Here is a 57,686-nt window from a genome sequence, read left to right as displayed (position 1 = left end):
AGAGCACGAAATGATTTTAACCGATCGAAACACTGTAATTGTTTGGAAGGATGATGTTTTTTATGTTGTTTTTGTTTTAAAAAATAAAAAAACTTTGCAAAAAAAAAAAGTACAATGCCACTGAAACAAGTGATTTATGACCATTTTTTCACACTTATGACTGCAACAAATGAAATGTAGCATGTCTAACCTGAATATAAAATAAAACCATTTTTGATTGATATATGAGAGATAAATTCTTATGGAATTCTTTTTATTTAAAAAAAAAGGCATATTTATATGCCAAAAGGCATATAAATACTGTTGCTTCCCTCTCGGATTCAAAAGGGTGGGGTTCACATTTGACATTACACTACAGTTTATAACACCAGTGGTTTTCTAAATCAAAACAGGATGGATGTTACATATTTTCCATCGTGGCTCCAGTTCTTCAAAATACCTCATTTTGAGCAGGAATTCAAAATAATAGCTGGATACTCAAGAATATGCTAAGCTTTTATATGGTTGGTTTGGCTTATGGCCTGTGTTCTGTAAATTTAACCAAAGTTGGATTATTCTAGAAAACACAAATGGTTTATTCTCATAGCATATCAAACACCATTTTTTCCCTTCTGTTCAACTGTATTTGATCCTTGGAGATGGTGCCTTTGAGGGAGTGGGGATGGCCTGGAAGGGGGACAAACTCTATTTCCTGAAACTCTATGGATTCAAGTCTTGCAATGAAGCCACAATGCTAAGCCACTTTGGGCTACTAAAAACCTTACACCTGACCAAACGGCAATTCTGGTGGCCAGGCATGAAAATGGTCAGAGAGAGCTATGTAAAAAGTTGCGCTCTGTGTGCTTCCATGAATCAGAGACCAGGGAAGACCCTGGGAATGTTATAGCAAGTGGCTGAGCCAACCTAGCTTTGGGAGGAAATAGTTAAGGACTTCATAGTCAAACTCCCAGAAAGTGGGGGGAATACTCTTATCTGGACTGTAGTTGATTTTATTTATTTATTTATTGGTTTGATTTATATGCCGCCCTTTTTCGGAGACTCAGGGCGGCTTACAATGCGTTAAGCAATAGCCTTCCTACTTTTGTATATACCTGCTTAGTAGGGCTTTTTGGCCCCCCCTAAGCGGTGTTCTATTTTATACAAAGTCAGTTTATTGCCCCCACAAACCGGGTCCTCATTTTACCTATCTCGAAAGGATGGAAGGCTGAATCAACCTTGAGCCTGGTGAGATTTGAACTTGCAGTAATTGCAGGCAGCTGGTGTTACTTAACAGTGCTTTAGTCTGCTGCGCCACCAAGGCTTAGAGATTTGATCTCTAAACTACCTCACTTGACAACTTCTTGACAAAGTTTATCAGAAGTGGTTTACAATTGTCTCCTTCCTAGAGCTAAGTGACTGACCCAAGGTCACCCAGCTGGCATTGTGCCCAAGGTGGGAGTAGAACTCATGGTCTCCCAGTTTCTAGCTTGAGGCCTTAACTCTAACTTCAAACTGGCTCTCACACAACATCTGAAAGGATTAGTACAGGTAATCCTCGATTTACGGCCACAATTGAGCCCCACATTTCTCTTGCTAAGTGAGACAGTTGTTAAACAAATTTTGCCCCCTTTTACAACTTTTCTTGCCACAGTTGTTAAGCGAATAACTGCTCTTATTAAGTTAATAAAACAGTTGTCAAGTCTATCTGGCTTCTCCATTGACTTTGCTTGTCAGAAGGTTGTCTAAAGCAGGGGTCTCCAACCTTGGCAACTTTAAGACTTGTGGACTTCAACTCCCAGAATTCTTGTCAAGGTTGGAGACCCCTGGTCTAAAGGGCATCAGGATGACCCCAGGATGCTGCAACTGTCATAAATACGAACCAGGCATCTGAATTTTGATCATGTGACATTAGGGATGTTACAACAGTCGTAACAGTGAGAAACAGTCATAAATCACTTTTTTCAGTGTCGTTGAAACTTTGAACAGTCACTAAATAAACTGTTTTAAGTCGAGGATTACCTGTACTGTATATGGTGTGGGAAGTGTACCCCAGGGGACAGTGCCAGGGACCTCATAGAACCAGAAACCTCAGAAAACAGTGCCAAGAGACTCAAGCCAGCCCTTCCCCCTTTAAGAAAATCAAGAAGCACCAGCTGAAAGAAAAAATACAGAGCAGCCCTGCTAACAGAACTGACAATAGAAATACTTAAGTAGAGCCTTTAAGATAAGGGGAATCAGGTTGAAAGTAACTCACCTGGAACTCCACTTTTCTCTTTCCTGGCAGAATTAACCCCCAGGATAGGAAAGACAAAGCTCCAGGGAACAGGATTAACCCATTAAGGCAGAAAGACAGGATCCAGGCAATCACCTTAACTAAAGGCACATACAAAATCTCATCAAATCACAACCAACTTCAAAGGGAAGATGGGTATAAAAATCCATACACGTATCAGGCTACTTTACTTGCAGCCCAGGAATGCTTGAGTTTGTCACTACCCTTCTTGCCTTCCTGAATTAAAAGGATTCCTTTTCTGGCAGCTGCTTCCATGTCTATTTCTTCTCAGCATCAGTGACTGCTTCCCAGCTGGGAAGGAACCAGGGAAATTTATTCCCACAATTGCTTTGTCTTCCACACAACTGGAAGCAAGTAAAAGTGGATTGTATTGTATGTAAATTTCTAAGTTCTTTAAAGTTTATGACAGAAGTTCAAGAGATAACCAGACCTAGGGCTTAGGCACTGTGGCTGAGTCAATATATTGGTTATGTTAATTTATGATTGTTGAATTGTTTTTACCTCTGCTGCTGTTTTTTGTCTATAGTTTTTTTAATATATACTTTATATTTTCTTTTTCTTTTAATATTGTTAACTGCCGAGAGTCATAAATTTCAGGTAGGTGGCGGAAGGAAGGATGGGTGGAAGGAATCACTGCAAATGGAAAAAATGCATTCCTGTAATTATGTGCGTATATACAACTTCATCTCTAACCCTGTCAACTTAATGAGGATGATGATGATGAGGCAAATGGGGATCTTCAGAAACAAGCTTTAGCTAATCTTATTATAAATTTAAACTGAACTGCAAGCAGCATATTCAGGGGAAACATAAACGGGTGGACAAAATTAGGGGGGGGAATGCAAAGTCTCCATTATTTCATTTAAGGAGGTCTCGGATCTCCCCTCTCAAAGGGATTTGATTAGAAAATTAAATGAATTTTTGCATGCAAATTGCATGCAAAAAGTACGGCTTCTGCTTGTGGGCTGGAAAAAAATCCGGGAAAATCTAGCATCTCTGCCGCCACCCAGCGATCGTTCGGATTTTGCAGCAATTTTAAAATCTGGCAATTTTACTTTAAGCGTGCAAGTCGAAGCCTTTTGCCATTAGATCGCTGCATTTCGCGCAATATTAAACAATATTATTTTCTATGAACGGCATCGACTTCCGCTATATGGAGACAAAAACAGATGGTAGAAAACTTGGGAGGCCAGACTTGAAAGGCAACTCTATGGTTGTCCTCCAAAGGGGGGGGTTGCGTGACAATACTCTCTAGCCTGGCGCTTCCTTTTTCTATGGTCTTTTTCCCCTGGGTCTTTCATTGGTTTTGGGACAAGCGGGGACCGTTTACTCTCCCGTCTTCCCAGGACTCGAATGGTCCAATCAAGAGAAGGAAGGCTTTTAAACGGCAGCGGAGTAGACGAATGAAAACTCTTCCTGCCGAGAGTGGGGTGGCGCGCCCAGAAAGAGCGATCGTCCTCCTTCGCTTTTTAGGGTGCCCGGAGGAGGGGTGCAAGGAAGGTAATTTCCCCCCAGCGGCTTTTCTAATTTTACCTGCGGACCCCTTCCTCTGCTTCCCCGGAGTTTAATCTGGAAAGGGCTACTGCGGCTTTAAGGCTTAAAGGGGCCATGCCTCTTTAAAAAAAAAAAAAGTTGGCTGCCATATAAGGTGGGGGTGGGGGGTGGGGGGACACCAGGAATTGGGGGCATCGCCAAAATTGGGGAAAAGGAGTAATGCAAGGAAGGGGATTAGATTTGGATCTAATAAAGCGGAGCGGGGCAGGTGTCCACTCTGCAGGAGAATTGAGTTCTTTTTTTTCTTCTTCTTCAATTGCAGGATGGAACAAACTCAGTTGCTGGAGTGGGATGGAGAAGGCGACTCCACGGATGGGGCTGATGCTGCTGCAAGGGAGACCCCTAAGCCGGTGGGGCGCCTGCATCTGCTGAGCAGCAAGTACGGCCCTGAGAAAGGTAAGGGCCTTCCTGGAGCTGCGTCTTCTTCCTTGGAGCCACAGGTGACCTGGTGGCTTCTTCCAGGTTTGTGGAATGGCAAGTCCCAGGTTCTCCAAAGCGCTCCAGAAGGCCAGAGAAGAAACACTGGATGGAAACTAATCAAGGAGAGAAAGCAACCTGGAATTAAGGAGAAACTTCCTAACAGTGAGGACAATTAACCGGTGGAACTGTTTGCGAAATTGTGAATGCTCCAACTACTGGAAGGTTTGAAGAAAAGACTGGACAGCCATTTGTCTAAAATGGTATAGGTCTAGCTTGAGGGGTGCGGTGGCTCAGTGGCTAAGACACTGAGCTTGTCAATCAAAAGGTCGGCAGTTCAGCGGTTCGACTCCCTAGTGCTGTGTAACGGAGTGAGATCCTGTTACGTGTCCCAGCTTCTGCCAACCTAGCAGTTCGAAAGCACGTAAAAAATGCAAGTAGAAAAATAGGGACCACCTTTGGTGGGAAGGTAACAGCGTTCTGTGCGCCTTTGGCATTTAGTCATGCCGGCCACATGACCACGGAGACGTCTTTGGACAGCGCTGGCTCTTCGGCTTTGAAACGGAGATGAGCACCGCCCCCTAGAGTCGGGAACGACTAGCACATATGTGTGAGGGGAATTTTTCCCTTTACCTATAGCTTGAGTAGGGGGTTGGATCAAATGACCTCCAACTTCCCTTCCAACACCATCCTGATTGATTGATCATTTCAGATTCGTATTTACTGATATGAAAGTGTTTTTTGCTATAGCGTGTGTGCTCCCTTCCTAAGCCACGGTCTGTAATAAGCTGTGTTACAATGTGGGTGTACAACATGTTTGCTTGTTGCTATTTTGGATGAATAATGGGTTCTCTGTGCTTGCTTCACTTCCTGCAGACATTTCATTACCAGGCTGCCTAACTTCATCAAGGTGTGGGGGAGTAGTTATAGGCGGTTTACATGTGGACATGTGATACCTTGCCCTACCAGCTTTGATAGGGTATTATTTCTTCCTTGACTGTTTTTGGGATGGGACATTGTTTGGGACAGTGCTTGATGATGTTACCTAGTTTGGGTAATGAAATCTCTGCAAGAAAACAAACAAACTCAGAGAGCACCAAAGTTCCCTCATTTCAGCCTGGAGCTACAAATATTCTCTTTTATCGGGAAGGTGTTTCTTCTTTGATTGGTCTTGTTTCTCTGGAGCCTGTTCTTGCTTATCTGGCTGTTGGCTAATTGGCATGTGATAATTGGAACTAATGAGGGGTTAGGGATCTTTGCTCCTGGCCTTGATCTTGCTTCCTTTCTTAAAAGGGTTTATAGAGAGAGTTTACATTTACATATTTCAGTGTCTCTCTTAAATGGTTGATTCCTCAAAGTGCTTTAACTCTTAAGAAGTCTCTGGGATTTTTGATGTGGTTTGGTGTAAGATATCAACAGCTTCCTTGATGAAAATGTATTAGTATGTTTGAAAAGAAGGAATTTTCATGTGTTCCAACTCCCAGTTTTCATGGATGTGTTTATCTATCTATCTGCCCTCACAGAAATAACATGTACTTGGGCTGTTGGATTTTTTGAGTTTGTTTGGGATCCTTTAGATCAGTGGTTCCCACACCAGCCAATCAGATATGTTCCCACTAAGCACAAGGATCTCACTAAGAAGACTAAATCCTACAACATTTTCCTGAGATTAAGCCCCATTGAAGACAATGGTACTTACATGCATAGGATTGTGTTGTAAATATGATCTTGAGGTGAGCTCAAATTGTATTTTGAATTTGTTAGGTACATTTATTTTAATATATATAGTAGTTAATATGATCAAAAAGCTTTCATTAAAATTATTTTATATTTATGCATTTCAGTTCTGTATGTTTTTAAACTTTATTTGCTGTTTTTTCATATCCCTTCATACTATTATTTTTTAAGTTCCTCAGTACTTCTACTGTCTTTCGTTCTTTTATTTTTCTCTTTCATGGATGCCATGTTCTTTGGAACATTGTTTAAAACAAGTTAATGGCCTTTTAGGCTTCCTCTGCGTGAGTAGGAGTTCACTTTTTGAATAGTAAAAATTATATGTCCTGGGGGTGGGTGGGTGGGGGGGCGGCAATCAGGATTTTAGAGATGCTTAGGTGGGGCATGGCCAAAAAAAGGTTGGGAACCACTGCTTTAGATAGATTGTTGTGGTGCCTGGGAGTGTACTAGTTTCAGAGTTGTTTCCATATATGGCAAATATATCCTTTTCATGGATTGTCTAGTAGTGGATAATCACATTCTGAGGAACCCAGAGATGCTTTTTGTTTCAAGAGGCAACTGGACTTTCTTGTTTTTTCTTTGAAGACATTTTGCTTCTCATCCAAGAAGCTTCTTCAGCTCTGACTGGATGGTGGGGGAATGGAAGGATTTATATTCCTTGCAGACAGTTGGTCATTGTCATTCTTTAAGCCAGGGGTCTGCAACCTTAAACAGTTAAAGAGCCATTTGGACCCGTTTCCCACAGAAAAAAACAACACCGGGAGCCACAAACGCTTCCTGTGCCTGACTATTTCTTGAGTGGCCACAAAACTAGCTTATGTAGTTGAATTAAACGTTCTGTTTTCTTCTGAAACTTTTCTTTTCTTGGATTTATCCATGGTTGGCCTACCGGGGGTTGAAAAGCTCAATAAATCGTATGCTGGTGGGTGTCGCACATTGGCGGTTGTGACGCATATTTTGAGTGACAGGGAGCCGCAGTAGAGCGCTGAAAGAGCCACATGTGGCTCCAGAGCTGCAGGTTGCTGACCCCTGCTTTAAGCTGACAAGATGCCTACAGTTTTCTTGGTGAGATTTTCGGCTAGTGACCCCCAGGGGGAGAGCCTTCTCTGTGGGGGCTCCTGCCCTATGGAATGAGCTGCCCCCGGATATAAGAAGGATCCCCGACCTCCGCGCCTTCCGTCGTGCTCCGAAAACTCTATTGTTCAATCAAGCTGGCCTGACGAAATAAATTAATTTTAATGGGTTTTAATTGGTTTTAAACGGGTTTTAGCTAAGGGTTTTAATAACGGCCAAATTGCTTTAATTTATTTTAACGGTTTTTAATTTTTGTGATGGGTTTGTTTTAATATGGCTGTACACCGCCCTGAGTCCTTCGGGAGAAGGGCGGTATAGAAATGTAATAAAATAAAATAAAATGGTTTGCCCTACCCACCTTTGTATTAGGGAGGAGAGTGACTGGCCCAAAGTCACCCAAATGACTTCTATGCCCAAATCAAGATTAAAACTCATGGTTCCCTAGATTCTATTTTAGCACCATGACTTAGATCAAGCTGGCTCTCATTTCTGCATGGCTGGCCTTTTGTGACGTTTTTTGTACCGAATGACAAAAATGGGAGTAAGTCTAAAAATTCAAGGAAGGATGGAATTCCTTACAATCATTCTTTTATTTCATAACTAAACAGTGGAACAAACCTTTTGACCTACCTTGATGAAAGCCTGGTTAGATTACCAGGATCTAAATTGGGGATGGGGGAAAAATTTGAATATGTATTTATTAATCACATTTATATAGCCCTCCTTTCCCCCAAAAAGTGACTCTGGGTGGTATACTCAAATAGTATTGAATATAATATTTGAATAGGATATTCAAATGGAACAACAAACATAAAAGAATATAAAAAGTAATTAAAATTGAAATTATCTATCTATCTATGCACACACACACATGTGTGTGTATGTATGTATTTATAATTTTAATGACTATATTCTGATTGCTTTAACTATTTGTTGTTCTATTTGAATATCCTATTCAAATAGTATGTGCATGTGTGTGTGTGCTAGGAATGGACGTTAACAACTGGGAAACCTTGACCTCCGATCGTTCAGCTAGGAGGCTTAAGAGACGCAGCATGGCCTTCTCCAATTTGAAGAGACACTTGTTCGGCAGGCTGAGGCAAAGAGGCAGTCCCGGAACCATCCGGGGGTTGGGCAGGGGACAGAATGTATCTGCCCTCAATGTGGAAGGGATTGCCACTCTCGAATTGGCCTTTTTAGTCACACCAGATGCTGTTTTAGGACCTCTTTCCAGAGCACGATACCATAGTCTCTTGAGACTGAAGGACGCCAATGGGGCAACCATGAAAGTAGGGATATCGGCATGGAGGGGAATCAAATCAAAGCCCGCCCCCTGTTTACGTTCATTGAGATGCAGTTTTAAAAGGCGTGAGCCTTTGGTCACATCGTTGTGGCTGTCATCTTGAATTTTTTGTTTGATACGTCTGCCTGGAAGTAAAAGAAAGGTTTTTTTCATATAATATTTTCTCTTTCTAGATTTCTGGATCTACCCTGGCGAGAACACCATTGGTCGCTTGGAAAGCTGTCATGTCTGCTTGCCTGCTAATTCTGTTTCCAAAACGCACGCGGTGATCGAGGTGCCCTCCTCCCACGGGCCCCACCTTTTGTATGATCAGGGCAGCTTGAACCGGACTCGGCGCCAGAGGATGAACTTGGTCCCGCAGGTCCGGTACAGCCTCCAGGATGGGGACACCTTGCTCTTTGGGGACGTGGGATGCCAGTACTTCATCCTGGTCCCGGATACCGATTATGACTCCCACGACGACTCCATGGCGGTGCCGCCGACCCAGGGAAGAGTGGAGGCCAGTGCGCTGGCCATTGAGGAAACGCCTGCGCCGGGCAGGAGAATAGGCTTTGGGCAAGTTTTGGTCCAGGATTCTGACAAGGAAGAGGAAGGGGAGGAAGTGATGAATGGGACAGGAAGCTACCTGCACCACACATCAAAAGATGGTAAGGAATCTGTGTTCAGACTGTGACTTTTGCTCTGGCAACTTGTTCTGCCCCAGCTACGGACCCCAAAGAACGCATCACACACACAGTCTATACAAACCTTAGTTTACTAAATTAAACCAGTCTTTTACAAAGAAAGTCTGTTAATTAATTTTATTAACAGCCTACAAGAATCCAAAGAATAAATAATTGTAATCTTACTATGGTTGGCAGAATGCCCAGAAGCAATTTGCAGGAAACAGATAAGAGAACTAAGATCGAGATGCGAAGGAATGTTAACGAAGTTGTTCCCTGCAAATTGCCTCAGTCATCATCCTTCCTTAAATAGGCTAAGGGAGTGGCCAATTAGCCCCAAGCCTTACTCTCGAGGAGACCTCCTCCTGAGGCGCCACTCCTGCCTTTTGGCAGCTTTGCGCGCCCATGCAGCGAGAAGAGGCCCCTCCTCTTCTTCCTCTTCACTTATGGGAGCTTCTGGAGGTTCTGGAGGCCCTGGCTGAATCCCCGCCTCTGGCACCACATCTTCTCCAGCCTCCTCATTGTCTGACTCGAGTGCCAGCTGCACAGGCTGCTGGAGCAGCACCACACCAGCCTCCTCGCTGTCGGAATCAGCTACTAGCTGCACAGGCTGCTGACGGGCCACAACACAACTGCAGGACCTGTACTATAGGTATTCCTTGACTCGCAACTGTTCGTTTAATGACTGGCCAAAGTTACGGCGACACTGAAAACAGTGACCTGTGACCTTTCTCCACACTTATGACCATTGCAGCATCCCCATGGTCACATAATTTACATTTGGATGCTTGACAATTGGTTCATATTTATGATGGTTGCAGTGTCCCGGGGTGTGCGTGTGTCCATGTGATCCCCTTTTGTGACCTCCTGACAAGCAAAGGCAATGGGGAAGCCAGATTCACTTAATGTCCATGTTACTAACAACTCTGGCAAGAAAGGTCATAAAATGGGCAAAAGCCACTTAACAACTGTCTCGCTTAGCAGCAGAAATTTGGGGCTCAATTGTGGTCGCAAGTCGAGGACTACCTGTATTCAATTCCTCAACTAAAATAACCAGGTCTTTGAATGCGAAGGTATACTTTGATTCTTCGGAGAGCAAAAAAACAAACAAAAACAAAACCCGATTGTATGATTGACTCATAAATCCTCTTTCTGAGAATCCAGGCTTCCATGTTGTCATTCTGTCCTTTAGAATAATACAAGAAGTTCCTAATATTTGTGAATTACATTTGAAAATTGAGTTGGAAAGGTTTCCTGGGAGGGACGGCAAAGTCCCAGGACTTCGTGTCTTCTCTATTTCACTCCCGTTCGTGATTGATTAAAATATAAAATAATGAAAATATAAGGCATACAGGTAGTCCTTGACTTATAACCAGTCACTTAGCAAAAGTTTGAAGTTACAACGGATTCCCGAAAAGGTACTTATGACCCGGTTCCAAAGTTACAATGGTTGCCCCCCCTCCCCCGAAGCCACGTGACCACATTTGGGGTGTTCAGCAACCAACCCACATTTGTGGCTATTAGCAACGTCACATGGTCATGTTTATGACATTGCTGAAAAGCGGTATTTACTCGGCGGCGCAACCAGAGCCGCTGTGGCTCAGTGGTTAGAGTGCAGTACTGCAGGCTACTTCGGCTGATCACCGGCTGCCAGCGGTTTGGCAGATCGAATCTCACTAGGCTCAAGGTCGAATCAGCCTTCCATCCTTCCGAGGTGGGTAAAAGGAGGACCCAGAGTGTTGGGGGGCAATAGGCTGACTCTGTAAACCGCTTAGAGAGGGCTGTAAAAGCACTATTGTCAACTTGCAAAGCTTTCAAGTTGCCATGAGCAGGAGGGAGGGAGAACTGAAGTGAATTCCATACATTCTTTCTGACCGCAATCAGAAGGAGGGTGTTAGGTTTCACAGCCAGCCAAAGTGGTTAATTGTAGAATGTGATTTATGACATGGCCAGAGAGGAGGGGAGAGACAGGGTCATAGGGGAACATAAATCTACGTAGGATCAGTCCTAACTGCATCCAAGTATTGCCGGAATGTTGCTCCTAATAAATGACTATATTTCCTTTGAAGTTTGGATCATGGCTCATGAATTAATTAGGGCATCTTTTGGAAACTTGACAACTATGAAGCGCTATATAAGTCTTAAGTGCTATTGCTACTTCTGTTTCCAGCAAAAAACAAAACAAAACAACACCTCACAGTGAACAAATGGGTTTGCTTTATGACCACAGTGTTTCCTTTGTGACTAGCAATAGCACTTAGACTTATATACCGCTTCACAGTGCTTTCCAGCCCTCTCCAAGCGGTCTTATAGAGTCAGCATATCGCCCCCCCCAACAATCTGGGTCCTCATTTTACCCACCTTGGAAGGATGGAAGGCTGAGTCAACTATGAGCCTGGTGAGATTCGAACTGCCAAATTGCAGCCAGCCAGCAGTCAGCAGAAGTAGCCTGCAGTACTGCACTCTAACCACTGCGCCACCACGACTGCTACAAAACAGGTTGTAAAATTTATTTTATTTATTTTATTTTATTTTATTTCCAATTTATATACCGCCCTTCTCCCTGAGGACTCAGGGCGGTGTACAGCCAGAATTAAGAACATGAAATACAAATATTAAAAAACAATTAAAATATATATAAATTTGGCCCAAAAATTAAAAATCACAAACCAATTTAAAACTTTTAAAAATTTCTTCTTAAGCCAGCCCGGCTTGCTGGAAAAAGTGGGTTTTAAGGGCACGGCGGAAGGCACTGAGGTCTTGGATTCTCCTTATCTCTGGGGGTAACTGATTCCAGAGGGTAGGTGCCCCCACAGAGAAGGCTCTCCCCCTGGGGTTCACCAGCCTACATTATTTGGCTGATGGCACCCTGAGGAGGCCCTCTCTGTGGGAGCGCACGGGACGATGGGAGGTCGTCGGTAGCAGCAGGCGGTCTCGAAGATAACTAGGTCCTATGCCATGGAGCACTTTAAAGGTAATGACCAACACCGTGAAGCACACCCGGAAGACCACCAGGAGCCAGTGCAGCTCGCGTAGGAGCGGTGTTACATGGGAGCGCCATGCTGCTCCCGTCACTACCCACGCTGCTGCGTTCTGGACCAGTTGGAGCCTCCGGGTGCTCTTCAAGGGGAGCCCCATGTAGAGAGCGTTGCAGTAGTCAAGGCGAGAGGTGACGAGGGCATGAGTGACTGTGCACAGGGAATCCCGATCAAGAAAGGGCCGCAACTGGCGAATCAGGCGAACCTGATAAAAGGTCCCCCTGGTTACAGCCGTCAGATGTTCCTCCAAGGACAGCTGCATATCCAGGAGGACTCCCAGATTGCGAGCCTTTTCTGTGGGGGCCAAAGACTCGCCCCCAATAGTCAGTGATGGAGTCAACTGACTATATCAGGATGCCGGGAGCCACAGCCACTCAGTCTTGGAAGGGTTGAGTTTGAGCCTGTTCCTCCCCATCCAGATCCGCACAGCCTCCAGGCACTGAGACATCACTTCAAGGGCATCGTTGGGGTGGCCTGGGGTGGAGATGTACAGCTGGGTGTCATCAGCGTACTGGTGGTATCTCACCCCGAAGCCACGGATGATCTCGCCCAGCGGCTTCACATAAATGTTGAACAGGAGGGGCGAGAGGACCGATCCCTGCGGCACTCCACAAATGAGAGGCCTCGAGGTCAGTCACATTATTTAGCATATGGCAAAATAAAGGGCCAGTCACATGATGTCCTGCTTTACAAAGGTCACGACTTAAGGCTGTAATTGGCAAGCTCAAGTTACGGTCATAAGTCAAGGTCTTATATTTGAGAGATGGGCAGCCTTATACATTCACTCAAATTAATCTCTTAACCGGAGAAGATGCTGTTTAGAGATCAATTAATGTGCTTTTCCCCAATAAATTTAAGAAATATGTATAGAAAGGCAATTGATGTGGGATGAAATTTTCCCATGGAACATTTCCCTGCATTTTTTCCCCGCAGTCACTGCTTTGAACACAGTTAAAGTGAAAAAAAAAAAGAAAGAAAATGCTTTAATGCTGATATTTCTTATTTCCATCTTTATCAACAGAGCCCGATTGCTCTAACAAAAATGGCTCAGGAGAAGGACAAGTGAGTTTGGCTTCCTTTGGTGTCTCCTCTCCTTCAGCTACTGTGGTGCCTGAAAGGTAAGTCATCATGTAACAAATTCCTCCGGGTTAAAACCTGGAATATTTTTGCATTTTTCAAAAGGAGTGTAAGGCAAGAGTCATGCATTTGGTTAAATTATGGTTTGTTACAACCATTATTTAGGGACTAAATAGCAGTTGGTTGGGTTCACACAACACACTTGAACAAAGAACATAGAATAACAAGTTGGAAGGGGAAACAAGTTGGAACTGGTTTGTATTTATCATGATTGCAGCGTCCCAGGGTCATGTAATCAGCTTCTGCAATCTTCTGACAAATGGGGAAGCCAGATTCACTTACCAACTAAATGTCTATGGAGATTCTCAGTCATCCAGATCATGGTTGTCCCAAAGGTTTTTTTCAAGAGGCAAAATCCACTTTTCCACTTTTTCAGGAAGTCCAGTTGCCTTTTGAAAAAGCACTTTTGGGACACTTAACAACTGGGTGACCAACTTAACAACTATAGTGATTCTCTTAACAACCGTGGTAAGAAAGGTCATAAAATGGGTCAAAACTCACTTAACAACAGTCTTGCTTAGCAGTGGGGATTTGGGATTCAGTTGTGAACTGTTGTAAGTCGAGGACTGCCTGTAAGTTAGAATCTCTGCCGTTGTGGAAAGCACTCATTTGAAGAATCTGGTAAGGAAATACCTTGTAAATGATTACTCAGTGGGTCGCGGGTGCCTTGTAGGCAGTGGTGGAATTCAAGTAATTTAACAACAGGTTCTCTGCCCTAATGATTTCTTCCAACAACCAGTTTGCCAAACTGCTCAGCAAGTTAACAACCGGTTCTCCCGAAGTGGTGCGAACTGGCTGAATCCCACCACTGCTTGTAGGTCAATAAAACCATGGATAACTAAATGCGGGAAGATTTGGAATCTATAGTGCTGAGTTAGTTGTAGGCTTTGCTGGTAGGAGTTGTGATGATGGCAGCCAATTTAAATGCCTTTAAAGAGGATTGGGAAAGTTTAAGAAGGATTAAGTTATCAGTGGTTTATTTATGGCTGTTTCCAGCCTCCTGTACCAAAGGGAGCCGGTCTTTAAGGTAGTTACTAGGTAGCAACAGCAAATGGGAACTTTTGCCCTCCAGTCGCATGGCTTATGAGCATCCTTGGTGCATCCAGATGGTGTCAACCTAACCAGGTAGTCAGACAGGAAACATGGGCAGATAAACTTATTGTATTGGGGGAGTGCAACAGTTCAGTGATTAAAGACAATTAAAGATGATCAAAGGCAATTAAAGATGCCGATTTTGTCAGCTGGAAAGCTGACAGCCCGGGGTCCGAGCGCCGATGGCTGATGGGGTGAGGTCTCGTTCTTGCCCCAGCTTCTCCTGACCACCTAGCAATTCAAAAGCATGGCAATGCGTGTAGATAAATAGGTACCATTTTGGTAGGAAGATAACAGCATTCTGTGTCATGATCATGTAAGTGTCCTCAGACAAAGTTGGCTCCCTTCACTAAGAAATAGATCAGCATTGCCCCCTAGAGTCAGGAATCTTTACTTACACCTATTACTTACACCTTGGATGAGGTGAAATGTCTTCAAAGAAAAACCAGAAAGTCCAGTTGCGTCTTGGAAAAAAAGGGGAAAAGAAGCACCTTTGGGACAATAGTTGCTATGAGTGTTGTATAAGAGCAGAAGTATTTCACATGAAATATATAAAATATTTATAGTCCATGCAGGGAACAAGTGGTATCTTAGAAAAAGTATCTGCTTTTCAATCATCAGAAGGTGGAGATCTTGTTATCTTAGTCCTGTGATCACGATGTTGTGACCCAGGCCCAAGTAGGTAGTATTAGATGCCAACAGTTCCAAAACAAACAGACTTTATTAGAACAGCTGAGAATTAACTCATTCTCAGCGTAGTCCAAACTAAATTAAAACAAATTCTTCTTAACACAAATTCTTCAGTCTAATCACCAACCGTGGTATAATTAGGCAAACTGCCAAAGGTTTCTCTTGGCTAAAGTTCAAAAGCAGAAGACACTGACACTAAGTCAGTGCAGAAGACACTAAGTGCAGCAAGACAAGTTCTTGAAAGTCTATCAACGTTGTTTTCCGACAAAGAGCCCAAGAGCCATTGCTGGTCTTTTAAGCCTTATGGGAGGGGCCAATCATCTCTTGGCCCTACTCCCAAGTCGTCCTCTTTGCTTTAGCTGCTCTTGCCTTCTGGCAGCTCTTCTCATATGTGCACTAGGAATAGGCTCCTCCTGTTCCTCTGCCTCTACTGTCAGCCTCTGGAGGCTCCGGAGTCTGCACATCACTCCCCAATGGCCATGGCCCCATCTCTGCCTCCGATGCAGAGCCCTCATTCGGACCTTCCCCAGCCTCCAGGACTGGCCCCTGTTCTACCTCAGCCTCATCGCTGTCTGACTCCGCTGCCAGCTCCTCAGGCTGCTGGCGGACCACAACAGGCGAACCTATGGCATGTGTGTCCGAAGTGGCACGCGAAGCCATGTCACTTGGCACGTGTGACATCGCCCGTTCCTCTTCTGGGTTTCTGGCGCGCATGTGCATGCAATGATCAGCTGGACTTTGTGCGTGCGGCACTGCCGGAAACCGGAAGAGCTGGTCTTCCGTTTTCCGGCGTGAGCATGCGTGCCGGCCAGCTGATCTGCGCATGTACATGCACGGAGTAACCGGAAGACTTGCTGGCTGGTGCCCATGCGTGCACCGGAAACTGGAAGTATCTTAGCCGGTGCGCGCATGGCCCCTGGGCAATTCCTCTTCCTGGTTGTGGCCCTGATGAGTTTGTGGGTGCATGAAGTGCTCCCTTTTTGGCACTTGGTGCCAAAAAGGTTCGCCATCACTGTTTAGTCCCTACTAAAAACAAATGAGACACTCTTTAAAAAAAATAAGAAAACTATTTTGGATATTTGTTTAACGGTTTAAATATGGGATACCAGGTATTGTATGTAGTCCACCCCATCAAATGGATACCAGATTGGAAGTACAGCTCAATTAATACAGTCCTTGACTTCTGACCGTTCATTTAAAACCAGTTTGAAGTTACTGAAAAACGTGACGTACAACGCATCCTCAAAGTTATGAGTGTTGCACCGCCCCCACTGTCACGTGATCATGATTTGGGTGCTTGGCGACTGGCTCACACTTATGACAACGGCAGCTTCCTGTGGTCATTGATTGTGATTTGTGACCGTTCCAGCCAGCTTCCAACAAACAAAGTCAATGGGAGAAACGAAGTTGGTTTTGCTTAACGACGGTGGTGATTATATTAACGATTGCAACGAAAGTCATAAAATTGAGAGTGGTCATGTGATGCCTCGCTTAATGATCTCAATGCTTATTGATACATTTTTCTGGTCCCAGTTGTAGAGTTATAAGAGCCGTGGTGGCGTAGTGGTTAGAATGTAGTATTGCAGGCTGACTCTGCTCATTGCCAGCAGTTCAATCCTGATTTGCTCAAGATTGACTCAGCCTTCCATCCTTCCGAGGTGGGTAAAATGAGGACCAAGATTGTTGGGTGAAACATGCTGACTGTGTAAACCGCTTAGAGAGGGCTGTAAAAGCACCATGAAGCGGTATGTAAGTCTAAGTGCTATTGCTATAAGTTGAGGACTACCTGTATTTTTCTAATTAGAATAAGTCTAGATAGCAATGTAGACAACTCCAGTTAATTACTGTGAGCTTAAATTGTTCTGCTTTCTGTTTGTTTCTCAAGTGATGATGAAACTGGAGACCCTTCGGTTGATGGCCCACTCTGCCCTGCTCTGCGCCTTTCCTTTGAGAGCCAGGAGGCTGAGCGGAGCCCCGTAGAGAATGGTGGTAGTCCTTCCTCCAACAGAGAAGACCGTGGAGAATCCACAGCTGCAGAACATGGCTTGGTGGAAGGCTTTCGTTTGGACAGCAATACAGATGTAGAGGATGAAAACCAAATGGGTGGCATCTCTGAAGCGCCAGCATCATTGGACCCGGAAAAAAGGGATAGGGGCCCAGAAGTGGACCCTGACACTGATCTGAATGAGTCTTCAGTGGTGGCTCCAGTTGTCCGTTGTCCCCAAACCTCAATGGAGCTGGGCAGTGATACGGATGCGGAGGAGACCGTGGAAAGCCCAGCTGTCTTCAGATTAAAGCTCCCCTCTACTTCTATGGAAAAAGAAGAGGATGACACCGATCTGGAAGCAGAAGTGGAAAATCCAAGCGTTGTTTGTCCAGGAAAACATGAGCCTGTTCCCCCAAAAGAAGGTGACTGCAAACAGTTGGAAGACAATGTAGACAACGTCCAACTTGGCGGGAAAAAGGATGAGGACACAGATGTGGAGGAAGATTTGGATAATCCAGAAAGCGGTGTGAATGCCCTGCCTTCCACTGCCCATGAAGATGTTGACACAGATGTAGAAGATTCATCTGTCAAGGGAAAGACTCTAAGTAGGACCAAGAATCGTGTAGTTGGTGGACACAGTGACAGTGAAGATGTTGACACTGATGTGGAAGATTCATCTGCCAAAGGAAAGACTCTAAGTAGGACCAAGAATCGTGTAGTTGGTGGACACAGTGACAGTGAAGATGTTGACACAGATGTGGAAGACTCAGCTGCCAAGGGAAAGACTCTAAGTAGGACCAAGAACCGTGTAGTTGGTGGACACAGTGACAGTGAAGATGTTGACACAGATGTGGAAGACTCAGCTGCCAAGGGAAAGACTCTAAGTAGGACCAAGAACCGTGTAGTTGGTGGACACAGTGACAGTGAAGATGTTGACACAGATGTGGAAGATTCATCTGCCAAGGGAAAGACTCTAAGTAGGACCAAGAACCGTGTAGTTGGTGGACACAGTGACAGTGAAGATGTTGACACAGATGTGGAAGACTCAGCTGCCAAGGGAAAGACTCTAAGTAGGACCAAGAACCGTGTAGTTGGTGGACACAGTGACAGTGAAGATGTTGACACAGATGTGGAAGATTCATCTGCCAAGGGAAAGACTCTAAGTAGGACCAAGAACCGTGTAGTTGGTGGACACAGTGACAGTGAAGATGTTGACACAGATGTGGAAGACTCAGCTGCCAAGGGAAAGACTCTAAGTAGGACCAAGAACCGTGTAGTTGGTGGACACAGTGACAGTGAAGATGTTGACACAGATGTGGAAGATTTGTCTGTCAAGGGAGAGATTCCAGGTAGGGCCAAGAACCATGGAGCTGGTGGACCCAGTAATGGTGATGATACCAAGGAGGAAGCAATTAAACCCCAGCTGGAGAACTCAGAAGATACTTCTCCTCAGAGGACCTGTTCTTCAAGTGGTAAGGAGAGCAGCACAGACATGAAAGATGTTCCCCTCAAGAGGATTATACCAGCAGGTCATAGTGTCGGTGAGAGACACGGTGATGTGGTTGGGTTGACAAAAAATCCTGATGTTGAACTCGAGATGAGTTATGCAGTTGGTGACCAATCTCCTAGGGACTTCGACAAGAAGGAGCCCTCATCAAATGCTATGCAACACAACCTTCCCATGCTCCTTCTAGGTAGTGATACAGATGGGGAAGAGGAGGCAGGTAATCCAGATGTGGAATCAATGAAGAGCCAACACATCTCCGGTGCAGAGTCCAGCAAAGGAAGTAGAGTGAGCCGTTTGGGGGATCCGGATATTGGATCTCTGGAAAAACCTTCACCTGGACAAGACAAGGACAGTGATACTGATGCGGAAGTGACATCCATGGGTCGTGATAAATCCACGGCTCAAGACAGCGATACAGACACGGAAGACGTTGTTCCATCTTTACTAAGAAAGCCCCTAGAAGAGAAAAGCGCTCAGATAATAATCCCAGGGAGATCCCAGGCAGGAGGAGAGCACTCTTCCACAGTGGGAATTGGAGTGTCCTTCAAATCTCGTGAAGACAACGAAGACACGGATGCAGAGAGAGAAGAGGAATCCTATTCAGCAGACGAGAGCAATACCGATGGTAAGGAGAAAGGGAGGAGTGAGAGAGAGAGAAAGAGAGAAATTTCAAGTATTGTTGTCTCCGTATGTCTACGGAGATTCCCAATCATCCAAGTCATGGTTGTCCCAAAACTGCTTTTTCTAAAAGGCAACTGGACTTTCTTGGGGGTTTTTTTCCCCTGTTGAAAATGTTTTGCTTCTCATCCGAGAAGCTTCTCCAGTTCTGGCAAGCCACGGCAAAATCAGGGCAGTTCTGGCAAGGTTAGAACTGAAGAAGCTTCTTCGATTGCTTCAATTGCGGTCGTAACTTGAGGACTACCTGTAGTTAGGAAGGCAGATGTGCACATTATAAAATAATTACCGGTATATGTTAATGCATTAATAGTAACTACACGTGTTTCCCTGAAAATAAGACCCTGACTTATATTTTTTTTTTGAACCCTGAAACAGGGTATGTAATTATGTAATCTGAATTCAGTTCTTTTGGGATTTAAAGTTAATAAGAAAAAGGGAGAAAAGGAAAGGAAAAATATTTGGAAAGTTATACCGTGCACAAAACAACTTCAGAAAAATACGCCCAGATCATTCCCTCTGTTGAACAGAGTTTCATTCAAAGATTGGCAGGTTCTAAATATGTTTTTCAAGACGTTCCATTGTTCAGTTGCTTGTTTTCTGCTACTGTCTGGTATGTACGAAATACTGTTTGGGCTATTTATCCATCTTTACTCAAGAGTAAGCACACAATGTACATGGCGCATTTCTTTCCACTGTTTCTCTTCTTTCAGATGAGCTTGATGTGTCCTTGCAAGCTACACAGTGTTACCTGCCGACTGCAACCATACCATCTGGACCTGAAAAAGCTGGCGGTATCCCAGCTACAGGTAAGAAACATTGCCGAACTTCTGGATCATCTGGAAGAGAAGAGACCTAGTGGCAAGGACCCCCTTAAAATCACTGAGATATACTGATGACGTTACCTAGTTGGGTAATGAAACGTCTAAAAACAAGCAAGCTCAGGGAGCACCCAGGACCCCACAATCATTGGCATTTCTGGAATGCGTGGGGAGCATTTTGAATGGCAGTTGATAAATCACAGAATTGGAAGCTCAGTTAGAAAAGGTTCAGTGACTCCTACATTCTTTATTTTAGCTTTCTTAAAACGGATGGTGTTTTTTTTTTTCCTTTCCTGGCTTGTGATTTAGAATTTCTGGAATACACCTGGTTGGCCGATGCATGACACAGAATTCTAGATTAGACGGACCCCTAGCCCGATCCTCCAGAACAGGGGTGTCAAACTCGATTTCATTGAGGGCCGCATCAGGGTTGTGTTTGACCTTGGGGGGCTGGGGTGGGCGTGGCCAGCTCAATGTCACTCATGTCGGTGACGGTTGCGCCTGTGATGGCCCAAGTGCTCTTCCAGCGAAAACAGGCTCCCAAGCTCCATTTTTGGCTGCAATGGCCGCCTGCAACCCTCTGCCAGAGAAAACAGAGCTCCATTTTCTCTGGCAGAGGCATTATGGCAGTGATGGCTAACCTTTTTGCCGTCGCGTGCCAAAAGAGGGGGGAATGCGGGGTGGTCGTGCGTGTGTGGGCCCACACCCATAATTCATTGCACCCCCCCCGCGCATGTGCGTGTGACCCCACGTGCGCTCCCCCCACTTTTGGCACATGATGGCATGGTAGGCCTGTTTTTCACCCTCCCCAGGCGCCAGAGGCTTTCTTGGAGCCTGGGGAGGGTGAAAACAGCATTCTCCACCCCCCCACCCCCCCGGAGGCCGGAAAAGGCCCATTTCCCGGCTTCTGGTAGGACCGGAAGGCCCCAAAAATCAGCTGGCCAGCGCATGCATGCGCGCTGGAGCTGAGGTAGGGCAACACTCGAGTGCCCACCGATATGGCTCCGTGTGCCGTCTGTGGCATGTGTGCCATAGGTTCGCCATCACGGCACTATGGGCTGCACTGTGACCCCGTGGGCCAGATCTAAGCATCCCGCAGGCCGGATCTGGCCCCCAGGCCTTAAGTTTGACACCCCTGCTCCAGAACAGTTCTTTCTTTCCCATGACTTATTATAATATGGATTTCTTTCTTCCACTCCCCAAGTATCTGATTCCGATTGTGCTCTAGAAGAGGAGCCCACTCAGGCATTTGACTTCAGTCCACCCTTTTTACCCACCAAACGTCAATTCAGGAATGGTGAGTCTCTTTTCCAACGAGAGGAGATTTTTCCATGATGGAATTTGTTGTCCAGGGCTAACCTCGACGACAGGGTGAAAAAGGGGAATGTACATTCTTTTAGATTTCATTACTTGCATTGAATTTGGATCGTGATCTATTGTTTTTAATTAGTTTAATCCCCTTGCACTTGCCCCAAATCTCTCATTTGCTTATCTTCCTTTCATTGATTGTACCTGAACATTCCTGAATAATTTTTTAGGATCTGATCACATTTTCTCAAGATCACAATATAGGTAACCCTTACACAATGGAGCCCAAAATTTCTTTTGCAAAGAGAGATTATTATTAAATGAATTTCGCTCCATTTTCTTGCCACAGTTGTTAAGTGAATCACTGCAGTTGTTAAATTAGTAACACGGTTGTTGAGTGAATTTGGCTTCCCCACTGACTTTGCTTGTCAGAAGGTCACAAAAGCAGATCACGTGTCCCTGGGGGGCTGCAACTGTCATAAATATGAATCAGTCGCTAAGTGTCCTCATTTTGATCATGTGACCATGGGGATGCCACAACCGTTGTAAGTGTGAACACAGGGTCATAAGTCACTTTTTTCAGCGCCATTGTAACTTTGGTCACTAAATGAGCTGTTGTAAGTCAAGGACTACCTGTATTCTAAAGCAGCTATATCTGACAACTCTTTTCTAGAAGGGGAATGTCCCAGAATGGGGGAGAAATTATTTGTATTTATAGCACGTGAGGTTTGTTCAGACCCCATCCTCTGTTTCTAATACGCTCTTTAAAAATGTCTTTGCATAGTTGAACCTTTCCACATTTTCTTAGAAAGCAGTCTGGGAAAAGAAGAAAATTATAGAGGAAGATGTTTCTTTGTGGGTTGGCAGGAATCCTGAATTTTCAGAAATATAATTAAGAGCATTTTAGCAAATGTGGCCTCTATAAGTAGTCTGGTGTTTAATTTGCTTAAAGCACTGGAAGTCCTGTTCCTCAATTAAGAAACTTCTGTCTGAGGTTCATATAGTTGGCCTACATTTCTGCTCATACAAGGTAGCCTTCGACTTACAAATGTAACGAAATCTGGAATTTCCACGGTAAGTCATGATGGTCATAAGTCAAAACACCACATGACCGGATCCAGTTTTATGACTTTTATTTTCTAGTGGACATTTAATCCAATGCCATAGTCATTAAGTGAAAATGGCGGTCATTCATACAAATTAATGTATTCCTATGGGTGTTGTGAAAGTTGGACCATAAGAAAGGCTGAGCGCCAAAGAATTGAGGCCTTTGAACTATGGTGCTGGAGAAAACTCCTGCGAGTCCCTTGGACTGCAAGGTGATCAAACCGGTTGGTCCTAGAGGAGATCAACCCTGACTGCTCTTTAGAAGGCCAGATCCTGAAGATGAAACTCAAAATACTTTGGCCACCTAATGAGAAGGAAGGACTCACTGGAGAAGAGCCTAATGCTGGGAACGATTGAGGGCAAAAGAAGAAGGGGACAGCAGAGATTGAGGTGGCTGGATGGAGTCACTGAAGCAGTCGGCGTGAGCTTAAATGGACTCCAGAGGATGGTAGAGGACAGGAAGGCCTGGAGGAATGTTGTCCATGGGGTCGTGATGGGTCGGACATGGCTTCGCAAGTAACTAAGATTGGGTGTTTTTGGTGGAAAAGGCTGCCAAAAAGGCTGAAACTGGCAAATAATAATAATAGTAGTAAATTATGATCATATGGCTGGAATACTGCAACTGGCTGTAAAGATGAGCCAGTTACCAAGTGCTCGAAATGCGCTCATGTGACTGAGGGTATGGGCAGCTGTTGGACACTTGATTGTAATTAGTTTTTTTTTGGGGGGGGTGAGGGGTCCATCATAACTGCGAATGGTCACTAAACAAGGACTACCTGTATTCTGGAAAGACGTGACACACAATAGGGTAGGCCGGTGCATACTGGCCCAGGTGGGCCCATACCTTGTTCAGGAAGAACGCCAGCATCTCTGGATCCCCATCGAAGCTGGGCAAGGGTAAAGGAAATTTTGAAACAATTCACCAATTCTGCCTGTGTTAAATAATAGTTGTTATAATGACCAGCTAGAAACGATGCAGTGACGAGCAATTTTGGGAGCAATTGCATACAAGGATGTTGCCCCTGTGGCATTCCATTCCTTCTTGAATTTCATCTCCCAACCTCCCTTGGGAAGCGTGGCCTATCGTGAGGAAAACTGGGAGTTGTAGTTCAGCAATAGTTTGGAAGGCCAGCCCTTGCTTACATCTGCATCAAGAATTGCCTTTGGAGTCCAGTTTCCTGAACCTCAGGCTTGATCTACCTCTTGTCACCTGAGGTAGAGAGTGGACAACAGAATTGCCAAGGAGAAGGAAGTGAGAGCTTAAAAACCTTTAAATTACCAAAAAAATTAAAAAAAATTAATTGTTTTTATTGTTTTTTATTTTTATAAAATAAAATTTTTATATTTATTTTGTAACAATTTTTATTGTTACAAATTTTATTTGTAAAAACATTACAAAACAGATGTTGAGACTTTGGAAAAGTGCAAAGAAGAGCAACTAGGATGATCAAGGGCCTGGAGACAAAAACCTGGATAGAGCCTCCAAAGAGCCTGGATAGCTCAACAGACAGCACTTAATTTAACACCAGCTGTCTGCAATTAAAGTAAGATCGAATCTCGCCAGGCTCAAGGTTGACTCAGCCTTCCATCCTTTCTAAGGTAGGTAAAATGAGGACCCAGTTTGTGGGGGCAATAAGCTGACTTTGTATAAAATATACAAAAGAATGAAGGCTATTGCTTAACGCATTGTAAGCCGCCCTGAGTCTCCGGAGAAGGGCGGCATATAAATCAATTTTTTTAAAAAAATACGAAGAACGGTTGCAGGAATTGGGTATGGCCAGTCTAGAGAAAAGAAGGATTGGGGTGACATGATAGCAGTCTTCCAGTATTTGAGGGGCTGCCACAAAGAAGAGACGGAGTCAACTTATTTTCCAAAGTACCAGAGGGCAGGACAAGAAACAATAGATGGAAACTGATCAAGGAGAGAAGGAACCTGGAATTGAGAAACTTCCTAACAGTGAAGACAATTAACCAGTACAACAGCTTTGCCCTCAGAAATTGTGGGTGCTTCATCACTGGAGTTTTTTAAAAGAGATTGGACAGCCACTTGTCTCAAATGGTATAGGATCTCCTTTTTGAGCAGAGGGTTGGATAGAAGACCTCCAAGTTCCCTTCCAGCTCTATTCTGTTTGATTGAAATTGTAGCTGGGCTACTTCTAATAGAGGGGGAGGGAAGTGATTGCAACTTGGTGTGATAAACATGAAGATCCTGGTAGAACTTCAAAGGTTTCCTTCACCTGATTCCCCTTCTAAATAAATTCATGGTCCCCATTGTTTCAGCAAGGATTGCTACTGGCCAGTTTCCAGCCTTTTCAGTTGCTTTCCACAAAAAAAAATGCATATAGGAACACATTAATTTGTGTTAATGACTGCCACGTTCACTTAATGACTATGGCATTGGATTAATGGCCACTACAAAATAAAGTTGTAAAATCGGGTCATGTGATGCTGACTTTATGACCTTCATGACTTAAAATGGAAATTCCGGATTCCATTATGTTGGAATGGATCAAGGCAATTGTATCCCAGAATACAATTGGAAGGACATTAGACAGGGAAGGCCTGCTTAGTTTTAAGAGCAAATGAAGACAATATGTCTCTACTCGTTGTCCTCCTAGTGACCAGCTCACCTTTGAAAGACAACAGTTCTGACCAGGAAGATGACATGCTGGAAGCTACCCAGCCATATTGTGAGGAGCCCCAGCAAGTCTCAGCAGAGCCCTGCGACAAAAAGAAGCTGGATCCAGAACGGATTGTCCAGAACCAACCCGAAGGGGACAAATGTTTTGAGCAGGTGCCTCAACCTGACTTCCCAGCTGCAACCTCTCCAGGAAAAGAAAGCACCTCCAGTCTTTCAGGAGACAACCCTCCGCCTCAGGCTGTGGAGTTGCCTGCTATGCAGTCCCCCTTGCAGACATCAGAGGGCGCCCCTGAAGAGGAAACTCAGCCTCTCGGTTCTGTGCAAATTCCCCTTGTGGTCAGCAAGGGGTCCTTCACTTCACAGGAAGAGAAGAGGGAGGAGGTCCCGGAAAGTGGAAGCCCTTCTTCAGAGGTGGTGGTGCCGAGACAGAGTGAGGCAAGTGAGTGGCAGCATGTGAAAGATTGTCATAAGGGGAATGAGTGGATTATGGTTCTCACTGCTGCAATGCATCGTGGAGGCTGCAATGCATAACGGGGCATCTTAGTTGAACCCGTTTTATTTACTTACTTACTTAGTTACTTACTTACTTATTTACACAAATAGAGTTTGGCTCTGAAAAAAGGAGTCTCTGCAGATTTTACTTTGTTAATCTTTGCCAACTATAGGGGGCAGTGCTCATCTCTTCTTTCAATGCCATTGAGCCATCACTATCTGAAGATGTTTTTGTGGTCATGTGGCCCGCATGATCTCACAGAGAGCTGTTACTTTCCCACCGAAGGAGTACCTATTTATCTACTTGCATTTTGTAAGCTTTCGAACGGCTAGGTTGGCAGGAGCTGGGGAGAGGAAGGGAGCTCACCCCGTTGCGTGGAGCTCGGGTCTCGAACCTGGGCTGCCGGCTTTCCAGCCAACAAACCCAGCATCTTAAGCGCTGAGCCACCACGTCATCTCCTCAGCTCTGAATAAGAGGTGAGGAAACTTGGAAGAGCGAGAGCGGTGTTTGTCAGCCTTGACAACTTGGAGAGGTGTAGGACTTCAAATCCCAGAATTCCCCTGATTCCTGGAATTCTGGGAGTTGAAGTCCACCTCTCTTTCAAATTGCCAAGGTTAAGAAACACTGAACCGGAGGTTGCGGTTTACATTTAGGGTGACACCAAGGGGCTATGTTGCAAATGGCAAAGGCTCCAAACTCTGCTTTGGAAACTTATTTTTTTTTTTTTCAGTTTCTATGGCCTCTCCAATTCAACCAAGTGATTCTTGGACAGCTAGCAAGTCTATAAAATTTTAAAATGATTTAAAAGATATTAAACCAATCAAAAACACCCATAAAACAAATACATGCAAACAAACAGCAGTCATGAGATTAATCTGTTAATAGAGAAGCCAAGCAATGGGGCTCTTCACAACATTTTGAGCCCCAGGCCTGGGAACCTTAGCCAAGTATCCAAAATTCTCGAATATTTTCTTTTTCTCAGAAAGGGGGCAGTTTTATTTCTGTTTTATTGGCGTTTTTAAAACACCGTTAAGTGGAACTTCAGAGCTTTTGCAACCCTGGATTTGGAAACTGGCTCGTCTCTGCTCTCAATCAGATGCAGATTTTTTAAAACTGGGGGGGTCATATTTCTCTTCCGGGGCCGAAGTTCCTTTCTGTCTTCTCCCACATTTATTCAGAGCTTCTCCAGAGTTCTTTTTGGCTTCTCTTACCCTCACCACAGGACGTGGTGGCTCAGTGGCTAAGATGCTGAGCTTGTCGATCAAAAGGTCGGCAGTTCAGCAGTTCGAATCCAGGTGAGCTCCCGTTTCTTGTCCCAGCTTCTGCCAACCTAGCAGTTCGAAAGCACATAAAAAATGCAAGTAGAGAAATAGGGACCACCTTTGGTGGGAAGGTAACAGCGTTCCGTGCGGCCTTGGCGTTTAGTCATGCCGGCCACATGACCACGGAAACGTCTTTGGACAGCGCTGGCTCTTCGGCTTTGAAACGGAGATGAGCACCGCCCCTTAGAGTCGAGAACGACTAGCACATATGTGTGAGGGGAACCTTTACCTTTTATCCTCACAGTTGTTGAGAATCTGTTGCAAAAAGATTCTCTCCCTGCTTCAGCACCATTTCATTCCCCTCCTTGGGCAGGGAAAGCCTTGAAGCTTTCATCTTCCAGCATAAATCCAAAATATTCCATGCGCCCGCTGGAACTGGTCTTTAGTGGCATTCCAGCAGTGCTTGTGATTCCTTTCGAGATGAGCCATAGTCATCTTGTGGGCCACATGCAATCTGGATTGAGGGCTCCTGGGGAACCATCACCTGCAATCCATATTGGGGGATCCACCAGGCTCAAATTGATACCTCCAAGTCCAAAGAGATGCTGTAGGTTTGAGGATGAGGGGACAGGAATGTGATTCCCCAGGCCTTCCTGCTCCAGGCTGCTGTTTTTCGCGAGTTGCGTACAGGTGATCCTCGACTTACGACCATCGTTGAGGCCTGGCAGTCACAGTCATGAATCAGGATGCTGGGTCATTGTGTGACTGGACCTGATTTTATGACTTTTTTTTGCATCAGTAGTCAGTAAGCAAAGGCCACAGTGGTAAAGTGAATGCCGCTGTTGTTAAGTGAAGGATCTGGTTGTTAAGTGAATCCATTGTTTGCTATGGGATGGAAACGGGGGGAAAAAACCATTGTAAATATAGGCCAGTTGCCGGGCGCTCAAAATGGGGTCATGTGACTGGAACTGGGGTGAACATCGTAACTTCAGCACCTTATATCATAAATAGCTTTTTTTTGAGGGGGGGTCCATTGTAACTTTGAACAGTTGCTAAGCAACCAGTCATAAGCCAATTATCTGTTATAGCCAAAAACTCTGGCAGGAATATATTAGCGTAGAATAGAGTTCCATTTCCCATTGGTTTATGTGAGGTAGGGAGCACGGCCTGCATTATACTAATATGTCCGTATCTCTGCTCTGCCCCCTGGTGGCAAAAAATTGAAATGGTGTTTTTCAATCCAGGCTGTTTCATCCTTTGGCTTTTTCTAGCTCCTGTGGATGACCGGGTGGAAGAAAACTCGGAATTAGTAAGAAAAACAAAGAACTCTAAGAAGGTAAACATCAGATTCGCCTTTATTTATTTAATATCCTGTCTTTATTATTTTGATAAATAATAAATATTACATATAAAAATATAAAACATACATATTAAACATAGCAATAGCACATAGACTTATATACCGCTTCACAGTGCTATACAGCCCTCTCTAAGCGGTTTACAGAGTCAGCATACCATCCCCAACAATTTGGGTCCTCATTTTACCCACCTTGGAAGGATGGAAGGCTGAGTTCAACCTTGAGCCTGGTGAGATTCGAACTGCCAAACTGCTGGCAGCCGGCAGTCGGCAGAAGTAGCCTGCAGTACTGCGCTCTAACCACTGTGCCACTGAGGCGCAATATAAATAATAGTTATTTGTTAATATATGTAATACACATATATATTTATATATATATTTATATATATCAGCAAGTATTGTGGGCCCACTTGGCAAAAAAAAGCTCAGGACCATATTGGTTGGAAACATACGGAAAAGGCCTTCATCCTACAGTGGATAGGCAGTGGATAAATGACGATGATAATAAATAAATAAATAAATAAATAAATAAATAAATAATAATAATAATAATAATAATAATAATAATAATAATAATAATAATTTATTATTTATTATTTATTAAATTTTTATACCGCCCTTCTCCCGAAGGACTCAGGGCGGTGAACAGCCAGGATTAAAATACATACAATATGAAAATTAAAATAATTTAAAAATAATTAAATCAATTAAAACCCCAATTTAAAACCCCTTACCCATAAAATTAACCAATTAAAAATTTTAAGCCAGCCTGGCTTGCTGAAATAAAAAAGTCTTCAGCGCCCGGCAGAAAGTACGGAGGTCTGGGATCAGTCGTATCCCTGGGGGTAGCTTGTTCCAGAGGGCAGGTGCCCCCACAGAGAAGGCTCTCCCCCTGGGGGTCGTCAGTCGACATTGCTTGACCGACGGCACCCTGAGGAGACCCTCTCTTTGGGAGCGTATTTGCCGGTGGGAGGTTATCGGTGGCAGAAGGTGGTCTCGTATATATTATAGATAATTATAAATGAGTTATTTTATGAATACCTCAAGGCAGTGAACATACGTAATGCTACTCCCTTCCCCTCTTTTCCCCACAATCACCACCACCTTGTGAGATGGGTTGGACTGAGGGTGACTGGCGTCCTTTATGAACCAAGAACTGATTTGGTGAAGCTAAATTCACATTTTTCTTATCTCATGGGGTAGAACAGGATAACCGTGATTGGTAAATGGCGGTTTGTTATGAGAACTCAGCAAATTGTGGTTTGTGCAACCCCCCTGCCCCATCTGATTAACTGATTCATGGTTTGGCATGATGCCTGAGCTCCATTTGATACCCTTAGGTGTTGGTGCCAGCCCAGGAGGATCCAGCTTCAGCAACAACCCCTGCCCATGAGTTGCGGCGCAGTCTACGATCTTCAACCACTTCCGCTTCACCCACTCCGGTCCCAGAAAGACGAAGCCTCCGCCGTCACGGATCTGGGGCCGTGGTTGCATCCAGCACCCCGGCTGCCCCAGAGAGCAGGCGTAGGGGGCTGCGGCAGCTCAGCAACGCAAGTCAGCAAATGAGGGAAGTGAAGGAGAGGCCAGAACAGCCCGGAGAAGAGGGGCCCAGGAAGAAGGCCAGGAATGGAGACCTGAACGCTGCTCCTGTCCCTCAAGGTCGAACGAGGGGCACCCAGAGGGCATCCAGGGCTGCCAGCAAAGTTACAGAAGTAGCAAAAGCCATCTCTGGCAGCAGCCCTGGGGCCAGGGAACCCACAAAACGGGTCCGGAGGGCTCCGGCTCCCAACCCTAGGTTAGAAGGGCAGACGGAGCATCCAAGGACTCGGGCCAGCAAGCATTCCAGCAGCAGCAGCAGCACTTCCGTGAGCACCCCAAGCCCAAAGGATTCTGGGAAAGGTGCCAAGCTTGGGCAGGTAGGTATCCAAGAAAAGGAAAAAAAAAAGCTGCCCTAAGAAAGCTTCCCTCCCCTTCCCCACCCCCATTTCAGGGCAACCGACCCTTAATTGAATCATTAGAAGGGCCACGTCCCCCTCTAGGCCTCATACATCTACAGCTGCTTAGACTGATGGATGTGGCTGCTCTTCCACACATCCTTTCCCATTCAAACCTGGCCCTTGACAGCCACAGGTGTTGTAAATGGCCCTTGGCAGACCTAACAGGATCCTGCTAGTCAGTCATCTTAAATGGGAGGGTCTCCAGGGTTCCATGAACCAATGGGGAGTGTCATGGGTGAAATGTAAAATTCGTTACTACCGGTTCTGTGGGCATGGCTTGGTGGTGGCGGGGGGGGTTAATGTGACTGGCTGGGCGTGGCCAACTTTTTTTTTTTTAACTTTTCAAAGCATTTTTTCTAATGCTTTGAAAAGCCTCTGCCAATCAGGCGACTCAGCTGGGATCGTCAGAGAGGCTTTTTAAAAAATACCTCTCTGGCAATCAGGCAATTTAGCTGGGAGTTGCCAGAGGCTTTTCAAAGCTTTTTTTAAACCACCTCTTCGGCCAAAAGGTTGCAGAAAAAATGCTTTGAAAAGCCTCTGATGATCCCAGCTGAGCCGCGCGATCATCAGAGGCTTTTTTTGTTTTTACTTTTAAAAGCATTTTTTCTTCGGAAGAGGTTGTAGAAAAAATGCTTTTAAAAGTAAAAAAAAAAAAAAAGCCTCTGATGATCGCGGGGCTCAGCTGGGCATGTGGGGGGGGGGCCGCAAGGATTTTTGCTACCGGTTCTCCGAACCACCCGCTGCCATCGCTATCAGATTGGGCGATATGGTACAAACCGGGAGCATTTCACCCCTGGGGAGCATCCGTCCCCAAACTGCTGCCTTCCCTTGATGCATTGTGGCCACAGTTCCTACAGTTCCCGGCTTTTGATCATTTCATACAGGTAGTTCTCGACTTACGACCATGATTGAGCCCAACATTTCTGTCGCTATGCGAGGCAGTGGTCAAGCACGTTTCGCCCCATTTTGCGACTTTTCTTGCCACGGTTGTTAAGTCAATCACGGCGGTTGAATCATGAATCTGGCTTCTCCGTTGACTGCTGGTCAGAAGGTCGCAAAAGGGGATCAGGACGCTGCAACCATCATAAATACGAGTCAGTGGCCAAGCAGCTGAACTTTCGTCACATGACCATGGGGATGCTGCAACAGTCATTAAGTGTGAAAAACGGTCGTAAGTCACTTTTTCAGTGTCGCTTTAACTTCAAACAGTCACTAAATGAACTGTTGTTAATTCGAGGGCTTCAAGTACACAGCTGCATAAGCCGAGTCTTGGAAATCAGTAAACTGGCAGGTCTATGTTAAAATACCTGTTGGTAAAAATGGATTCTAGAAGTTTGGGAGTGAATCCAACCTGATTAGCCTTGGTTTTGTGAAGCCAACAAACTTGGGGGTTGTTGAGCAAGGCCATCTGTCATTGGATTGTGCGACTGCTCAGGCCTTGTGAGCTGTCTGAAGGCAGGGCGCCCCCATCCAGGAGGTAAGCGGTGTGCTTGGGCCTTGGGGCCAGAGGTTGTGGCGCTCTTTCGCCAAGTCTTCATACAATTGGGGGCTGATGGGCTTTTTCGCCAGGAACTCGTCTTCACTCCATCTTCAGGAAGGAGGTTGCGGCGTCACAGCCCAGAGAGCAAAGCGACAAGTCAAAAGGCTTCATCAGGCAGTCGCACCCGGCGCACCACTGGACCTGGCAGCCCTGCCCCCAAGGTATGGCGTGTGCATTATTATGTTAGCAGGGAAGGGTTTGGGGCTGGACAAAGGAAGATGACCACTTGAGTTGCATTGGCTCCATCATTAACATGAAAGTTTTATCTGAGTTTCTTGCAAAAATCAAATCTAGAAGCACACACAGATAACTGATTCATCTGGATTCATTAACTTCTTTATATACATAATAACAGATGAAGTATTTACAATACCAGTAGTTGATTCTTCCAACGTGGTAGAAGTTACAGGCAGGAGAGAACAGTTAGTTTCATTTCAGCAGAGCAGACAAGCTAGTTTCATTTTAGATCTGAGCACAGAGCAGGCAAGCAAGTCCAGACTTGTTTAGTTTCTGTTTTCATTTCTGCACAGACACAGAAGCTGCAGACTAAGACACGCCCTGGCTCCAGTCTGTCTCAGCTCCCAATTGGGTGACTTAGTTGCCATGCCTATTCATTGGCTGACTTTGTTATCATGTCTCTGCCAGTTCATGAATAATCTGACAAGTTTGTCGATTTGCCTCCCACTTTTTCTTTCAGGTGCTGTTCACAGGTGTGATTGATGAGGAAGGAGAGCGTGTAGTGGCCGAGTTGGGGGGTACTCTGGCAGAATCTGTCTTTGACTGCACTCATCTTGTGACAGACCGCGTACGTCGCACCGTCAAGTTCTTGTGTGCCCTGGCTCGGGGAATCCCCATTGTGACGCTTGATTGGCTGGAGAAGGTAACTCACTTTTCTGATACGCGGAATTAGGATCGTAAGTCATCGTTAATCGTTAATAGCAATAGCACTTAGACTTATAGACTGCTTCCCTGCGCTTTACAACACTCTCTAAGCAGTTTACAATGTCAGCATATGGCCCCCAACAATCTTTAAGTCCTCATTTTACCAACCTCGGAAGGAGGGAAAGCTGAGACAACCTTGAGCCAGTCAGGATCGAACTCCAGACGGTGGGCAGAGTCTGCCTGCAATACTGCATTCTAAGTATTGAAGGGCTGTACCGCTTGTCTGTGCCCAATTTTTACCACCTTTTTTTGCGATGGTTAAGCAGATGTGGCAGTCATAAAGCAAACACTGCGGTTGTTAAGTGAATCCCTTGTCCACAATGGGCGTTTTTTTGACAGAAACTGGAAGTAAACTCTTTTTTTCCACCAAAAACATTGTAAATGGTGGACATGTGATTGCGGGATGTTAAAAATGGCCGAGGTACAGGCTGATTGCCGGGTGCCCGAAATACAGTCATATGACTGCAGGGTAGAGCAGCTGTTGGAACTTTGAATCTGGGTCATAAGTAGCCCTGGGGAGGTCTGTCGTAACTTCAAACAGTCACTAAATGACTGGTTGTAAGCCAAAAACTACCTGAATTTCCCCACTTTTTTTTTTCCAAGCCAGATTGATCATCCCAAAGGAGTTTTTTTTTCAGGAAGCAACTGGACTTTCTTCTTTTTTTCTTTTGAAGACGTTTCACTTCTCATCCAAGAAGCTTCTTCAGCTCTGATTGAATGGTAGGGAATGGAAGGATTTATATCCCTTGCGGACAGCTGGTCATTTGCATCCTTTTAGAGAGACGTTGAGGCCACCTGGAGGTTTATCTGTGTCCTCAGGGTCACCTGAGTGGTGCTAATGGTTCCTGTAGTCCAGTTGCTTTCTGAAAAAAAACAACACCTACCTTTAAGGCAACCATGTCCTGGATGACTGAGAATCTCTACAAGCCAGATTGATGCAATCCAAACTCCAGTTTAAAGCCCTTGCAAGGCAGCTGCAGGTAGATTTTTGTGAGAAATAAATTGATATTAAGGATTGGCCTCTGCGAGTCACTCCCAGGGAGGATTCATGCTGTTTCTCTGCATGTTTTATTGCTCTGGCTCTTGTTTCTACCCATCCTGCGTCCGCTGAGGCCAAAGAATACTTTCACACAATAGGTTATTTTTCTCAATACATACGCGTCTGCCTTTTGGAGGAGTCTGCCCAAGGCTAGGTAGCAGAAATATGTATTTCTGGGGGAGGACTCCTAGAACAAAGGAGGCATTTGTGCTACTGGAGATCTTACAATGACTCGTGTAGGAGCTCAAGGAGGCCATTTCTCCGAAGATGAGCCATTTAATCTTTTTTTTTTTTTAGTATAAGAGTGTGCTTCTGAGTTGAATTTGCTGTGTGTTGAGTTGAATTTGGCGTATTGAATTTGGAATGGGAGTATCCCTTAACACAGGGGTCGGCAACCTTAAATACTCAAAAGAGCCACAAAGGTCCTAACTGGAAGCCCCCTGGTCAATTCTGGAGCCAACCGGAAGTCTGGTTTCCCCACTACAGAGTCTCTTTCTAGTGCAGCATCCTTTTTCCTTTACCTGTCCTAACAGAAAGCCCTATCAATTGTGGAGCCGACCGGCGACAGGGAGCCACAGCAGAGGGATGAAAGAGCCACATGCGGCTCCAGAGCCACGGGTTGCTGACCCCTGCCTTAACGGATGGGATAGTTCAGTGCAGTAGTGGGATTCACTTACCCTTGCTACTGGTTCTTAAATGTGAGCGCATGTGCACTTGCTTTGCTCGCCTGCGCCACATCTGTGCCTGCGCAGAACCTTCTGCGCCTGTGCAGAGCGTCCGTGATGACGTCCGGGCGGGTGGGTGGAGCCTCCTGCCTCCGCTAGTGGTTCGCCCAAACTGGGTAGAACCGGTACAAACCCACCACTGGTTCAGTGGAAATAGGCAAGCTTTGCCTCCAGCTACAGGTAGTCCTCGACTTACAAACAGTTCGTTTAGTGACTGTTTGAAGTTACATTGGCATTAAAAAAAAGCAACTTAGGCCCTTTTTTCACAGTGATGATGACCGTTGCAGCATTCCCGTGGTCATGTAATTTTACATTCGGATGCTTGACAACTGACTCACATTTATGACAGTTGCAGTGTCCCGGAGGTCACGTGACACCCCCCCTTTTTTTTTTGCAACCTCTCAAGGAAAGTCAAAGGGGAAACCAGATTCACTTAACAACCGTGTTACTACTTTTAAGAACTGCAGCGATTTATTTAACAAATGTGGGGAGAAAAGTCGTAAGCTGGGGCAAGATCCACTTAACAGATTTCTCACTTAGCAACATAAATTTTTGTGGTTGTAAATTGAGGACTAGCTGTATTTTAATTTAAATATTTTCCAATAGAGAAAAACCTGGAAGCCTCTGACAGCTAAGAGCTCAACAGTAGGACTGTGGACAAGGACCCGTTGATTAAGGCAGGCCTTTTAAATTGGTGGCTCGCGGGCCTGGTACGTCCTGTGCAGGCCACTCCCACCCCGGCTCTGCAAAGGCAAAAAACGTCACGATACGTCACGATCCAGCCCGTGACGCGATCGAGTTCGATACCCGTGCATTAAGGGTTTTGCAAGTGTTTGGGATGCAGTTTGGAAGAGGTTTTTGAAAGAGAAATGCCTCTGTCGGCAACTCCTTAAAATTACCGTATCCGTATGCAAATGCAGCATCCATCAGCAACTCATTAGAATTGCATCTGTGTAACAAATGCAGCTTCCATCGGCAACTCCTTAAAATGACTTCACCTGTGTGAGGCACAGGCACCGCCGAAGGGCGATGCGCTGGAAAGTCACAAAGCCTATACAGAGGTGCAGCTGCTTTAATGAGCCTCCCAAGCATTGCCAGTATGAAGTGCCTCTTCCGCAGCGCTCCCAATTTACAGCACGTTGTAAATGGTTTGATTTAATGGCTCCAGGAATGAGGTGACCTGCTTCCAGGAGGGAAAGGAAGAACTTCCTGTATGTGGTTGGATCTCCCTTTTATTCATGCTTCCACCCCACAGAGCAGACGGAATGCTTTTTTCCTGGCACCAAACAACTTCCTCGTTCGGGACCCTGAGCAGGAGGAGAATTTGCGGTTCAGCCTCTCCAACTCGCTGCAGAAAGCACAGCAGAAAGGAGCCTTGTTCCAGGTGAGCCCATCGTTTGCTGTCTTGGGCCCAGGTGAATCCTCAAGAATCCAGTATCCTGACTACTATGAGAGAGAGTTATCCTCTCCTCACTCCCTAGTTTTCCCCGATGCTGAGAAGGTCCTGGAGCAAAAGCAAGCACCCGTTCGAATTTCTCACATTGTAAACAAGGGGTGGGGAACGACGGCCCTTTTATGACTGGTGGACTTCAACTCCCAGAATTCCTGAGCCTCAGGAACAGAAGTGGGGAACAACGGCCCTTTTATGACTAGTGGACTACAACTCCCAGAATTCCTGAGCCTCAGGAACAGAAGTGGGGAACGACAGCCCTTTTATGACTGGTGGACTACAACTCCCAGAATTCCTGAGCCTCAGGAACAGAGGTGGGGAATGACAGCCCTTTTATGGCTAGTGGACTACAACTCCCAGAATTCCTGAGGCTCAGGAACAGAGGTGGGGAATGACGGCCCTTTTATGACTGGTGGACTTCAACTCCCAGAATTCCTGAGCCTCAGGAACAGGTGGGGAATGACGGCCCTTTTATGACTGGTGGACTTCAACTCCCAGAATTCCTGAGCCTCAGGAACAGGTGGGGAATGACGGCCCTTTTATGACTGGTGGACTACAACTCCCAGAATTCCTGAGGCTCAGGAACAGAGGTGGGGAATGACGGCCCTTTTATGACTAGTGGACTACAACTCCCAGAATTCCTGAGCCTCAGGAACAGAAGTGGGGAACGACAGCCCTTTTATGACTGGTGGACTACAACTCCCAGAATTCCTGAGCCTCAGGAACAGAGGTGGGGAATGACAGCCCTTTTATGGCTAGTGGACTACAACTCCCAGAATTCCTGAGGCTCAGGAACAGAGGTGGGGAATGACGGCCCTTTTATGACTGGTGGACTTCAACTCCCAGAATTCCTGAGCCTCAGGAACAGGTGGGGAATGACGGCCCTTTTATGACTGGTGGACTTCAACTCCCAGAATTCCTGAGCCTCAGGAACAGGTGGGGAATGACGGCCCTTTTATGACTGGTGGACTACAACTCCCAGAATTCCTGAGGCTCAGGAACAGAGGTGGGGAATGACGGCCCTTTTATGACTGGTGGACTACAACTCCCAGAATTCCTGAGCCTCAGGAACAGGTGGGGAATGACGGCCCTTTTATGATTGGTGGACTTCAACTCCCAGAATTCCTGAGGCTCAGGAACAGAGGTGGGGAATGACGGCCCTTTTATGACTGGTGGACTACAACTCCCAGAATTCCTGAGCCTCAGGAACAGGTGGGGAATGACGGCCCTTTTATGACTGGTGGACTACAACTCCCAGAATTCCTGAGGCTCAGGAACAGAGGTGGGGAATGACGGCCCTTTTATGACTGGTGGACTACAACTCCCAGAATTCCTGAGCCTCAGGAACAGGTGGGGAATGACGGCCCTTTTATGACTGGTGGACTACAACTCCCAGAATTCCTGAGCCTCAGGAACAGGTGGGGAATGACGGCCCTTTTATGACTGGTGGACTTCAACTCCCAGAATTCCTGAGGCTCAGGAACAGAGTGGGGAATGACGGCCCTTTTATGACTGGTGGACTTCAACTCCCAGAATTCCTGAGGCTCAGGAACAGGTGGGGAATGACAGCCCTTTTATGACTGGTGGACTACAACTCCCAGAATTCCGGAGGCTCAGGAACAGAGGTGGGAAATGACGGCCCTTTTATGACTGGTGGACTACAACTCCCAGAATTCCTGAGCCTCAGGAACAGGTGGGGAATGACGGCCCTTTTATGACTGGTGGACTTCAACTCCCAGAATTCCTGAGGCTCAGGAACAGAGGTGGGGATTGACGGCCCTTTTATGACTGGTGGACTACAACTCCCAGAATTCCTGAGGCTCAGGAACAGAGGTGGGGAATGACGGCCCTTTTATGACTGGTGGACTACAACTCCCAGAATTCCGGAGGCTCAGGAACAGAGGTGGGAAATGACGGCCCTTTTATGACTGGTGGACTACAACTCCCAGAATTCCTGAGCCTCAGGAACAGGTGGGGAATGACGGCCCTTTTATGACTGGTGGACTTCAACTCCCAGAATTCCTGAGGCTCAGGAACAGAGGTGGGGATTGACGGCCCTTTTATGACTGGTGGACTACAACTCCCAGAATTCCTGAGGCTCAGGAACAGAGGTGGGGAATGACGGCCCTTTTATGACTGGTGGACTTCAACTCCCAGAATTCCTGAGGCTCAGGAATTCTGGGAGTGGAAGTCCACCAGTCAAAAGGGCCGTCATTCCCCACCTAGATCAATTTCATCCCAGTTTAGTGGCCTCCAGGCCCATGAAACAACAGCTCCATAATCACAAGTCCACACACACATACCTATGAACAGGGTATTGGGGGATTGTGGGGAATGCGATTTGACTCAACGCACCTGTAAAGGGAAGGGAACCAGGCTGTGTGAAAGCTGCAGGTTTGGCTTTAGGCCCATCAGCTGCCAGCCTGCTATATGATATGATGTTCCTTTCCTTTTTTTTTTTGCCCACATCCCTGGCAAACATGGGTAATCCTCGACTTATCACTATAATTGAGACTGCAATTACAGCTAAGTCATTGTGGTCCTTCAGTGGCTCATACATGACCACGCCTGATTGTACATGGTGGCAATTGTTAAACAAATGCCAGTGCCACTGAGTAAACGTTGTTAAGCCAAGGCAGTGATCATTAAGCAAATCCAATTTACCCAACGTGTGTTTTTTGCTGGAAACCAGCAAAAAGAAAAAAACTGTGATCATTTGACTGCAGGACGCTGCAAATAGCCCTGGCTCCCAAAACATGATCACATGACCGACCACCAGAGACAAGTCTTATGGCCATCAGAACTTCAAAATCAGGGCATTTGGGGAGGTGTGTTGTTAACTTCAAATGGGCGCTATGTGACTGGCCGTTAAGTGAGGACTGCTTGTGTTAGTACTCCAGAGTTTCTTTCTTTCCCAGGGCTACGAGATCCATGTCACTCCTAACGTGAAGCCAGAACCAGAACACATGAAAGACATTGTTAAATGCAGCGGTGGGACCTTATTACCAAGAATGCCGCGGGCCTTTAAGGTGAGTCGGAGCTGTTATTTGGTTGATTTTTTTGTTTTATTACTACACGGAGTTATAAGTTGGGCTGAGAGAGGGTGGCTGGCCCAGAGTCTAGCACCGTGATAGCGAACCTATGGCACGTGTCAGAGGTGGCACGCAGTGCTCTTTCTGTGGGCACGCGAGCCGTAGACCCAGTTCAGCTCTGCCACACATGCACGCGCATCTCCCACTGGCCAGCTGGTCTTCAGGTCTCTGCCATGCATGCGCGGGGGGGGGCAGGGTGCATGCAGAGGGCTGTGCACGGCTGTGGGGACTGGGGTGCATGCGACGGGGCTGTGCGTGGGGGCTACACACATGCATGGGGCTCATGCACGGGGGCTGCACACACATTGCATTTTGGGGTTTGGCCGTGCGCATGCTTTGGGCACTCAGTCCGGAAAAGGAAGCTTCCATGGTTGAGGACTACAACTTGGGTCTCCCTATTCCTGGTTCAACACTTTCACCATAACCTTGGTTAACTTAATTACAGGTGATCCTCGACTTGCGCCCACAATTGAACCCAATATTTCCGTTGCTAAGCGAGTTGTTAAGTGAGCTTTGCCCCACTTTTACGACCTTTCTTGCCACAGTTACGAAGTGAATCACGGCAGTTGTTAAGCTAATAAAATTTATGTTCACTGTTTGTTATTATTTCTGTTGTAAGCCGACCAGAGTCCTTTGGGAGTTGGGCGGCATAGAAACATGATTAATTAAATTAAATTAAATTAATAACACAGTTGTTAAGTGAATTTGGCTTCCCCAAATTGACTTTGTGTATTAGAAAATGGCAAAAGGGTCCACATGATCCCGGGACATTGCAACCATTATAAATATGAGACGGTTGCCAAGCATTTAAATTTTGATCCCGTGAGCATGGAGTTGTTGCCACAGTAGTGGGGGGGGGGGGGGAAGAGGGCCGTTAAGTCACTTTTTTTGCTGCCATTGTGACTTTTGAACAGTCACTATAAGTGAACTGTTGTTAAGTCGAGGACTACCTGTATACTGGTTTTCCAGCAGGCAGGCAAACTGAAGTGTATTGCAAGAAATGGGTGACTCGACAATCTGACCTTTTTCGTAACCTGTTTCAGGAGAAGCGTATTGTAGTGTCCTGCCCTGAGGACCTGTCGCGCTGCAAACCAGCTCAGGAGGCCGGAATCCCCATCACCAACGCGGAGTTCATCCTGACGGGTATTCTGCAGCAGACGGTGGACTTGGAAGCTCACCGCCTGCATGGAAGTGTGGGACTATCTCCTGCTTCCAGCCCCCTCGTTCCCTCTACCAGAACCAGCAAGAGGCGGGCAGCCACACAGACGGCACCAGCTCCGCCCAGCACAGCCAAGAGACGACGCTGATTCCCCCCCGAAGGGCAGCACTGCCTTAAAATTGTACATATGGGATTTTGTTTTTGTTTTTTTATTATTTTCAGCTGCCAATAAACGGGGTATGAAAAGACTTTTGATGGTTTTGGAATGGGGTCTTAGCAGTTGGACTGGGTGCTAAATGGGGGAGATGGAGACCAAAAAAAACCCCTTTCTAAATCGGGAGTGGTTTAATATATATATATTTTTTAGAAATTTAGATTTAAATCGGGGGCAATCCAACCCTGGCAGCTTTCAGACCTGTGGACTTCAACTCCCAAGATTCTCAAGGCAGCCATGCTGGCTGGGGAATTCTGGGAATTGAAGTCCACGGGTCTTAAAATTGGTTGGACATCCAATTTAAATGGTTTAATTAGTTTTAGAAATTTAAATTTAATGGGCTTATTAAGAATTTAGGCATCAGCGCCTTATAATATATCATTATAGCGATCAAAAGGTAGCCCTCGTGGCAGCGACTTCTATGTCTCTTTTACTGTTAGGGTAACTCACGAGAATTGCAATAATGCCAAAATAAACACATGTGCCCCTAAAATGGGCAATTAAGTCAGCTTGAAAGCTGCGACAGCTTTGAAACGGCCTGTCAAAGACTGAATTCCAAAAAATGGGCAGAACTGGGGTGCAATGCCTAAAAAAGAACACAGAAGTTAATTTTTTTAAAAAAAGTGTTTGTTTTTTTTAAAAAAAATAAAATAGGAATTGAGGTAAAAGATAAAGGTTTCCCTGTCAGTCGTGTTAGATTCCAGTAAAAGCATGGACCAAATAGCTTACTTCTTTGGATCTGAAATAATCACTAGATAAAAGCTCAGCTTCTAGCAGGGCCTTGCTTTGATAAGAGATTGAGCTTTTATTGATTTCTAGCAGATCGGCAAAAATTTCTGACGCCAACTGTTAAATTGCACAAGGACATAAGCCTTCCTCATCCCAAATTTGGAAGCTGAAATCTAAAACTGAAATTGTTATCTTGGGGGGGGTGCATTTTTTTTAATTTTTTTTAAATTTGATTTATATGCCGCCCTTCTCTGGAGACTCAGGGTGGCTTACAGAGTGTTAAGCAATAGCCTTCATATTTTAAATATTTTATAGTCAGTTTATTGCCCCCACAAACTGGGTCCTCAATTTACCTACCTTAGAAAGGATGGAAGGCTGAATCAACCTTGAGCCTGGCAAGATTCGAACTTTACTTTAACTGGTGTTAAATTACAGTGCTTTAGTCTGCAGAGCTATCCAGGCTTTTGAGCTGCAGCATAGGATGTTTGGTATAGAACGAAACACCTGGACCAGGGGGGTAGGCTTCAAAAATTTTAGCAAGGGGTTCTCTGCCTGGTTGCTGGGTGGGCGTGGCCATGGCCTAGTTGGGTCTCCTACACCACGGTGGGGGTGCTTTTTGCCCTTCCCAGGCTCTGGAGGCTTTCCTTGAGCCTCTGGGAGGGCAGAAACGGCCTCCGAAGGCTCTCTCCCAAACTTCCAGTAGGCCCATTTTTCGCCTGAGCCTCCATGTATGCCCTGCACCCGAAATGGGCCGCTGGGACGGCAGGGTGGGGCCAGCCCGGAGTGGGATTTGGGGGTTCTCCGAACAGCACAGAATCTTGGCTAGAGTTTCTCCCGAACCCCCAGCAGCCTTCCCCCTGACCTGGATCCAAAATTCTTTAAATCTACCATTTTGACTTATTTCAGGCTTCGGTTGGGTGATTTTCATTTTTTGCCTTTCCAACCTCCTTATTGTTTATTGTTTCGATTTATATGCCGCCCTTCTCCGGAGACTCAGGGCAGCTTGTAATGCGTTAAGCAATAGCCTTCATACTTTTGTATATACCTGCTTAGTAGGGCTTTGCCCCCCCCCCAAAGCGGTGTTCTTTTTTATACAAAGTCAGCTTATTGCCCCCACAATCCGGGTCCTCATTTTACCTACCTCGAAAGGATGGAAGGCTGAGTCAACCTTGAGCCTGGTGAGATTTGAACTTGCAGTAATTGCAGGCAGCTGGTGTTACTGAACAGCACTTTAGTCTGCTACGCCACCAAGGCCCTTAATTGATGCTTCAGGATTATGTGATCAGGTGTGTGGGGTTTTTTTTTAGGATGGAGTACTCGGCAACATACAAAACCAATTCTTGACTTCCTCCCGTCAGCATGCATTTGGGGAAAACCTCTGGATTTTTTTCTTGTATAGCAGAGATGGGGAATGGCCCCATTATGACTTGTGGACTTCAACTCCCAGAATTCCTGAGCCAGCATTGTTGCCTCAGGAATTTTGGGAGCTGAAGTCCACAAGTCATAAAGGGGCCATGGTTCCCACCCTTGCTCTGTAGCCTCAGCTGGATCTGGCCCATTTTTTAGAACATTCATATATATCCAGCCTTTATTATTATTTATTTATTAATGATTCTAGTTTCTTGCTCCACATCAAATAAGAGTCCCATTATGTTCTGTTTTGGGGGAGTTTAGACAGGCAGGCAAAGGGGCATGGTGGCTCAGTGGCTAAGACACTGAGCTTGTCAATTGAAAGGTCGGCAGTTCAGTGGTTCGAATCCCTAGCGCCACATAACAGGGTGAGCTCCTGTTACTTGTCCCAGCTTCTGCCAATCTAGCATTTCGAAAGCACGTAAAAAATGGAAGTAGAAAAATAGGGACCACCTTTGGTGGGAAGATAAGTGTTCTGTGCGCCTTTGGCGTTTAGTCATGCTGGCCATATGACCAGAGACGTCTTCGGAGAGCACTGGCTCTTCGGCTTTGAAATGGAGATGAGCACTGCCCCCTAGAGTCGGGAACGACTAGCACATATGTGTGAGAGGAACCTTTACCTTTACCTTTAGACAGGCAGGCATACTTTGTAATTCCAAAATACATTGGTTTGGAAATATGAAAACTAAAGCAAATCCTGTCAGTTTGAAGTTCAATCCCTTGTGTGAAATATTGTCTGTCTCAGGAAACTGAAGTGTAGAGATATATACCATAGCCATTTCCTTATTGAGGTGTCAAGATAATGGACAATTTGAACAGCTCTGAGGGCCTCCAAAATTGCTTAGAAACTCCTACGTTGTAGTATCTAATAATCACAGATCTCCTGACACAGATCCACTGCCGTTGTTAAATAATATGGTCGTTAAGCGAATCTGGGTAAAGAGGGTAAAAATCTGGGTGCATCTTATACTCCGAATGTATAAGCTTCTCAAACGGAGGTTTCAGAGGCTGAAAAAAGCATCAGAAATGAAGCTTCAGAAAAGAAGCCCCCAAACAGAGCTTCAGAGGCTTTTTTTCTGAAGCTGTTTTGGAGGCTTTCAGAGGCAGGAAAAAGTTTTTACTGAAACAGTTTCAGACGTTTCAGAGGCAGAAAAAAAAAGAAAAAAAAAAGGCAGAGCTCACAACCAAGGAACCTGTTGCTAAAATTCACCTCTGGGAACAGCTGATTGGGGGTATTTGATCCACCTGCCAATCAGCTTTTTTCTTATTTTCCTCCCCCAAAATTAAGGGGTGTCTTATACTCTGAAAAATACGATATGTTCCATGTAACAAATAACATGTTTCTTGATATTTGTATGTGCTTGAAATATCATTGTCTTTCGTCCTGATTTTCCTTACATGCCCTTGACTGAGTAGACAGTAGAAAACTATTTTTAAACTACAAAAAAATCACCAAGAACCATGTTGAAGTATTTATCTTTTAGTATAATTCAGTCATCCTCAAGAAAAACAGCAACTGTTAGAAAAAAAGACACACAGCTTCATGAAATTGATTTATGAAAGAACTTACTGTGGAGCTATCTTTCAATCAATCCTTTAAAAAAAAAAAGGCAGTTTAAAAAAAATCTGTTTCTATTGCTCTCAAAATGAAAGCAATTTGGAAGACTTGTAAAGTCTTCAAATAGAGATCGGAACATTTTAATTAAACGAGCAGACCTAAATCCATTTTAATCAAAAGGGATCTAAATCCTTTACATTCTCTACAGGACATGTAGGACCGGAGATCAACAAATAGCAAAGGAAGTTGTCTATTTTGTGCAACGTCGCCAGTCCAGTTGTTCTGCCTCCATTTCTTACGTGTCCACTCACAGAATGTAATAGGCACGCCTTTGTGGGAGGCTACAATTGCAATCTTTTCAGTAATTAGTTATTAAGACAGATCTATCTATCTGTGGATAGCCTTGGTTGGAGAGACTGCTGTGATGTCATACCATTCCACGTATTCTTGAAAGATGGAAAAGATCAGAATGCCAAAGGCTACAACATCCATCGTAAATGAAGAGGGAGAACATTTGCAAAGGCCAGGATATTCTAGGCCAGTGTTTCCCAATCTTGGCAACATTTAAGATGTGTGGATTTCAACTCCCAGAATTCTCCAGCCAGGTTGAAATTCACCCATGGTGGAGACCCAGATTCCCCAACATGCTGTGGGAAATGATAAGGATTTAAAAGAGAGATTCAAAATAATTGATCGAACGACTGCTGGCAGAATTTAAAAAAACTTTATTTGTGTTGTTCACGTACAAAGAATGGCTTAGCTTGCCACAAATGTATTTGCTCTTTGTATTTCTTCATCTTCCTCAAGCATTTGGACTTTCCCTATAATCTACACAAGGACTCCTGAATTTTTAAGTCTTGTTCGGTTCAATGAACAAAACCAACCACTGGCAATCTCATACTATGCTGGACTACAGTTCCTATCATACCCTATATACAGGCTGTCAAGCTGGGGACAATGGTCATTGTAGTCCAAACTTCCAGGAGCTTGTTGGAAAGCTTGATCTCTACCAACGTAACAGAAGCGCTATTTTTATTCTTCATGTTCCCTTCCAACCCCTTAATAATCAGCATATAAAGTCCACAGCTCGGAGGATAAATGTTTCTGTGGCTTCCCCCCCCCCTTCATTTGGAAAATGTCTACGCTTGGGATTCAACATGTGAGCAGACTGTGATGAATTTTAAAACCAACCGAGCAGAAAGCATTTTTTCCTAGCTGCGTTTTCTTTTTTAAAACACATACAAAAATATCCTGCATAATAATCAAAGAGTGCAAGGTTTTGCATCTTAAAAAGACCTACTGAAATAGCTCTTTGGAACAGCATTTCTGTTCTTCAGACTGAGGAATCCTGGGATTACAGTGCCGTCTGGGAGAGGAGACCTGCCCAAGAGGGGGAAGAAAAATAAGGCATTTTCAGAATAAAAAAGTAAATTGTGTAAGCCCTTATCAGTCCATAGGCCAACCTTCCCTTACGTAAGGTCTTCAAAACATGGGATTTACTTCCACCACTACTTAGGATGTGTTTTTGGCAATTTTTGGTCAGAGAAAGTGGGACCTGCCAGTCTGAGAAGATTCTGTAGAAGGGACTGTATCAGAGAATACAGGTAGTCCTTGATTTATGACCAGTCGCATAGCAATTGTTCGAAGTTAGGATGGATCTACCATGGGGCTATTTACAACCCAGATGTGCAGTTCAGCGCGTCGGCTGAGCCCCCTGGTGGTCACATGACTGTAGTTCAGGTGCTTGGCAACATGACTGCATTTACGGCTGTTTGCAGAGTCCCGCATGACTGTTTTACAAAGGTTTGACACTCATTTCTGGGTTTTGGCAAAACTGAGCCCACAGCAAACTAATGATTTGCTTAACGATGATTGCAGAAAAAAAAAAAAAAAACCCTGACTCACCCATTTTACAACTATCATGGCAGTCTCCCTTATGGGTCGTAAGTCGAGGACTACTTGTTCACTTTCCCATCCCATCCCATTATCTTTGATCTCATGTAGGACTGAAGACAGTAGCACGGGAGGGTCCAGAAACCAGCAGTGCTATTGTTGTGTCTTATTCCATGTAATCTGCCTCCTTTTCTTACGTGCCTCCACATGGGAAGTAAAGGCACGCCTTTGTAGGAGGTAATTTGCTACCAAATCTCACTTATGTTATTTTCCGCTTCAAAACTTCTAACTGAGCCTGCTCTGGTTTTTGGCAGGAAGGGACATTAGCCTGGAGCAGGGTGGATAAAAATCAATGATTTTTTTTTTAAAAAAATCAGATTTTTCTAATTTAAATCAGATTTTTTTGATTTTTATCAAATTTATTTTAATAAAAAACTTTTGGGGTAAAAATCTATCGTAAAATAGTTTTCTATTTAAGATACATAAATAATTTAGTTTATTCAGCATGAAATGGAGCTTAGTTATGTAGCATGAGGCTGTATATTCTGCAACACTGGGACTATCAGTGAGTCAACAGTGGGTCAAAGGAGTAGCAGAGATGACAGTTGCTCTTTAAAAATTATGATTTAAATCGAGTTGATTTAAATCAAGCCTTTTTACTAGTGATCATGATTTAAATTGTGATTTAAATCAACTTGATTTAAATCAAATCCACCCTGGCCTGGAGTAAAATATTATCTGTGGGTTCAAGCTTGTTTCTCAAATCACTTATTCAGAGGCCTTCTCCGAAAGGACTGATTGGTTTTCAATCCTTGTTTAATCTCCGTAATTTTGGTTGAAGTAGGCCGCAACCATCTTGGCATTGTTGAGAGTCCACCAACTGAGTTCTGGTCTTGCTAGAACCCGTTCAGTGTCTTGTAGCATGAAAGAACTCTGATCCAACTTTGTTCAACATCATCCTAAACCCTGATTTGTTGTACCCATCGTTTGTGAAATAAGCCGCAAGGACTGAATTCATACGTAGCACCAATATCTTATGAATTGAGCCTGCCCTCTGGAACATTTTACCCCTCAGAAGTGAGGTCAGCTCCAACCCTCCTGAGCTCCTATAAGAGCTTAAAGACCTAGGTCTGCCAATTGGCTTGGGAGTGGTTGATGGGTCCTACCCTCTCATCATATTCCCTCCCTCCCTCCCATCTTTTTAGCTAGGATGATTGTATAGTATTTATAGTGTTGCGTTTATATTACTATAAATTAAACATTATCTCTTAATATTGTAAAGCTGCCCAGGGTTATCCCATGTGGGAAGATGGGTAGCTAATAATTTTTTCCCCTCAAACAAACGGAATGTGTGAATCCAATCAGGGATCATAAATTCTACAGGTGGTCCTCGACTTACGACCACAATACAGCCCCAAAATTTCTGTTGAGATTTTTGCTCCACTTTATGACCTTTCTTGCCACAACCCTTAAGTGAATCACTGCAGTTGAATAAGATAGTAACCTGGTTGTTAAGTGAACCTGGCTTCCTCATGGGCTTTGCTTGTCAGAAGGTCCCAGGACCCAGCAACGGTCATAACTTTGAACCGGTTGTCAAGCATCTTTGATCACATGACCACAAGGATGCTGCAACAGTTGTAACTGAAAAACGGTCATTTTGAGTCATTTTTTTCCAGTGCCATTGTAACTTTGAATGGTCACTAAATGAACTGTTGTAAGTCGAGGACTACCTGCGCTTTGCTATCTTAGGAGGAATGGAATCACCTTTCTGGAAGACTCCGGCAGGATCCCGTAGCACTGTATTTCGAAACGACAAGATGCGGCACAGATGAATCCCAGGAACGCACGAAGGTGTCCCACCTGAGCAGAAGAGAAAACACAACGAGGAGCTCTGCCTTGGACACAAGACCGAGGCTGCCATTCAAGCCATGCTTACAAACAAAGGAGCCCCATTTAGATCAACTGGACTTACTTCAGTTGAGTAAGCACCCCTTCGGTTGCTAGTCCCTGGTGTGGATGATAACCGTAAAATTTCTTGAGACGACTTTTTCTTCTTCTGGTCTTATTAGAGATCAACAGTATAGACCAGGAGTCCCCAGCCTTGGCAACTTTAAGCCTGGAGGACTTCAACTCCCAGAATTCCCTAGCCAGCTTGGGAATTCTGGGAGTTGAAGTCCTCCAGGCTTAAAGTTGCCAAGGCTGGGGACTCCTGGTATAGACCAGGGGTCTGCAACCTTAAACACTCGAAGAGCCATTTGGACCCATTTCCCACAGAAAAGAAAACACCGGGAGCCACAAAACCCTTCCCGTGCCTGACTGTTTCTTGAGCAGCCACAAAACTAGCATATGTAGTTGAATTAAACATTCTGTTTGCTTCTGAAACTTTTATTTTCTTGGGTTTATCCATGGTTGGCCTACCGGGGGTCGAAAAGCTCATGCCGGCGGGTGTCGCACATTGGCGGTTGTGACGCATATTTTGACTGACAGGGAGCCGCAGCAGGTGTGTGAAAGAGACACATGCGGCTCCAGAGCCGCAGGTTGCTGACCCCTGGTAGAGATTAAATTAAGGACATCACTTACCCCATTCCAAACGTCAAAATTTTGCACGTAGAGAGAAGCCAACGTTTTGCATGCAGCCCATGAGCGATGAAATCTGTTTTACTTGTGCAGACTGAGTGCCAGGGGAAACTCAAGGGGGCAACTTTTATTTGGACTTTTAAACAACTGAAAATAAAATAAAATGAAACGAGGCAAGAGGCATTCATCAGACAGGACTGGGCACTGCGAAAAGAGAGACAAGGAGCCATGCGCGTGAAATGCTCTGACAGGGCCTGAACATTCCCAGGAGGCGGAATGCAAAACGTAGTATCACATTGAGAAGCTTGCCTGTAGGGCTGGCGTGAGGGACACTTAGGCTACACAAAGCAGAGATGTTTCTGAGGCAGGTCCTGAAACGGCTGGGGGAGAAGCAAAGGCATGAGTTTCCAGCGGTTGCAGGATGGAACCAGAAGAACATTTCGACAGGACAGGAAGAAGAAAAAGACAAAACAAAACAAAAAAAAACAACCAGCCGAGTGGAAAGGAAGGCCGCGCCCACTGCCATGTTGGGGTTAGTGTATACCGAAGTCACGGTGGCAAAGAAAAGTAACCCCAGCCGTAGGTTTCCCCATCATTTTGACCCCCGGCCCTTAACCGGCTCATGTGAAGCACCGGCCAACTTGGGTTAAGAGGGATTTGAGGTAAGCGACCCGTTTCATTAAGTTTGCGTTCTGGTTAAAAGTTCATAGTTTGAACTCTACAGGCCAGGGAGTGCTAAGTTTCTAATACGCTGGGAACTGACTTGGTTCAAAGCTATTCGTTTGGTCACCTGTAGTAAATCAAAAGTAGTACCAAAATGTCAGACACCGAACAAACTCACTCACCCTTCCTAACAGATTTCAATTTTACAATGCTATATATCCGTGCTGGCAAACCTATGGCACATGTGTCGGAAGTGGCATGCAGAGCCATATCTCCGGGCACGCCAGCTGTCACCCGTTGCTCTTCCAGGTTCAGGCGTACACATGCGTGCCGGCCAGCTGGTCTTCGCACACGCAGGAGTGCAGGAAAATGGAAGAGCAGCTCCCTGGCATGCATGCACATGCCAGGAAGCTGAGCTTCTGGTTTCCGGTGCGCACGATAGAAACCGGAAGACCAGGTGATCGGCATGCATATGCACACTGGGCACCGGAAGCTCAGCTTCCTGCCACAAGCATGCGCATGCCCGGGAACTGCTCTTCCGGTTTCCCCCCTGCACGCTCATGCGCTCCCGTTTCGGCACTTGGTGCCGAAAAGGTTTGCCAACACTGCTATATAGTATGCCAGAGCCTTTACATCACTGTTTCTCCAGATTGGCAACTTTTAAGATGTGCGGACTTCAATTCCCAGAATTCCCCAGCCAGCCATTTTGTATCCTTCTGACAAGCAAAGTCAGTGAGGAAATCAGATTGACTCAACAACCCTGTTACTAACCACCGCAAGGATTCACTTAAGAACTGTGGTAAGAAAGTTTGTAAAATGGAGCATAACTCATCTGTCTTGCTTAGCAACATAAATTTTGGACTCCACTGTGCTCATAAGTCGAGAACTATCTGTATTTTTGTGACCCACAATTATAGTTATTGGTGTCATTATTATCTTATTCTCAATCTGCCCGACAACAGATAAAAAAAAATTAGGAATCTTCCCGAATTCCTTAATTTCTTTATCAGCCAACTTTGCAATAAAGGTAGTCCTCGACTTACGACCACAATTGAGACCAAAATTTATGTTGCTAAGTGAGACGGTTGTTAAGTGAGTTTGGCCCACTTTACAATCTTTCTCGTTACAGTTGTTAAGTGAATTACTGCAGTTGTTATATTAGTAACACCGTTGTTAAGTGAATCTGGCTTCCCCACTGACTTTGCTTGTCAGAAGGTTGCAAAAGGTGATCCCATGATACTGCAACCGTCATAAATACGAACCAGTGGTCAAGCATCCAAATGTAAATTACATTGACCACGGGGATGGTGCCACGGTCATAAGTGTGTAAAAGGGCCACAAGTCACTTTTTTCCAGTGCCGTTGTAACTTTGGTTACTAAAGGAACTGTTGTAAATCAACAGAGCCCTCAGGTGCTTCTGGGAGCTGAAGAGAACCTAACTGGAGAGCACACAGTTGTGAAAGGATCTGCTTGATCACTGAGCTGTAAACCAAATTATTCTTAATTTTATATTTTACTCTTAATATAACTCAACCGAACAGCCTGTCCCTTTTGGCCATAAGAAAAATCAGTATAATTTCATGCACTCACAAGGGCAACCTAACCTCACACTGCCACTTGAGTAACAAAGGAAACCAAGTTACACATTGCCAGTACTTTCCATATCAAGACTTGTTTTCTGTGAATAGCTTCTAAAAAGCCTTACTCTAGTTACCAAAAAAGACAACCTGGAATTAAAAACATTTTCACAAAGCAAAGCATACACAAGAAAACAAAAATCTTGTGTAACCTCAAGCTCCCCAGTCTTGTTAAATTACGGTTGCCAAGGCTACATGAAGGCAATCCCAAAGATGACTCTCCTATAAATATGTGGTTGTGAGATCCATTTGTATAAAGTATCTCTATAATACTTCCTATACTATAGGAAGTATCCTTCCTATATACTATATAGGAGCTCCAGGTACTTGTCCCAGCTTCTGCCAACCTAGCAGTTCGAAAGCATGTAAAAAATTCAAGTAGAAAAATAGGGACCACCTTTGGTGGGAAGGTAACAGCGTTCCGTGCACCTTTGGCATTTAGTCATGCCTGTCACATGACCACGGAGACGTCTTTGGACAGCGCTGGCTCTTTGGCTTTGAAACGGAGATGAGCCACTCCCCCTAGTCAGGAACGACTAGCACATATGTGTGAGGGGAACCTTTACCTTTTTATACTATAACTGGATGGTAGAGGACAGGAAGGCCTGAAGGAACGTTCTCCATGCGGTTGCGATGGGTCGGACACGACTTCGCAACTAACAACAACAAAATATACTATAACTGGGCAGAATTAAAATCAATCCATCCTCTCTACTTGCATATTCCAACCAATTCTCATTGATTAGAAGCACACTTACATCATGGTTTTTACTCAACCCAATTTCCTGAGTAACACAATATGGTTAGAATGCTGGGTCACAAGACATTGAAGTCGGCAGTTTGAAACTAGAGTTCCCATCACTCTAGTTCCATCCCACCTAGCAGTTTGAAAGCAAATGCAAGCAGATAAATAGGTACCATCTTGGTTCCTCTCAGGCATCACTGTTGCAGTGACGTCACCGATTAATCCTTTCAACCCGGAAGTCCCTTGGTAGCTGCTCCCAAACACAAACTCTTGAGTTCACGAATCCTGCTTCTCATTTTTTTTTTTTTAAAAAAAAATCCAATATGAAATCTTTCGGTTTTTCTTTTTCCAGTTTTAACTTCTGCAGGGATATCATATTCAGTGTTGATCTAACAGTTCTGTAAATAGTAATCATGCCCCCCCTCCAAAACTAGAGAATGAAATATTTTGGGGAATATTAAAAGTGGCAGAATACTGTATTATATTTCCCCAAAGGAGAAATGGAGAAACATGCTCTTAAAGGCAGAAAGCAGCCTCAGTTTCCTGCATAGTAACACAGCCCCCAGTAGATGCCTGAAATCTTTAGAGGTGGAGATATTATGCCCATTAAGAAATCCGGGCCAATCTCTTAATAAACAAAATATCTTCAGTGCCAGGGTGACGGGGTTAAGGACAGGATATGATTTTTAAGACATAATTGGATTAACCCAACCCCATTAGAATAGCATAATATAATAGCATAGATACCAGACTCACTACAATTACACAACACCCTGAAGCATTTCGAACACAAATCCCCAGAAACCTGTAAAGATCCATCCACTCATTCAGCCATTTTGTCAGCTGTCCCAGAACCCAGTTTGTGGGGGCAATAAGCTGACTTTGTATAAATATACAAAAGGATGAAGGCTATTGCTGAGCACATTGTAAGCCGCCCTGAGTCTTCGGAGAAGGGCGGCATATAAATCAAATTTAAAAAAAAAAAAAAAAAAAACCACATGCTGGTTCTACTCATCAATAAATGGACCTTCTTTCCTATGCCAGCTAGCCTCCATTTTATTTCCAGTGCCTTTCTCCAGGCTTAGAACCAGGGTGGATTTGATTTAAATCGAGTTGATTTAAATCATGATTTAAATCACTAGTAAAAAGGCTTGATTTAAATCAACTCGATTTAAATCATAATTTTTAAAGAGCAACTTTCATCTCTGTTACTCCTTTGACCCACTGTTGACTCACCGATAGTCCAAGTGTTGCAGAATATACAGCCTCATGCTACATAACTAAGCTCCATTTCATGCTGAATAAACTAAATTATTTATGTATCTTAAATAGAAAACTATCTTACGATAGATTTTTACCCCGTTTTTTATTAAAATAAATTTGATAAAAATCAAAAAAATCCGATTTAAATCAAAAAATCTGATTTTTTTGATTTTTTTTAAAAAAATCATTGATTTTTATCCACCCTGCTTAGAACTGAACCAAATGGATTTTTCTTCTAACAGTTCTGATTCCAGATATGCTCCCTTTCTTAGGTCCCGTACTCTATTCAGCAAATGCTGACATCAACGATAATGAATGTTCTTATGCTTCTAATATTGAATTCCGAGACTGATAATAGCTCAATGATAATGAGGCCTCAGGTGGAATATAATTAAATATACTTGGACATTTTTCACAAGCTACTCTCTTTCTCTCAACCCAAGGATTGAGTCCTGGGACACCTTAGACAAGATATGCTTGCCCTAGTAAGTCTTTTTCTAAACACACCTTCCAGATATAGAGCAGCGAGATGCTGAAGACTTTCCACCCCTCCTCATTCCATAAGGATAAACATATGTCAAGCAGAATTCGCCACAGGAAGCTGGCGAACATTACTCATAAGGTTAGGATAAAAAAAAACACAAATCAAATTCTCTACAATAAACAAGTAATGGATGTAAATTAACCAAGGAGAGAAGCAACCTAGAACTAAGAAGAAATTTCCTGACAGTGGGAACAACTAACCAGTGGAACAGCTTTGCCTTCAGAAGTTGTGGGTGCTCCATCACTGGAGGTTTTTAAGAAAAAATTGGACAGCCATTTGTCTGAAATGGTATGGGGTCTCCTGCTTGAGCAGGGTGTCGGACTAGAGGACCTCCAAGGTCCCTTCCAACTCTGTTATTCTGTATTCTTGAACGTGAATATGTGCTGTCAAGTCAGTGTTGATGTTTAACGACTACCTGGAAAGTACAGGTAGTCCTCACCTTATGACCACAACTGAGCCCAAAGTTTATGTTGCTAAGTGAGAAATTTGTTAAGTGAGATTTGCCCCATTTTTAAAAAAAATTTGATTTATATGCCGCCCTTCTCTGGAGACTCAAGGTGGCTTACAATGCGTTAAGCAATAGCCTTCATACTTTTTGTATATTTTATACAAAGTCAGCTTATTGCCCCCACAAACTGGGTCCTCATTTAACCTACCTTACGACTTTTCTTGCCACGTTTTAAATGAACCACTGCCCTTGTTAAATAACATGGCCATTAAGCGAAACTGGCTTCCCCGTTGACTTTGCTTGTGAGAACTTCGCAAAACGTGATCCCATGACATGGCAATCATCATAAATGCGAGTCAGTGGGCAAGCCATCTGAATTTTGCTCCTGTGACCACGGGGAATATTGCAATAGTCAAAAGTGTGAAAAATGGTCATAAGTCGTGCTGTTGTTAACTTCCAACGGTCACTAAGCGAACTGTTGTTGAGGACTACCTGTACGTAAGAATCAAACTACTCCCCGTGTTTTTTTTTTCATCATGATATTGGCAGCCCCTCTGCCCTGCAGATCAGATACTGCACAAGAATTCCCAATCTGAATGCTGGGCATGTTGTGGGTTTGAAGAGAGGGAGCCCAGTTCAAGCTAGTACTAATACCACTCTATAAAGCCTTAGTAAGACCACACCTAGAATACTGTATCCAGTTTTGATCACCACTATAAAAAAGATGTTGAGACTCTGGAAATAGTGCAGAGAAGAGCAACCAGGATGATTAGGGGACTGGAGACTAAAACATTTGATGAACAGTTGCAGGAACTGGGCATGGCTAATATAGTTAAGAGAAGCGTTCCAATATTTGAGGGGCTGTCACAGAAAGAAGGAGGTCAAGCTATGACTATCATTAAGTGTTGTACCTTATGATAAGATACAAATGTATCTTTTCTTTTATGTACTCCGAGAGCGTATGCACCAAGACAAATTCCTTGTGTGTCCAATCACACTTGGTCAATAAAGAATTCTATTCTATTCTCCAAGGCACTCAAAGGCCAGGCAAGGAATAATGGATGGAAACTGAACAAGGAGAGATTCAATCTAGAAACGAGGAGAATTTTTCTGACAGGGAGAACAATCAACCAATGGAACAGAAGTTGCCTTCAGAAGTTGTGGGAGCTTCATCACTGGAGGCTTTCAAAAAGAGATTGGACTGCCATTTGTCAGAAATGGTGTAGGGTCTCCTGCTTGGGTGGGGGGTTGGACTAGATGACCTACAAGATCCCTTCCAACTGTTAATCTGCTATTTCATACATTTGCAGGGCTATAAAACAAGTGTCTTTCCCGAGTTGCAATGACATGAGGAACACGTGTGTCCTTTTTCCCCCAGCCGTGTTTGCAACCCCTATTCACGTTTGGCCCTTTGCATTAAAATAAACTACTCCAGATCTCAAATGTTTGAGGCTAAACGAGGAAAATTTGGTAAAACAAATTAGAGATCAACGCCAAATGCATATAAAAAGATTATATAATATATTGATAGAAATAGATTCAGAAACGGAATTAGTTAAGGATTGTATGATAAAATGGGCACAATATATTCAGGAACCAATAATGATGGAAACTTGGGAAAAAAATATGGGTTAGAAATGTAAAATTTACGCAAGCGCAAGATTTAAGAGAAAATTTTTATAAAATGTTTTATAGATGGCATTTAGATCCTAAAAAGTTAGCCTGTATGTATCCGAATTTGCAATCTAAGTGTTGGAGATGCGATTGCGATGATGCCACCTATTATCATATATGGTGGACTTGTAAAAAAGTTAAAACATTTTGGATTAAAATATGGTGGGTTATCCAAAATATTCTTAAAAAGAAGATAAGGTTTACTCCACGGTTGTTTTTGTTGGGTATAATCACAGATTGTACGGTCATAGAGACTAAATTGATTTTAAATTTAATAACTGCAGCTAGACTTTTGGTGGCGCAATATTGGAAGAAGGAATATCTGCCTACTATTGAAGAATGGACATTAAAAGTGGCGAATTTAGCAGAAATGGCAAAAATTTCAGCATATCTGAAAGATTATTCACAAGAAAGATATATATCGGAATGGAGAAGATGGATTGATTATAGTCAAAACAAATATCGGACTAAAAAGTTATCAAATAGCTTATGAATGAATTGAAAAATTAAGAGTATTCATATTTAGTTAAGTAAAAGGGGAGTTAAAGTGTGAAGGGGGGGATAGGAGTCCATAGATAGTTAGCCTAGTTTAGTATATGATTGTTAATTGTTATACACTGTATTTTGTTCCGGGAAGTTGGGGGGGGGAGGAGGCTGGGGGGGGGGGGTAAGGAAGGGAGGAGGAAATATTTGTAAAATTTTTTGTAAAACTCTTTTAATAAAAAAAATAATAATAAACTACTCCAGAGTCCATCTCCGGCCCTTCTTAAACATCACACACCACCACGGATGCAGAGGGGACATCGGGTGACAGCAACGTCACCTACCAAGGGGGGGAAAAAAAAACAACCAAGCTCTCGGCAATCATCATTTTGTCCTCTTATAGCAGTTCTGGGCTCAAGCAAAGCGCTGGACAACCGATCCCATCATCCCCCGCCAGAGAGCCAGGACAGCCTCTCCCCCAAACAGATCTTTAGAGGTGCCGCTTGGATGGGATGGGAGTTGGAATCCCCCACATCGCGGACGGAGCTTACCCGGCTTGTTTCACCGCTTTCTCCCAGACAGCCGGAGCATTGCACGGACTTCGGGGGAAAAGAGCAGCCGGGCTGCCCGGTGAACGAGCCTCCCGTGCGAACAGGGTTTTCGGAGAAGCCCGGCGGTCGCCTTCCCCTAAATTGCCTGAACGCCCGTCCAGACGCCTCGCCTGCCCGCCGAGCCCCAGACACGCTCCGCCGAGGCGATGCCGACGGATGCAACCCGCCTGCCGCTGCCCCGCCGCTCCGCACCGCCGAGCTCACCCACCGCCCACGCAAAGCCTGCTGGGATTTGCGCGCCTGGACCCGAATTTCCTCCCTTCTTCCTCTCATTGGCTGGACGCGCCGACCTCGCTCACTGGCTCTTCCCGAGTTCGGAGGGCGGGGCGAGGGGCGGAGCCTGTCGCCTGCGATTCTTTAGTCTCCCGCAGTGAGGCTGTTCCGTGAATGCAAAATAAGGTTTTGGAGGTGTTTTTTTTTTTTTTTTTAAATTGCTGTTGTGTTGGGACAAAATTAAGAGAATTAAAAAGAAGAAAAATAAGGAGGAGGATAAACGTAAAGGATAAACATTGGAAGGTATTCGAGAAATGCAGTTTTATTAGACCATCTTCGCTGCCTCGACCTCATGGCAAGTGAAGCAAAATTTGGTTATTTGGGTTATTTATTGAATAATTATATGGATCGCGCATCGTGACTCGGAGTGACTAACAATTAAAACAGAATTTTAAAAAGGAGCAGTGGAGAAGATTTGCAATCGCTCAAATTACCTATGACATGCAATCACCTGAATGATCAATGCCCTTATTGTACTATAGGTAGTCCTTGATTTACAACAGTTTATGTAGTGACAGCACTGAAAAAAGGGACTTACGACCGTTTTTCACATTTATGACCATTTATTTATTTTATTTATTGGTTCGATTTATATGCCGCCCTTCTCCAGAGACTCAGGGCGGCTTACAATGCGTTAAGGCAGTATTTCCCAAACTTGGCTATTTTAAGATGCATGGACTTCAACTCCCAGAATTCCCCAGCCAGTATGCCTGGTTGAGGAATAGTATGCCTGGTTGAGGAATTCTGGGAGTTGAAGTCCATACATCTTCAAAGGATCAAGTTTGGGAAACACTGCGTTAAGCAATAGCCTTCATACTTTTGTATATATCTGCTTAGTAGGGCTTTCGGCCCCCCCTAAGCGGTGTTCTTTTTTATATAAAGTCAGCTT

At 44.6% G+C, this 57,686-nt stretch overlaps 1 protein-coding gene and 1 long non-coding RNA gene across 4 annotated transcripts; one reads left to right on the top strand and one right to left on the bottom strand.

The window, feature by feature from the left end:
* Positions 1–3,554: 3,554 nt before the first annotated feature.
* Positions 3,555–40,324, top strand: MDC1 (mediator of DNA damage checkpoint 1). 3 transcript variants are annotated; one of them, XM_034421575.3, is made up of 15 exons: positions 3,555–3,772; positions 4,089–4,222; positions 8,528–9,001; positions 13,076–13,172; positions 16,859–19,092; positions 19,856–19,951; positions 21,168–21,260; positions 24,997–25,458; positions 28,046–28,110; positions 29,472–30,047; positions 31,698–31,829; positions 32,366–32,548; positions 35,630–35,758; positions 38,743–38,853; positions 39,960–40,324. In XM_034421575.3, exons 2-15 carry the CDS (start codon positions 4,090–4,092, stop codon positions 40,221–40,223), a joined length of 5,049 nt encoding a protein of 1,682 aa, XP_034277466.2. In that variant the 5' UTR covers positions 3,555–3,772; position 4,089; the 3' UTR covers positions 40,224–40,324. The 3 variants fall into 3 exon arrangements, with proteins under 3 accessions (XP_034277466.2, XP_034277467.2, XP_034277468.2); XM_034421576.3 differs by lacking the exon at positions 21,168–21,260; XM_034421577.3 differs by lacking the exons at positions 21,168–21,260; positions 24,997–25,458.
* A 4,372-nt stretch (positions 40,325–44,696) lies between these two features.
* Positions 44,697–49,548, bottom strand: LOC117667953 (uncharacterized). The gene is made up of 2 exons (XR_004592181.3): positions 47,644–49,548; positions 44,697–45,366 (listed from the first exon to the last, which is right to left on the bottom strand). It is a non-coding gene; the product is annotated as an uncharacterized LOC117667953 (long non-coding RNA).
* Between the last annotated feature and the right edge of the window lie 8,138 nt (positions 49,549–57,686).

Source organism: Pantherophis guttatus, chromosome 2, assembly GCF_059756535.1.
Source record: "Pantherophis guttatus breed Tessera chromosome 2, ASM5975653v1, whole genome shotgun sequence".
NCBI lineage: Eukaryota > Metazoa > Chordata > Lepidosauria > Squamata > Colubridae > Pantherophis > Pantherophis guttatus.
Note: the sequence above shows the minus strand (reverse complement) of the source record. Positions and strands in the feature narration are given on the sequence as shown.

Excerpts from the sequence above, each read along its gene's own strand:
- MDC1 (XM_034421575.3), top strand. The coding sequence starts at position 4,090 with ATGGAACAAACTCAGTTGCTGGAGTGGGATGGAGAAGGCGACTCCACG. Across the intron at positions 19,093-19,855 it reads AGACGAGAGCAATACCGATG|ATGAGCTTGATGTGTCCTTG; the intron begins GTAAGGAGAAAG and ends CTCTTCTTTCAG. Across the intron at positions 38,854-39,959 it reads GAATGCCGCGGGCCTTTAAG|GAGAAGCGTATTGTAGTGTC; the intron begins GTGAGTCGGAGC and ends AACCTGTTTCAG.